Source organism: Eretmochelys imbricata, chromosome 3, assembly GCF_965152235.1.
Source record: "Eretmochelys imbricata isolate rEreImb1 chromosome 3, rEreImb1.hap1, whole genome shotgun sequence".
NCBI lineage: Eukaryota > Metazoa > Chordata > Testudines > Cheloniidae > Eretmochelys > Eretmochelys imbricata.
In genome coordinates this window covers 75,706,664-75,778,196 of record NC_135574.1, presented here as the reverse complement: position 1 = coordinate 75,778,196, position 71,533 = coordinate 75,706,664, and the positions used below count along the sequence as shown (strand labels likewise).

Sequence of the window (71,533 nt, the reverse complement as noted above, 5' to 3'; positions counted from 1 at the left end):
TTTTAATATGTTGTATCACCTAAATGGTCTGCTCCTGCAGCTTTGAGGCAGACAAAACGATCATTCATATCAATATGATTTTTCCTACATAAAGACGGCATGCTGGGACTCTTCTAATTTGAATATTTTCACTGATTCTCTCTGTTTAGGCTACTTCTCTGAAAATAGTGGAGAGCTAGATATTTTCAAGTCTGTTTTTGAATCTGATCCAGGGATAATAAAACTGTAGGAAGACACACAAAGCTAAAATATATGACCAAAGAGAGTGCATTCTGTCAAACTTTCCCACTCAAATAATCCCTCTGCAATGTTTCGCTTGATTCTTTATACACAGTAAGAAAAGGAGTACTTGTGGCACCTTAGAGACTAACCAATTTATTAGTCTCTAAGGTGCCACAAGTACTCCTTTTCTTTTTGCGAATACAGACTAACACGGCTGCTACTCTGAAATCTGTCTTTATACACAGTGTACATTTTTCCTTAAGAGTTATCGGGAGTTGTCATATCTTGTAGAATAAATGTTCTATTTTCTGAGTAATTGTAGCTATAATATGAAACATTTAATTTTCTAATAAACCTTCGTCCTGAACAGCATCATAATACAATATATTATTACTGGATATTCAAAAATACTGTTAATAGCAATCATCATCCACCTAGCTCTTATATAGTGCTTTCATTCAGCCAAAGCACCTTATGAAGCAAGTAGAATAATCCCCATTTTACAAATGGGGAAACTGAGGCACGAGGAAGAGCCATGATTTGCCCAAGTGGCCAGTGGCAGACCCTGGGGTATGTAACCCAAATTTCCCGGGTCCTATTCCATTGATCTCCTTACTATAAATAAATATGCATTTAAATGCTGTGCTGGGGACAGACAGATTGAGTAAGATTTCACCCCTAGACTCCTATTGAATTCAGCACTTGATCTGAGAAGAGCCAGGGGAACCACTAGTATGGGGGAGAGAGAGAGAGAGAGAGAGAGAGAATGGTAGCTGCTAGAAGGGAAGATTTCTTTCTGTAGCGGCACCAGAGAGCAAGACAGGGCGGGCTGGCTGGCTGGTAATGACCTAAATGGGGAAAGTGATAGGTTTTGCCAGAAGAAATGGCTGTGAGAGCTGGATTTTTAATGAGAACCCATAATGCTGTAAAGGGTTTCATCATTTTCTGCTTTGCAAGACATGACTATCAGCAAGGACAAATGGAAGTTTTGCAAAAACCCAGCTATCACAAACTGTTCATTACACTCTGATAAACATTTCCTCATGGTGAAACAGTGGGGAGGCAGGGAAGAAGCAGAGTATTTTTCTAGTGCATGCAGCTCTCTAATTAATGAATTTGACAAACTGAAGGTTTCTCCTCTGGTTCCTGCTTAAAGTGACTTGACTTCTTTTTAATAAAGTAGAAATGTTTGAAACAGGAAACTAAATGGATACATAGAACAGCCAAGGCTTAAACCCACGTTTTACCTCTACTGTATAGGCTCTGTGCATAAGTCTATTTTCAGATCTCGTTTTATACATCAGGAGGAAGTATAATGCCCTTTTCCTTCATCCTTGTCATATTTTTCAAACTGAAAACAATCTATTGATGATGACGGTTTTATGGTAAGGAAGCTAAAGCAGCCCACAGGTGTCATCTTTCAAGGAGTCAATTTCCTTGTAATTTATGTAGTTTTAGTACAAATGTTGTTGCCTCATATTCATTGTTGTGCTGTTTTGTTTTGTTTTTAAATCCCTAAATAAAAATAGTTTAACATTGCTGCTGAAGCGCTGTCCTCTTCCCATCCAATGTCATCTCTGAATCGTGGTTTTAAAGTGTGTATGGAAGAGAGGAGAGTCTTTCACTCAAAAGTTTCGGTCTCTCTGTCTCTTTTCTCTCTCTCACTCTCTCTCTCTCTCTCTCACATACACACACACACGCCTTTTATCTCCTTCACGCTCTCCGGGAATAGCCTAACTAGAAAGAGAGATCCTTTTGCTACTTGGATGCTTCTGCCACGGAATCTTTTAAACAAACCTCTCGCCTTAAAATCTTTGCCAGCCAGGCTCGAAATAACCTGCATTCAAAACGACTTGACGCCAGCCAACTCTTGTGTTAAGATGGCGCTTGATAATCCTCAGTTTTAGAGTCAAGGCTGCCTTCTGTCTTCCTGTCCATTGTTGCTTATTCCCATAAAGAACTACTAGCACTATTTTTAAAAGCTGCGTTTCCCCCAAGTCTTGCCATAGAATGGAAGGGAAAATCAAGTCGATGTGTAAAGCATCTAGCCATTACTCACTGCAGCAGTGCCCTTGGCTTCGGTGGAGGGCTCCTATGTGTAGAAGCTGTTCACATGAATACAGATTTGCAGGATTGGGTCCACTAAACCATATGATTGCCTTCAAAATGGAAAAAAAAAGTCCCTAGGTATGGACTTTCTATAGTATTACTGAATGCTCAGACCGCGCTTTCAAAATAAATGTGACACATATTCAACACACACATCTTCAGAAAGCTTTAACATTCATCCAGAATCGAGCTGCCGTTTGCGGACCATGTCGTGTTGCTCGCATTGATGCTCCCGGTTCATAAAAACATGTGCATATGACGCCAAATAGATCTTTAATGCCCTTATTCTAAAAGGATAATCAGGGTCTTAACTTTGCACGTTGGGTGGAGCTATACCTTGTGTCTGGATTTTCCACTGGTGGGGATTTTGTTTGTTTGTTTGTTTTGGACTTGTATAGAAGGCCAAACATTTATTATGTTCTGGAAATTATAACAAAAATCTGTCTCATGAGATGACTTCCCGGCAGAAGAATATCTGCATTTTCATCACAAAACACCTGAAGCTGTCATTATGGACTATTGTGCCAGTGGTCATATCAAGTTTTGGTCTACGTGGCCCTCATTTCGCATAAATATCAAAATTACAGACACTCACTCATGAATAGCCCCAACACACAACTGAAGCAAGCAAGACTCCTTTGTGGCATGCTGCTCTTAACGCAAACTATTCCAATTTGCTTTGATTCCGACTGTCCAGGCTGCCTTGGCAACTTATGAGGCTTTACCACATAAGCACTGTAAGCGGTTGTGTTGCTAGTGTGAATAAGAACCCCCCACTCTGCGTCAGACCAGCGGCCCATCTAGCCCACATCCTGTCTCTGGCAATGGCCAGTGCCAGATGCTTGGGGGATTGAACCGAACAGTCTGAGTGATCCATCCCCTGTCTTCCAGGCCCAGCTCCTGGCAGTTGCTGGTTTAGGGACACCTGGAGCGTGGGTTGCCTCCGGACCTTGTTGACGAATAGCCGTGGATGGAGCTATCCTTCAGTGGACCTGTGGGATTTCTGGGTAAGTCTGTATGCTCTTCAAACCAAGAGTTCACTACAATGGACCAACACAGTGTCCCTCTTTATCCCACGTGCTTCCCTTGAACGTCAGTACACACAACTTCTGAGTTAAGACAAAACGATACATCTTTGAGCTCCCCAAGGAGCTCAATATCTAAAAGGCGGAAGAGGAGGGAAGTTGTCTGGGCAGTCGAGGAAACCAGAATCAGGCCATTGTAAAACTTCTGATGATAACTATCGGTGACGGTGCTGAATTAGAAAAATCACCCAGTCATTCAATAACAGGTTGCTAGTTCTGATGACGGGGAACGGCAGCAGTTATTTCCATCATTCGAAGGGAACATACATAGGTAGGTCCGATGTTCAGTAAAGAAATAAAGGTACATTTTCATGCCGGGCTCTGTTAGCACTAAACAATAGCCTGCCAAAACGGAAATAGGCTTTCCTGCCATGTTTGTGTTGCTCAGAACGTATCACGTCACCTTTGTAAGAAAGGGATACAATACTCTGATTAGTCTTGCGATGTAACTTCGAAATTGTTTTCGAATAGCCTGGATTTGGCGCAAATAAGCATGTCTGTGTGGAAAGTGTATTATTATAATTATACCGGACCGACCGTTCGGGTGATGAGGTGACCCCTTATAATTCTCCCTGGCTTTCTGCGAGTGTGGAGGCATTTTCTTTTAACCAGAGCAGTTTATTTTCTCTGGAATAAATTGTAATTCACCCTGAGTGAACCTTTCAGAAATGGAGCTGAAAAGAAGCTTTTGATTTAGGCGCTGCTTTGTGTTTGAGAGACGTTTCAAGTTTGGTGTGATGTTAGGAGGAGAGTTTCTTAACAATCCTTTCCATGAAATCGCCAACAGCTGAGTCAAAATCTTTTTCTCTCTCTTAAGTAATACGTGCGAGTGTGTCTGTGTAGCGATATAGATTAGAAAACATAAAATACAAAAATAATAGGGCCCTGCTCAAAAACATAACGCGAGCTTCTAGTTTAGAGCCGAATCATTTTTAATAGATGGGAATGAAAATTATTCCGGCAAAGTCAGGTCTTCTTTTGTAAAAAAAATTTCTTCAAGCATGATCTATGTAAGATCCAATTAATTAACATGTTCCTCTGTTTTCTATTCATTTATCTTCAGCAAGGTTGGCGATTTTTCGGGATGGAAACTTCCCATAAGTTAGACTTTACCACATGACACTTCTTGGAAAAAAGAAAAGAAGGACTTGTGGCACCTTAGAGACTAACAAATTTATCTGAGCGTAAGCTTTCCTGAGCTACAGCTCACTTCATTGGATGACTGACTGTCGCTCAGGAAAGCTTATGCTCAAATAAATTGGTTAGTCTCTCAGGTGCCACAAGTCCTTCTTTTCTTTTTTGCTAATACAGACTAACACGGCTGCTACTCTGAAACTTGGAAAAAAGGTTACTAGTAAATGTTTCAGAGATGCAAAATGTTATAACAACTGTCAGGTCCTTTAAAGGCTAACAAATACCTTTGCGAAATAATGCACAATGCCTTGCTTTGGGTAATCATTAAACAGAGCAGAAGAAAAAGGGACCAACTCAGGCAAAAAATGCATGCTCATAATTTTATTTAATTTAATAAAAGCGACAAACCAGGTTTAAAAACCATGCATAGTTTGGAAATGTGGTTTGACTAAAGGCGCTAAAGTTAGAAAGATTGAAGCGTGTGGCATTTGACTCTCTTTTCTTTGATCCCAAGCAAATTATCATCGTGATGTATTCTTCTTAGCTCTCAGCCGCAGTAGCACCAGTAATCCTTAGCATCCTCTTTCGGGTGTCTTCCTGGATGTAGGCTTTGTCTGTCTCAACTGTTTTAAGGGGAAGATGATGGTAATGAATGAAAACCGGTGGGGCAAAAATAATGAACATTCAAAGGTACTAATGAGGCAGTAATAACCCCTGTGCAATTCACAGACACGACCTCCTAGACTGTGCCAACGCATTAGGAATGGTGCAAAGTCAGCTGAAGATACAGGGTCAGAAATACTTTTAAATACATACAGTGCAAGCCTGAGTGGATTATTCTCGGGGCATGGTTACATCAGAACCTCGATCAGTCATTACTTCGGCTTGTGAGAGAAAATAGTATACTGAAGTAGTGTGATTCCCAATAATTACACACGATTTCCCCCATCCCTGTGAATCTCAAGGTTTCTGTTATTCCCTTGCATTTTTGTCATATGTTTTTCCTATCCGTCACTATCCCGGTGGAAATGACTCCTTTACCTGATAAGCACAGGTTTGCTGGGGGTGATATCTACAGGCTCAGCCTGACCTTCGACAATGTTTTCAATGGTACTGCCCTGCCCATGGCCTGTCATCCTGCCTATGAGATGGAGCCCACTCAGAGAGGTCACCAGTTCTTCTATCCTCACTTTCAATCAGCTTCCTTAAAAAAAACCAAAAAGCACCGTAGCATTGAGCGTGACTGTGGAATGAAGGAGACCCCGAAAGCTAAAGAAAACACAAACAAGCGAACGAGGATCGCGTGTGAATCTGGCATAAATCTGCTTCTTCATCAGCATCATAACTTATATGTGGCGATCTCAACGTCCAAAACCATTTTTTCACGTGCAGGAGATTTTGCTAGTCACACAGATGGAGGGCAATTTTCTCCTTCATTGCTTTCAGTTCCTCTTGCAGTGTTTGTGTTTTCTCCTGAAAAGATCAACACACATCTTTCCTCTGATCGCATCCAAAGAGAGCAATTAATCAAAAGCCGGTCTAGGATGTTAATATGCCGGAGTGAGCTGTGCAAAGGGTACTGTGTGAAGAATTCTTGTTAACTGCAGAAAGGACTAGCAAAAATAAATCAGGACAGAGAAAGGTGTGCCAGGTTTCCTGCTTTTCAAAGATCTACAAGGCAGTCGAAGGACGTCTATTTAAGTCTAGTGACTGCCTACTCCAAAAGATGGCTCCTAACAATTAAAATTCAGGATAGTTTTATATTGGCCTAGTTTACCTATTGGCTTAATTCAATATTTGCAAAGAGGAAAAAATTAAATTAAATTAAAACCTACGAGATGTAGCTTGCCTGTAACTTCGGTATATTTCTCTTGGATTTGCTTGATCTGAATCCCTAATGCTGCATTTCTGTTTTAAGGGCCTTAATCTGTAGCACCAGAAGAGTGCAATGAGAAATCACCGATCTGTTCACTCCTGCCATGAAATCCTGGCCTCATTGAAGTCACAGGCAAAATTCCCATGGACTTAATGGGACCAGGCTTTGAGCCTTGAAATCTTGTCTTTTATCTCCACAAGTATCCCAAGAACTGAAATGGTTTTGGACAGAAATGAGAAAAGTTTCCAGTGCCACCACAGATTTCGATTTTAATAAAGCTGCACCATGCCGTAATAAAAAATCCTCTTCAAAATGAACCTCGCCTGCAAGGAAGAGGTTGAGGCCAATTTAAACACCTGCTCAATATGAACAGTTTGTGCTGCACTGAATCCTGCATGTCTGCATCCCCCATATTCTATGCTAGAACTGGGCACACCCACTTTGTATCAAACATACACTTAATATAAGTGTACTTAAGCCACGAGAAAATTGAATATGTTCCTATCTGGCCAAAATATGTGGAAATCAGAAGAAAATGCATTGACTTGAAATTCGATATTGCATTTCTGTCTGTTGTAAGGTTTTACTGGGAGGAGGTGTGGTAAATAAAGTGTAAGAGTCTCTAGGGCCCAGAAATGAAAATCCTTGAAATAATAAATTATTGTGTTGGAGGTTTGCAGCTTCGTTGATTTTAAATGTGGGTTAGGGAGGAGGTTTGGACTTTGTGCCCTAACCCTACCTGTCAAAGGGATCTAGCTATCTGTAAGATAGTAACTTTTAATAACACCTCAGTCTCTGACACTTACCTTAGTATTTGTCCTTATGCTGGAAATTAAAGTGTGGACTTCACTAGCAACTGCTATTTCACTGTGTTTTTCACAGCTTAATAAATCTACCCCGAATGGCACCTAGACTCCGCACCAAGGAGCTGTCTGTCTTTAGAAGTGTCACTTTCTTCCAAACAAGACATGTTCTATTGCAAACTAATTGTCTTCTAACCCTGTCAGTCATTTTTTTTCAGATGATATGAACCGACCTACACGTTGATTTCAGATGTGGAAATTAATAAGTAGCCGAAGTTATATAAAATATTATTCGCGTATGCTTTCTACCGGTTTGACATAGGGTCATATATAGAGTCACCACTCCTCCAGTCCACCTCCCTCCCTGCAAATATAGCCTAAAAGACCACCATTACTGGAAAATATATCAGACGACTGTCACATTACCTAACTTAGTGAAATCAGAACAAAGGGTTGCATTAGAAGTGACATAACATAAGCTGGAAGGGGTTTTCAAATCCACTTACACTTCTTTTGCAGTTCCCTGTTTCTTCCCTGAAACGTCTCAAATTCTCGGCATGTTTTGTGGAAGGTTGATTAAAGTCAAGAAATCTGGTTTTGTACCATTCGTCTATTTCCTGAGGGGAAATTAAACGGAATATGGCAAACATGAATATTTATAGTCAGATATGAAAGAAAATATGTGTTTCAGTGATTTCATTAATACATAAATATAGTTAAAGTAATGGGAATATTGCCAACTATTGTATGGAGGGCTATAGATAAGTGTAAGTAAATTAGCAAAATGTACTTGTAATTTTAAAATTAATCTTGCAGTGTACAGCCATTGAACGTAGGCTCTCCCTCCATGCCTTTCTATGCCTTTTGTGGCATGTGTAGTAGGAGAAATATTTCTCTTATGAAGATATCTGTCTATATTGTGGATGTCTGTTTCTAGAGATGGCATAGTAAATATATTAAACATGTTTGTCACGAACAAGTATTTTTTTTATCAGCAAAGGCTGACAGATAATTTCATTTTGCAGATCCGATGAAGTATAATTTTACCTGCAGGTTCTTGGCTGCAATTCCTTCAGACTCTATCTGAATGTCCCTCAGAGCAGGAGCCAGGTCTGGGACTGAGCAGGAGACATCAACACACGCTGAAGCACTGTAGCTCTGTTTCATCAAATCTTCGATTGCCTGTTCTGACAGAAACACACACAGTACATGGTAAATAATACGATACTTCTGCTGAGCTTCCAGAACAGAAGGATTGGAAAGTGATGTTTAAGACAAATAGACGTACAAACCTCTAAATCTAACCTCACTGTGTACTCTCTGCAGGAATGCAATTTCAGCCTCCAGATTACCCAGCTGTTTCTCCAGGGAGACGCGAGCTGAAGTGGCAGCCTCCACAGCCTTCAATTAAATAAATACATAAATAGATAAAATAAAGATCTAGCAAAGGATTTCACATTTAACACCAACGCTAGCTTTTCGAACTCCACTCTGTAGGTACAGAATGGTTTCCTCTGATTTCACAGCACACTCGGAAATAAAACGTATGTGACAGAATGGCTGAACAGATGAAATAATCTTCATAAAAAAATGTCTCTCTCTCCCTCCACCCCCTTTCCCTCCTTTGCCATTTTGTGTTGCCAGGACTAATGGGTCGCACTAATATCAGGATGAGAATCATCCCAAATCGGTGTATTGTTTCAGTGCACGATAGGATCAATGCAGAGTATAGCTTGCATTCCATGAAACTGCATCTGCTTTGCTTAATTATAAACTCAGTCCTACAGGGCTAAAAGCTTCAATTCTCTTCTCCGCTTTCTTCCTCCCTTCAAAGGCACATCATCATAGGGTTTCTTTTCGGACTGCAGCTGGTCGGCCACAGCTTCCTTGGAAAAGCCTTCAAAAAGTGTGGTGTTGGACCTACAGTACTGTGTGAAGAAGCACTGTTGTGTGGTGACAGGGTATATTTTCCTGGGCACTTTACACGGTGGCATTCTGTGGTGCATTGCTGTGGGTGTGGCACCATTGTGACAAGTTCTTGTGTGGGTGGGACACACGGGCATGCTATAGTATGGTCCTGTGTGGAGCACTTCGGTGCTGCCCTGCCTGGGTGTGGTGCACCCTTGTACCTATTACTGTAGTGCATAGGAGCCAGAGTCATGGACCAAGACCGCTGACCCCATGGAGCTAGTGTAACACCAACACACCCCAGTCGACCAGGTGCGGGATGGAACCTTGGGGGTCTCTGGAGCTGAGTGCAGGAGCCTCCACTGCATGGGCTAAAAGCCAACTGCCTGTTAGCTAAGGCTGTGGAGCAGACTCCTTAATCCCTGTCTCTGTAGGTGGTCTGGGTGCCATTAGAGGGGACAGAACACCACACCCAGGAGGTGTGTGGGTAACTCTCTAGGTGTTGTACAAACACAGAACAAAAAGACACGCCCTGTTCCAAATGGCTCACAATCTATGTATAAGAAGGACAACAGGTGGAAACAGACAGATGGGGGAAGGCCAGCGTGGCTTGCTGTGGTGCTCCCCAGTGGCTGTGTGTTGTGATACAGCAGGCTGGGCTGTGGCGCAGGGCTATTACCCTGTGCGCTTTCCTAAGGTCCGTGACTCTGCACAGCTTCAGCAGCCGCTCTCGATACAGATTTCCCAGGCCACCGCAGGGCTTCGAGCTGGGTCTCCAGCGGTTAGCTTCCTTGCTCTAAGGCTCTTACCTAGAAGCAAAAGATGAATCAATCAACCCCTGACTGGCTCCCCACACACGTTGGGGATTCTGGTCTAGACCCCCAGACACCCGCCACAATACACCCAATGGAGCTGCGAGAACCAGCTTCCGACCCGCCCCGCGCACACCGAGCTCCCAAACCCAGAGTCTCCAGCGCCACCGCCACTTTCAGCGCCAATCGAACCTCGCTGTCAAGTTCCCAGAAGGGGGTCTTGGATATGGAAGGTGATTGAATTGCTATTTAATCTATCAATCTTGTGTTTTAGTAGGGGGCCATTCAACGGCGGTTACTGACTCTGGTGGCCCTCATTAACTTTATTAACAGCGCGTGGGAAGGAACTAGTCCCCCCAAACTCCAAGAGTTCCTGAAGCAGTAGATTTGGTAACCGGAGAAGGAAAGGAAAGATCTTGGGGTCTGCCAGGTACATAAGTATCTGGGAACATTCCTTTTTTACTAGATACTGAAAAGGAAGCCTCCCTTACCAGCTAAACCTCAACACGCCTTTCTACGCGTATTTTTTTCTCAAACATCTATGGTCATCTTACCCCCATCCTCACAGCTAGGGCTGGTGACGGAATGCCCCGGTTGCACAGCCCTTTCAGACCAGGTTTGTATGTGACCTTTTTGGGATGCAGGATGTGGAGTTAGCTCAGATGTTGCTAACCAGCATTTAACCCCTCCCCTTGCATGACTCTGTTCCCATTAAAGACAATGGAAGTTTTGCCATTGACTTCCATGAGTGCAGGATCGGGTCCAATTACTTCAAGATTGGGCCCATAGCGTCAGCAAGACGGGGTATCGCGAGCGCCTGTCCCAGCGAAGTCATGTATTTTTAATTACTCCTCCATATCAAACACGTGCGCACCCACAACGCTTTAAAAAAAAAAGGAACAGAAAATGCATTGAAACGAGCTCATTGCGCTCACAGAAAATCGATTGGATTAATGTCTTAATACATACTGAACCAACACGTGTATAGAATGTTAATATATAATAGTAAATAACAAAAGCTTGCTAATTGTAAATCAGAAATGAGTGCCACCAGGATAACCCATTGTATTGTATTTCTTTTTAAAGGCTCTAGGTAGGGAGTAGGTTGGGAAACTACTACAGAGGTCATACACACTGTAACCAGAGTGGGAATAACTCACCTTACCTGATCACTCTGGTTACAGTGTGTATGGTAACACCCACTGTTTCATGTTCTCTATGTATATAAATCTCCCCACTATATTTTCCACTGAATGCATCCGATGAAGTGAGCTGTAGCTCACCCCAAAGCTTATGCTCAAATAAATTTGTTAGTCTCTAAGGTGCCACAAGTCCTCCTTTTCTTTTTGTTTTATTTGTGTACTTATATTGATGTCCGTGTGTATGCGACCCAAAGTTTGTCGCAATAGCTCCTTTAAACCCTTTCTTTACCTTAAGCTAAGTCACTGTTATGTGAAATAGTTCAGTTTAGGTCTTTCGAATATGTATTTAAAATATTTAAAATAAAAAGGGCAGGGTAAATATTGATACATCTATTTCGGCCCTCAGGGAATTGAAGGAATCCCAAGGAGTTGATCGGGAATAGCCCAAGCTGCTGGTTTTGTTTCACCTCCCCCTAAAAACACTTAATTCGCCAACAAACGAATTAGAAATAATCTTTCTAATTGAATCATTGTCCTTTTCGCCCTTTAATGTTCACTCATGGCACTTAGTCCGGGGAGCAACGCACTTCGATTTTGCTAAAACGCTTTTCATATTGTCTACAGATCTTTGATCGGGAGAGGAGGGAAGACGCAAGAGAAGCACACAACTTGCGAGGCAAACCGCGCTGTAAAAAGTGCATCGGCCCCGGGGTGTCTCTCCGGGCGCGCCGCGGGTGCAGAGAAATCTTTTTCTAACCTTTAATTTTCGACTCCGATCGTTTGCACCCTTTAATACCTGAGGCGCAGCACCCGGATCTATAGCTCAGTCTCTGTCGACAACTATGCTTCAGGAGAACTGTTTCTCAATTTAAAGAGACAGGCCTGATTCCCCCGCCCGCCCCCAGCAATGCGCGGGAGACCTTCCTAATATTCACTGGGGCCCGAGACTGAGCGCGGCGAAGTCCCCTCTGAGCGGAAGCCCGCCCTAGCCTCCCCTGAAGTGGAGCGCAAGCCCCTTTGTCAGCGGCAGCTGGTGCCCGCTGCTGCAGGAGAGCTCGGCTGCCGTTCGCAGCAGCTGTCAGGCCAGCCGCGGCCACGCCTCGCCCCACCCCTCCGCCTTCCCCTTTACCTGGCCAGGAGCGGCCCGCGGGTGGCCGAGCTGGTCCTTCTGCTCGCCCAGGTAGCGGAGAGGCTCCGGATTTGCTCGCGGCGGCTGCGGCTGCGGCTGGTCGAGCAGCGCTGGCGTGGGGGCCTGCTCCCAGCCGCTGCACCGCCGCCTTCCTGGAAGCGCTGGCGGTAGGAGGACATCCTGGCTGGGCTGCGACTCAGCGGGGCTCTCTGCGGAGGGCCGGCTGGAGGGCGAGGGGTGGGTGGCTAGAGGAGTGATCCTGAGGTGAAGGGAGAGGAGGGTGCAGCTAAGGAGGGAGGGATCCCGGCCGGGAGAGAATGACAGAGGGGTGGATGGTCACTAGGATGGGTGTCTAGGAATGGGTGGCTGGAGGGACGAGAGCCAGAGCCATGGAAAGCTGGTTGGAGTTAGCTGAGTGTGCAGATAGTGGCGATGCTGGCAGCCCGGGAGCGACATTCCCGTGTTACACCGCCAGCAGCTCAGGAATGTCCTAGTCGGGTCCCAGCAGCAGGCGGACTCACCCTTCTCTCCTCCCTGTCAAAATCCCCCTCAGAAGCCAAATCCCCAGAGGAGAAGGGAAGGACTCGGCAGCAGCCTTCCCTCCTGCAGCTGATCTAATGCCTCAGTCAGACGTGCCAGGTCCAGCATGAGAGCTGGAGAACAAAGCGTGCGAGCAAGAGTCTGGATATACGTGAAACGTACAGTACCAATGTGTCTCTTACCTTCGGTCTGCGCTGTAGGAGACACAGAAGGCTACGTGGAAAAGGGGTGCTTTTTAAAAACATCCACTATATAGGGAGCATCTCCAGCACTGCAGCGGAGCAAATTATAATGCCAAGGTAAACACGTACAAGGCTGGTAAATCACAGAGAAGAAAGCGTTCCTAATAGCTAACTTGAAGCAGGGGGATCAGAACATGGCTACTACGGCTGCTTCAGCATATGGACTTTAAATCCCCTCCCCCACCGTAGTGGTTTGTATCACCAATTTCACCATTCCAAGAAAAGGAGATAAGAAAAAAAAAAAAAGTTCCAAGAATTCATGCAGGAGCTCACACATTCATTTGCAGGGGTTGCATAGATCTTCATGTTTTATTAAATATAATTTAATACAAAAATAGCTTTTATTCCATGACACACTGTGCTTTGCTTTTACTACAATCATTAGCTTGAAAGTGCAACAGAATTAAGAGAAATAAAATGGTGCTGTTACTTGCTCCCTTAAAGCTTATTAGGACATATATATTCAAAACTGAAACACCTGATTAACCTTCAGTCTTGGGTTGGTCGAATTCTTTGTTCTAATGGGTATGTTTTAATAATCTAAAGCCTTATTAGTATAAAACATAAGGATATTATGGATAGACCATTGTTATCTTACGAATATAGGAAATGCAATACTGGAACAGAGTGAAAGTCCATCTAATCTACTAAGTTTAGGGTGTTATCTGTCAGATATGTGTTCGTGGGGAACCAGGGCGGAGTATCCAGCCTGTCAGACTCACCAAGGACCCCTCACCCCAGTCTCTACTTGAACGAAAACCGATCAAAAGAAAGACTGACAAAAATCAATAAAAAGGCAGTATAAAACACACCTAAATCCCTCCTGACAAGGGTGACAGGATTAAGGAAACTCCCCTTGCCTTATTTGTATCAAAGATGGGACAGGAAGATGTGACGAAGTGGGACTGTTCTTAATGTTTCCTCTGAATACTGTATTGGTGCCTCAGTTTCCCCTATGCATTTCTTAAGTTTCTAGGTGGTGGGATAAGGGAGTGTAATTGTTGCAGAGCAAAGGGCCAGTATACATAAATGGAGGACACTCTGTCTCCTGGCAACTGATGGTCTGGGCCCTTCCCCCCTGCAAGGTGATAGATAAAGGGTTGGAGAACAGAAGAATCAGGTGACCTCCTGGCCCAGGAAAGGGACAAAGCCCAGAAGGAGGAGGGGCTGGAAGGTGAGTCAGTTTGGGGCTGGCTGGGGACGAGGAGTGAAGTGCAGACATGGTTGTCTGGCTCACTGCCCCCCAGAGGGGACCCAGCTGAGGGGTCCTGTTCTCTGTACCTACAAGCTTTGTTTTAGATCGTGTTCCTGTGGTCTAATAAACCTGTTTTACTGGCTGGCTGAGAGTCCCATCTCACTGCAAAGTTGGGGTGCAGGACCCTCTGGCTTCCCCAGGACCCCACATGGGTGGACTCGCTGTGGGAAGCACATGGAGGAGCAGAGGATGCTGAATGCTCAGAGGTCAGACCCAGGAAGGTGGAAGCTGTGCAAGCTTTTTGCCCTGCAGACAGTCTGCTCACAGAGAGGAGACTTCACCAGAGTCTTGACTGGCTTCGTAGGGAGCCGTTCCAGAGCATTGCCCGGGGACTCCGTGACAGAAGGCATCTCCATTAGTATACAGAATGGAAAACAGAGATTCCAAGGCAAGAACCGTAATGAACTCTGGGACCAGAAAAGCAAGGAAGCACTGCATGATGGGGGATCTCTGCTCCAGATGTTAATGAACCTACGCCTGCGCACACCCAGCTCAGTAGTTATCAGACCAATTCTAGCAATAAATCCTTTATTGGTATCCAAAATACTGAAGCTGCCTAATTGCTTTGTGAGCTCCCTGGAAGGAACACTGCCCATAGCCAGGAATGATCAGTCCCTATTGTCTAGCCTGAACAAAACAACTTTGGTATACTCCCTTGAGCCATCAGTTTACCCATAAACAAATCTAGTATTCTCCCTTGAACCATTGTTGTTTCCCTACAAACCTCCTACCCACGCTCAAGTAAGGGTTCTGATGCCTGAATCCAAAATCTGCATTGGTTCCATAGGGACTTCATTTTCTCCTGACTGATTGTGCTAGGGTCTCTGCCTGTCTCCAGCACTCCAGCCCTCAGCTACCACCACCATATGGAACCCCTGATCGATTCAAGCTTCACTGAGTGAGAACCCAACTCGCTCTCTCTGTTTTTTTTCATAGTCTAGGTATAGCTTTCTAACCCTGACTTGTGTGATAAGATATAGTTTTCTAAACCTGACTTTTGTAATCAAATTTAAGCTAAGTTAATATTGTAACTGTTTTGTTTGTTTGGCTCTCCTTCCATGGTTATTACCTGGCAATAAATAACTTTTATGGTTAAGCTGGTTGCTTCTCTCTCTCTCTCTCTCGTGTTGTTGGCTTCCCCATTTGCTCTGCAGCAATGCTCCTCTTACTTAAGATAAAGATCCCTGTAGCGCCAAAAATGCCTGTGGGGTTTACTCATCAAGTAGGTTACTACCAGAACAATTGTAACGGGAAAGTGGGGATAGGGACGTGCTGAACCTGTGGCATGGGAGGGTGGCAGCTTGGAAGTGCTGCTCCACCCAGCCTGCTCAGGCGTACTCTATTCCGGTGCGGTGCTCGTGGCATATGAGGGTGACAGCTTGGAAGTGATGCTCGACCCAGCCTGCTGAGTCCAGGGACATACAAGGGGTCAGCTTGGGAGTGCTGATTAACCCAGTCCACTCAGCCATGCTCTGTTAATGTATGTGTGTGTTCACCTGATTCTGGGGCTGGAGGATCCCAGCCCTGGGGAACCTAGGCCCTGCAGGATAGCTCCATTGTGAGGGAACTTGCAGAAGGGAGAAGTAGAGCTCTGTCTGAAAGCACAAGTGACACAAGAAATACATTGACAGAATTACAGACCCCCGACCCGAAGAGTAACCCTAATAAATCAGCATACCTCCAAAGTAACAGGCAACTCTGGTAACAAGGGCCGTATCAAATTCATTGCCATGAAAAATGCATCTCAGACTGGTCTTTTGGGTGCTTTTACCCTAAACTATACAGATTTCATAGGAGAGACCAACATTTCTCAAATTGTGGGTTCTGACCCAAAAGGGAGCTTTAGCGGGGGTTGCAAGATTATTTTAGTGGGGTTGCGGTATTCCCACCCTTACTTCTGCATTGCTGCCTTCAGAGCTGGGTGGTCGGAGAGCTACGGCTGTTGGCCGGATGCCCTGCTCTGAAGACAGCGCTCCCCAGCAGCAGCACAGAACTGAGAGTGGCAATACTATACTGTGCCACGCTTACTTCTGCACTGCTGCCTTCAGAGCTGGGCAGACAGAGCGTGGTGGCTGCTGACTGAGGGCCCAGCTCTGCAGGCAGCAGCGCACAAGTAAGGGTGGCAATACCATACAACAACTTCTGCACTGCTGCTGGCGGCAGCTCTGCCTTCAGAGCTGGGCTCCAGGCCAGCAGTCACTGCTCTCCAGCTACCCAGCTCTGAAGCCAGCACTGCCAGCAACAGTGCAGAAATAAGGTTAGCAGTACCACAACCCCCCCCCCCACACACACACACACTAACGTTGTGACCCCCTCCCCCGCAACTCCTCTTTGGGTCAGGACCCCTACAATTACAACATTGAAATTTCAGGTTTAAATAGCGGAAATAATGAAATTTACAATTTTAAAAATCCCATGACTGTGAAATTGACCGAAGTGGACTGTGAATTTGGTAGGGCCCTGTCATAAATATAAAGGGAAGGGTAAACCCCTTTGAAATCCCTCCTGGCCAGGGGAAAGCTCCTCTCACCTGTAAAGGGTTAAGAAGCTAAAGGTAACCTCGCTAGCACCTGACCAAAATGACCAATGAGGAGACAAGATACTTTCAAAAGCTGGGAGGAGGGAGAGAAACAAAGGGTCTGTGTCTGTCTGTAGTCGTCTTGGCTGGGGATAGACCAGGAATGGAGTCTTAGAACTTTTAGTAAGTAATCTAGCTAGGTATGTGTTAGATTATGATTTCTTTAAATGGCTGAGAAAAGAATTGTGCTGAATAGAATAACTATTTCTGTCTGTGTATCTTTTTTGTAACTTAAGGTTTTGCCTAGAGGGGTTCTCTATGTTTTTGAATCTAATTACCCTGTAAGATATCTACCATCCTGATTTTACAGGGGGGATTTCTTTATTTCTATTTACTTCTATTTTTATTAAAAGTCTTCTTGTAAGAAACTGAATGCTTTTTCATTGTTCTCAGATCCAAGGGTTTGGGTCTGTGGTCACCTATGCAAATTGGTGAGGCTTTTTATCCAACATTTCCCAGGAAAGGGGGGGTGCAAGTGTTGGGAGGATTGTTCATTGTTCTTAAGATCCAAGGGTCTGGGTCTGTAGTCACCTAGGCAAATTGGTGAGGCTTTTTACCAAACCTTGTCCAGGAAGTGGGGTGCAGGGTTTTGGGAAGTATTTTGGGGGGAAAGACGCGTCCAAACAGCTCTTCCCCAGTAACCAGTATTAGTTTGGTGGTGGTAGCGGCCAGTCCAAGGACAACGGGTGGAATATTTTGTACCTTGGGGAAGTTTTGACCTAAGCTGGTAAAGATAAGCTTAGGAGGTTTTTCATGCAGGTCCCCACATCTGTACCCTAGAGTTCAGAGTGGGGGAGGAACCTTGACATGGTGGTAGCGGTGGGATTAACCTGAAATCATTTTGAGATCCAGTTGAGATTTTTTGAACTAGAAATACAGATTTTAAAAAGGAATTTTTTTTTTCTGTGGAAAGGAAGTCCAGAAAGCAGCTTTGAAACTGAAAGCAGCTTGGTTTTTCTCTGCTTTGTGGCCAAGCAGAGACAAAAGGGGACTATCTTTGTGAATTGCAGGTTTTCTTTGCCTGGAGGCAGGGTACTTAACTCCTGCAGGGAAATTCACAGTCTTCCAACCCAGAGTTTTTTTTTTTTTCTTTTCTTCCTAAAAGTAAATAGGGGGTGTGTGCTCTACCCATTTGCCTGGAGACAAAAGTGGCAGGGGTTTTTTTTTAGGATTTTGATTTTTTTGTTTTACAAGGAGCACAGGTTTGAAAAGGAATTTTTTTTTCTTTGGGCTGGGTAAGCAGGTTTCCAAGTAGTTGGAGGTTTTTTGCTTTAATATGGGCCCAGAGCAGAGACAAGGGAATTGTCTTTTTCTGTAGGCTGACAATCACTATCAGAGAATAGGTATTCTATTCCAGCACAGCAAAATTTTACAGCCAAGTTTTGTTTGTTTATTTCTAAACCTCGGGTGTAAAGTTAGTTAAAAACAGAGAGGTTAGAATGGCAAAATCCGCGGCTCGACTACAGCTCGAATTAGCCAAATTTCAGGCTGAGGAAAGACAAAGGGAACATGAAAGACAGATAGAACTCATGCGGCTGAAGAAGGAACAAGAAAGGGAGGCAGAACAACACCAAGCGGCTGCTCACAGGAGAGCTATGGAAGCGAAGGACAAAGAACTGGAGGAGAAGGAAAAAGAGAGGAAGTATGTGGAGGAGATGGAGAAGAGAAAGGCTCAGCAGAATATCCCAACAAACCCTAGTAATCCTTCTCCAAGTACCACTTCCCATCCCAGAAAGTTCCCCACCTACAAGGCAGGCGATGATACTGAGACCTTCCTAGAAAACTTCGAAAGGGCCTGCCTTGGGTACAACATCTCTACTGACCAATACATGGTAGAGCTGAGGCCGCAGCTCAGTGGACCCTTAGCTGAGGTGGCAGCTGAAATGCCTAAAGAACACATGAACAAGTATGAACTGTTTAAATCCAAGGCGAGAGTCAGAATGGGGATAACACCCGAGCAATCTCGTCGGAGGTTCAGAGCCCTAAGGTGGAAACCAGACGTGTCATTTACCCGACATGCCTACCACATTGTGAAACATTGGGATGCCTGGATATCAGGAGCAAGTGTTGAATCGCCAGTAAATTTGCCCTTCCTAATGCAAATGGAACAATTCTTAGAGGGTGTTCCTGAGGAAATAGAAAGATACATCCTAGATGGGAAACCCAAAACTGTAATCGAGGCAGGAGAGATTGGAGCCAGATGGGTGGAGGTGGCAGAGAAGAAGAAAACTGGTCGCAGCTGGAGCGGAGACCAGAAGGGACCACCCCAGACCACACCCTATTACCGGGGGCCGCCCAAAGCCCCACCTACCTCCCAAAGAACCCTCCAGACCCCTTATCATCCCACCACCCCGTTCTCCAGCAACCCTCCTCGCCCCAGTGACCCGTCAGCTGGACGATGTTTTAAGTGTAACGAGCTGGGGCATGTAAAGGCCAACTGCCCCAAGAACCTCAACAGATTACAGTTCATTGCACCGGAATCACACCAGAGGTCCACAGGCCCAGATACCTCCCAGATACCCTTGGAGCGGAGGGAAACTGTGAGTGTGGGCGGGAAGAAGGTCACTGCGTGGAGGGACACCGGAGCACAAGTGTCAGCTATCCATGCTTCCTTAGTGGACCCCAATTTAATCAACCCAGAGATCCAAGTGACGATTCAACCCTTCAAGTCCAACTCTTTCAATTTGCCTACAGCCAAGTTGCCTGTCCAGTACAAGGGCTGGTCAGGAATGTGGACTTTTGCAGTCTATGATGATTATCCCATCCCCATGCTGTTGGGGGAAGACTTGGCCAATCATGTGAAGCAGGCCAAGAGGGTGGGAATGGTCACCCGCAGCCAGGCTAAACAAGCCGTGAGGCCTAGCTCTGTTCCGGAAACTTCTATCAGGACCCAGTCAGAGGTGATGGACCCAGACCCCAGGCCAATGTCTGCAACAGCAGTAGTGGATCCAGTCCCAGAGACCCAGACGGAACCAGTCCCAGAACCGGAACCAGCCAAACAACCAACACCAGACCCCGTGCCAGCACTGAATCCAGTACTTGCAACCTCAACACCAGAGGGCCCCACTGAACCTGAACTGGCAGCAGCCGATAACCCTACACAAGAGGCTCAGCCGGAGCCTGAATCCCAACATAGTGCACCAGCGGAGAGCGGTTCACAGTCAACAGAAACAGCTCCATCCCCTATATCGCTTCCAGAGGGACCAAGCCTAGGTCCACAATCCAATGAGGGACTGATGTCTCCTGCATCAAGGGAACAGTTCCAGACCGAACAGGAAGCAGATGAAAGCCTCCAGAGAGCTTGGACGGCGGCACGGAGCAACCCACCGCCTCTCAGCTCTTCTAATCAATCCAGGTTTGTTGTAGAAAGAGGACTTTTATACAAGGAAACTCTTTATGGTGGACACCAGGAAGACTGGCATCCTCAGAGACAGTTGGTAGTTCCAACTAAATACCGGGCCAAGCTCTTGAGCTTAGCCCATGATCACCCTAGTGGCCATGCTGGGGTGAACAGGACCAAAGACCATTTGGGGTGATCATTCCACTGGGAGGGAATGGGCAAGGATGTTTCTACCTATGTCCAGTCTTGTGAGGTGTGCCAAAGAGTGGGAAAACCCCAAGACCAGGTCAAAGCCCCTCTCCAGCCACTCCCCATCATTGAAGTTCCATTTCAGCGAGTAGCTGTGGATATTCTGGGTCCTTTTCCGGAAAAGACACCCAGAGGAAAGCAGTACATACTGACTTTCATGGATTTTGCCACCCGATGGCCGGAAGCAGTAGCTCTAAGCAACACCAGGGCTAAAAGTGTGTGCCAGGCACTAGCAGACATTTTTGCCAGGGTAGGTTGGCCCTCCGACATCCTCACAGATGCAGGGACTAATTTCCTGGCAGGAACCATGAAAAACCTTTGGGAAACTCATGGGGTAAATCACTTGGTTGCCACTCCTTACCACCATCAAACAAATGGCATGGTGGAGAAGTTTAATGGAACTTTGGGGGCCATGATACGTAAATTCGTAAATGAGCACTCCAATGATTGGGACCTAGTGTTGCAGCAGTTGCTCTTTGCCTACAGAGCTGTACCACATCCCAGTTTAGGGTTTTCCCCATTTGAACTTGTATATGGCCGTGAGGTTAAGGGGCCATTGCAGTTGGTGAAGCAGCAATGGGAGGGATTTACACCTTCTCCAGGAACTAACATTCTGGACTTTGTAACCAACCTACAAAACACCCTCTGAACCTCTTTAGCCCTTGCTAGAGAAAACTTACAGGATGCTCAAAAAGAGCAAAAAGCCTGGTATGATAAACATGCCAGAGAGCGTTCCTTCAAAGTAGGAGACCAGGTCATGGTCTTAAGGGCGCTCCAGGCCCATAAAATGGAAGCATCGTGGGAAGGGCCATTCACGGTCCAGGAGCGCCTGGGAGCTGTTAATTATCTCATAGCATTCCCCACCTCCAACCGAAAGCCTAAGGTGTACCATATTAATTCTCTAAAGCCCTTTTATTCCAGAGAATTAAAGGTTTGTCAGTTTACAGCCCAGGGAGGAGACAACACTGAGTGGCCCGAAGGTGTCTACTACGAAGGGAAATGTGGTGGTGGTGTGGAAGAGGTGAACCTCTCCATGACCCTTGGGCGTATGCAGCGACAGCAGATCCAGGAGCTGTGCACTAGCTACGCGCCAGCGTTCTCAGCCACCCCAGGACTGACTGAACGGGCATACCACTCCATTGACACAGATAATGCTCACCCAATTAGGGTCCAACCTTACCGGGTGTCTCCTCAAGCTAAAACTGCTATAGAACGGGAGATCCAGGATATGTTACAGATGGGTGTAATCCGCCCCTCTGAAAGTGCATGGGCATCTCCAGTGGTTCTAGTTCCCAAACCAGATGGGGAAATACGTTTTTGCGTGGACTACCGTAAGCTAAATGCTGTAACTCGCCCAGACAACTATCCAATGCCACACACAGATGAACTATTAGAGAAACTGGGACGGGCCCAGTTCATCTCTACCTTGGACTTAACCAAGGGGTACTGGAAGGTACCGCTAGATGAATCTGCCAAGGAAAGGTCAGCCTTCATCACGCATCTCGGGCTGTATGAATTTAATGTACTCCCTTTCGGGCTGCGAAATGCACCCGCCACTTTCCAAAGACTTGTAGATCGTCTCCTAGCGGGATTAGGAGAATATGCAGTCGCCTACCTTGACGATGTGGCCATATTTTCGGATTCCTGGGCAGACCACCTGGAACATCTACAAAAAGTCCTTGAGCGCATAAGGGAGGCAGGACTAACTGTTAAGGCTAAGAAGTGTCAAATAGGCCTAAACAGAGTGACTTACCTTGGACACCAGGTGGGTCAAGGAACTATCAGCCCCCTACAGGCCAAAGTGGATGCTATCCAAAAGTGGCCTGTCCCAAAGTCAAAGAAACAGGTTCAATCCTTCTTAGGCTTGGCCGGTTATTACAGACGATTTGTACCGCACTACAGCCAAATCGCTGCCCCACTGACAGACCTAACCAAAAAGAAACAGCCAAATGCTGTTCAGTGGACCGAAAAGTGTCAGAAGGCCTTTAACAAGCTTAAAGCGACACTCATGTCTGACCCTGTACTAAGGGCCCCAGACTTTGACAAACCGTTCCTAGTAACCACAGATGCGTCCGAGCGTGGTGTGGGAGCAGTTTTAATGCAGAAAGGCCCTGATCAAGAATTCCACCCTGTAGCGTTTCTCAGCAAAAAACTGTCTGAGAGGGAAAGCAACTGGTCAGTCACTGAAAAAGAATGTTACGCCATTGTCTACGCTCTGGAAAAGCTACGCCCATATGTTTGGGGACAGCGTTTCCACCTGCAAACCGACCATGCTGTACTGAAGTGGCTTCACACCGTCAAGGAAACTAACAAAAAACTTCTTCGGTGGAGTTTAGCTCTCCAAGATTTTGATTTCGACATCCAACGCATCTCAGGAGCTTCTAACAAAGTGGCTGATGCACTCTCCCGTGAAAGTTTCCCAGAATCAACTGGTTAAAATCGTCCTTGAGATGTGGAAAATATTGTTAGTCTTTATGTACTTGGTAGTATATTTAGAGATGCATGTGTCTTATTAACTCTGTTTTTCCTAGAGCTCCAGGAAGAAATCCCAGCCAGTGTTTCACCCTAGCTGAGATTTGGGGGGCGTGTCATAAATATAAAGGGAAGGGTAAACCCCTTTGAAATCCCTCCTGGCCAGGGGAAAGCTCCTCTCACCTGTAAAGGGTTAAGAAGCTAAAGGTAACCTCGCTGGCACCTGACCAAAATGACCAATGAGGAGACAAGATACTTTCAAAAGCTGGGAGGAGGGAGAGAAACAAAGGGTCTGTGTCTGTCTGTAGTCGTCTTGGCTGGGGATAGACCAGGAATGGAGTCTTAGAACTTTTAGTAAGTAATCTAGCTAGGTATGTGTTAGATTATGATTTCTTTAAATGGCTGAGAAAAGAATTGTGCTGAATAGAATAACTATTTCTGTCTGTGTATCTTTTTTGTAACTTAAGGTTTTGCCTAGAGGGGTTCTCTATGTTTTTGAATCTAATTACCCTGTAAGATATCTACCATCCTGATTTTACAGGGGGGATTTCTTTATTTCTATTTACTTCTATTTTTATTAAAAGTCTTCTTGTAAGAAACTGAATGCTTTTTCATTGTTCTCAGATCCAAGGGTTTGGGTCTGTGGTCACCTATGCAAATTGGTGAGGCTTTTTATCCAACATTTCCCAGGAAAGGGGGGGGTGCAAGTGTTGGGAGGATTGTTCATTGTTCTTAAGATCCAAGGGTCTGGGTCTGTAGTCACCTAGGCAAATTGGTGAGGCTTTTTACCAAACCTTGTCCAGGAAGTGGGGTGCAGGGTTTTGGGAAGTATTTTGGGGGGAAAGACGCGTCCAAACAGCTCTTCCCCAGTAACCAGTATTAGTTTGGTGGTGGTAGCGGCCAGTCCAAGGACAACGGGTGGAATATTTTGTACCTTGGGGAAGTTTTGACCTAAGCTGGTAAAGATAAGCTTAGGAGGTTTTTCATGCAGGTCCCCACATCTGTACCCTAGAGTTCAGAGTGGGGGAGGAACCTTGACAGGCCCTAACTATGTTAGCTTCCATAGTGGCCAATAGCGGAAACTTTCAGAGGAAGACATATTCCCTCTCAATGTGTCTCAGGAGGGAAGAACATCCAAGGAAGAAATGGTTGGAGCCAGGAGAAACTGATCAGAATGTTTACTAATTTGTGTACAAGGCACTGAGATGGGATCCACCTGAGCAGTACCACCCAGCACAGTTCTCTGCTTTGAAAGTTTCTCAGTACCTGCTATTCTTCAGATGTCATATTTTATCCAGTGTGGATCAGGAAAGTATACAGTTAGAATATTATCCCCATACTTTCTCTCTTTAAATATCTCTCAGCAAGCTATCAGATGGTCTACTGCTCTTGTTATCTGTCATCTTATTAAAACAAAATATAGAGAGTGACTGGAAAGAGGTGTCAGTAATCAACACAAAAATCTACATATTGCTTTTTATGTAGTTAACTTCAAAAAGAATCAACAGAAATGGAAAAATCAAAACCACCTACTATGAATGTTCTCCCCCAATTCAGATTAGATAGTACTTCAACATCTTCACTATACAAAGTGACTTTTATCAACTTCTTATATTTGGTACTTTCTCTCAGCTTAATTAAGCATGCTTTAGGCATACTTACCATGTGTCAGCATGGTTTATGTGCTCTGTTGTGTCTAGCTCTCCCACTAGACTTGCTAATTTTTCTAGACACAACTACACTATTCATTTTCTTTTTCTATTCCTGTAAACCTTCAATAGAGTTGTGGGAACTCACAGAAATGCAATGTTCATTTAGGACCTGATTTAGGAAAGCACTAAAGTAAGTGCTTAAGTGCCATCCTGAATAGTGGTGTTTTACTGAACCAATAGCACCTTAGCTGTCAAATATATAAATAGCTACCACAAGGTGTTAAATGTTGAGAAAGCATGAATACTGGTGTATAAGGCATATAGATTTCATATAAACTGACAAATATTATGGACCAAATCTTGAAGTCCTTATTCAGTTTTTATGTTTTTATTCAGTGTTTACTCAGACAAAACTCTCAGTTAAGTCAAAGGGGATTTTGCTTAAGTAAGGACTGAGAGGAAGATAATTAAAGTCATTATTTGACTCTATTTATTAGTTATTATTTACACAGATTTTAAGGTGCCCATTATTATCATAGTGTCTGGGTGCTCACAGAAAACTTCAAAATATAGAAGCTCATTGAAACATCATGATAGAATTGACTTAGTTACAAACTGAAAGAACTATCTTTGACCCTTAGAGTATCCCAAGGCCAGAAGGAACATTGTTGTCATGATATTTACCCATGTAATATATAATTGGAAAACCAATAACTTATCATTAACACTCTTTCATGATATATGTATGATCAACCCACACAAAACTTTACAGATGGGCTGGAAATATGAGACTAGGCATGTCAGGGAGAGTTCACTCCAGACAAGTTTACTCCGGATAGAGGAAAGAGGCTAACACCTCAAATCAGGTGTGGCCAAATTCAATAGGCTATTCATTTGTACTGGAGGTTTCAGGAAGAGATCATTTGCATTGTAAAAGTCACCAGTCAGGTAGAAGATGGCACAGAGTCTACATCAGGCAGCATGGCATCCACATCCACCAGGGAAAAGGAATTCTATCTGAGGACACATTTCAGAAGATACATTTCACAGGTTTACTGGACTACAAAGAGAGGGAGAGCAAACCCCTAAGTTATCCTTCACCTGAGGAGACAAAGAAACAAAGCACTTTATGTTCTGTGAAGGGTCCTGGCCAGCCAGTTTGGGCAGCCATGCTGGAAGAGACTTGGTGAGAAACTTTTCTGAACAAGAGATTTAAATCAGGTTTTAGTCTTAGAGGCATATTTTTACTTTTGTTTGTGTGTAACCATTTCTATCTTTATTTCTTATACTTGGTATCACTTAAACCTATGACTTTTGTTTAATAAATGGGTTTTACTTTTAATATAAACCAAGACAGTGCTGTGATTGAAATAAGTGTGTTTATCAAACCCCAGCTAAATTAATGAGTTGCACTGTATTGTCTGCAGTGTATTAAAGAAGCAATGAACATAATAACATTTGTGAGTGTTCCAGGAGAGGGCTAGACACTGCAAAGAGACATTTCTGGGGAACTCATAAACTGGAGTGTGCTGTAAGTTCCCTGCAAAGCAAGGTTAAATCTTGAGGAGTTTGCTCACAAGAAAAACAGGCTGGTGTGGCAGAGAGCTGACATACAGCCTTATCTGGAGCAAAGCTCGCTCTTGCTGAGGCAGAGAGGTAAGACAGTGGCTCACAGTTCTGGTGTACTGAACAACATGTCACAGTATCATATGGGCGAGCTGGAGCAGCAGTGACCTAAGTATTCTCAATATTCACTGGAGTTTGGTGCTCTGTGGAGGTGACCTACCAGAGTTCTGAGGGAAAGGAAGAGAGATGTTTAACATCAACCAATTCACACATTAATATTACTGTGTGTCTCTCATATAAAATAGTTGCTTACTTATCATTTTGACCGCAAAAATTGTCCACAATGTCACCTTTTGCAAGGGGTGGGAATGTACTGGGGTAAACAGGAAAAGTTTTTACTCCAGAAAAGGGTGTAGGGAATTCAAGAACCCAGTTTGGATCAGCCTTCTACTCAGGATTTGGTGTAGTAAGGAGAATCAATTCTCAGAAGATTTAGGAACAACAATATATAGGATCCAACTGTGATCTCACATCAGTTGTACCAACAAGACAGCGTAACAACAAAAGATTTACACTGATGTAAATGAGCAATCAGGTCATAGTCCATATTAAAATAAATAAAACAAAACTTACCATAATATGGAATAAACACACAAGCTACAAGAAATTCTATAGTACTCACAATCCAAATGGAAGCATATCTGTTTAAGCCTAACATAAAATATTATCTGCTTTGGGCGCTTGCACCAAAGCTCACTGAAGCCAGTGAGAGTCTATGCCTTTGGTGCACTGCCTACTACTCTTATTCTTTTGAATTCTCTGAGTACTATGATACATATATATGCTCTAACCTATTGCATATAATAACCTGCATGCCATGTAATTCCTGATGGGTTAATAACTGATTGTGGACTATAATGTATAAATAACTCAATTCACCAATTCTCCAGAAAGCATCTGTTTAAATATGTTTCATCAAGTCCATATGATCACAAACAAATGGGGTAGCTGATAGTTCTCTTCACATATCACGGAATCTTCTAACAAGGAAAAACTACATGTTATTGATTCAAATGTTTTACTGATGGTTTACTGCATTATACCACTGTGTAACGTCATTGCATTACACCTATAATGCAGTTATCCATTTAGAAGTGAATAGGCAGAATGACATGAACATTTCTGTCTACCACAAGATTACATCTAGCACTGAAGATTATCAGCTCTAAAATGGTGGTAAAATCACCCTAAATTAGTAGAAAAAACAAATGTCATGGAAGAATTGAACAAATACTATGCCAACTCTGAAGAAATTTGTGAAAATGTTGAGGGACAATGCCATGCTGTGTGATCACTGCCTTAGATATTTACTCACAGTCATGATTACAGAATTTCACTATGGGCTGTGGAAGAATGGGACCTGTATGCAAATTAGTATGTAAATAAGCTGCATATTTATGAACAACAATGAAATAGCTGCTTTCTAAAAAGCAAAATTTTTCCAAGATGTTGAATGTTTTATAAAGTGGTCAGCTGTGTTTTCTATTAGTCTTCTTATGTCTTCTGTCAGCTCCTGATGAAGATTAAAATGTTGTTCAGGAATTGTAGTACATTATTACTTTTTCAGGTATCCAAGAGAGGAAAAAAAAAGAATGTTCTCCAGAAGCCATAGTCACAGGGAGAATAGCAAGTATTCTTAGCAATTAAACTACAGACATTGTGAAAGAATATTGGATCATACTAAGCCAAAGTTTCAGTAAAAGTATTATGTATTGCCTCCTTTGCTATTATTCAATAAACACTAGGGCTTGAGTGTCCTTTGATTTATATCAGTGTAAATCAGAAGTTATTCCACAGAGGTTAAAGGAGTTACAGCTGTACAAACTGTTGTAAGTAAGAAGAGAATCAGACCCAGGATCTTGATTGTCAGGCAAGCAGTGATTAATCACACCTCCCCCATATCAGCCATTTGTCATTCTGACAGACTATGCCAGATACATCTATACTATAACTTCTCCGACATCAGTGAAGTTATGCCAGCGATGATTGTGGCTTCATACAGTAGGTATAAACAGAGGAGATGGGGTCTGCATTACCAACTGGATTGGTACAGCTTTGAACCTCAAATTAAGAGTCAGACTGGTCACTGTATTGCTCCAGTTTTACACTGGCGTAACATCATAGATATCAGCGGTGCTATGGCAACATATATTTGGCAAAACACCGTGATGAATAAGGTCTAAGGGCTCTATTACACATCCAGAGGCAGAAAAGTCAAACCAACCTACCACTAATGTAATGAAAAATACAGGTATATAGTCAATATTCATAGCTTCTGTCATAAATATAAAGGGAAGGGTAAACACCTTTAAATCCCTCCTGGCCAGAGGAAAAGCCCTTTCACCTGTAAAGGGTTAAGAAGCTAAGACAACCTCGCTGGCACCTGACCAAAATGACCAATGAGGAGACAAGATACTTTCAAAGCTGAAGGGGGGGGAGGGGGAGAAACAAAGGGTTTTTTTTTTTTTTTTGCCAGGACCAGAGCAGGAATGCAGGTCAGAACTCCTGTAAAAAGTCAGTAAGCAATCTAGTTAGATAAGCGTTAGATTCCGTTTTGTTTAAATGGCTGATAAAATAAGTTGTGCTGAATGGAATGTATATTCCTGTTTTTGTGTCTTTTTGTAACTTAAGGTTTTGCCTAGAGGGATTCTCTATGTTTTGAATCTGATTACCCTATAAGATATTTACGATCCTGATTTTACAGAGGGGATTCTTTTACTTTTTCTTTAATTAAAATTCTTCTTTCAAGAACCTGATTGATTTTTCATTGTTCTTAAGATCCAAGGGTTTGAGTCTGTGCTCACCTATGCAAATTGGTGAGGATTTTTAATCAAGCCTTCCCCAGGAAAGGGGGTGCAGGGCTTGGGGGGATTTTGGGGGGAAAGACATTTCCAAGTGGGCTCTTTCCCTGTTATTTTTGTTAGACGCTTGGTGGTGGCAGCAATAAGGTCCAGGGACAAAAGGTAAAATAGTTTGTACCTGGGGGAAGTTTTCACCTAAGCTGGTAAGAAGAAGCTTAGGGGGGTTTTCATGCAGGTCCCCACATCTGTACCCTAGAGTTCAGCGTGGGGAAGGAACCTTGACAGCTTCAGATACTAAAATGACACATGCATACAAATAGGATAAATCATGTTCAGCAAACCATAACTTTTCCATTGACACCTTACATGACACACTTTGTACAAGATTTGTTGCAACTGTTTAACAGTGTTAGCAACAATGATATACATGGTCCTATTTTAATCAGATAACATCACAAAGGGCCATTTGCAGAGAGCTATTCTCAAGGGGTTGTTTCCACCCTTTCAAAGTACCCTTTTTAACTGCTAAGGCAGCATTCAAGTGCCTTAGCATAACTGAGAAGAGTCCCAGGATCTGGGAGTTATTGAGAAACAATAAATATAGACCACTACAATCCCATTTTTACAGAATCTCTTTTCAGAGCAGAACCATGTGTTAACACAAGCACTGATGACTGTGAACCAGTTATAATGGAAATATTACCTGTGCAGTGTCATGTAATGGACAGACACCAGAGTACTAAATCCTGTGCATTTACTTGGAGAAATGGAAGTAGGGCCTGATCTTCTTAAAACATAATGGAAGTTTGGCCATGGAAGGGCAAAGGATCAAGTCCTAAACAACCAGAAAATAATACAGATATGGGGGAAAATTGTCCCATTTGACTTTGAGTATCACCCAATTTCTTAACCAGAATGATACATAACCCGTGAACAAGAATAAGCAAATCAACAAGGCATGTGTAATATTCTCACGTTTCTTCATAAAGTGCTGTTTTCTATAGGATGGACACTTATTGTTCTTTAATGCAGCAGTTATTTTTCCGTATTCTCTATTATTATTTACTGCCTTCTTGAGAAGCTCAAGTTACTAACACAGCATAATGCCACTTGCTTTATGGGTTGTTGTTTTTTTTTTTTTTTGCAGTAAATTATAATGCTGTCTTCCAACTCTGCCACATAATTGTACATAGTGACTAGACAGTCAGCTGTGCCAGAGCTCTGTTCAAAGCAGCTGAGAAAGGGAGCACAAAAGTTTACTTTTGCTCTCCCTTAATCTCCAGGGCTGCCAAGATTGTTGTAATTGCCACTGGCTTTTAATGGCTCCCCCGGTTTCGCAGGTCTCAGATTTCTGGAGAGCAGCACTCTCTAGAAAGGATCCAGCATGTCCACACCCACTATTGTCAGGGGGCCAAGAGGGCATGGGGTATAGCCAGCTATGCTTGGGGAATCCTCAGATGCCTGCTAAGGGCAGCTTTATGGCCACTTTCTGCCTCTCAATTGATATAAAGAGCCATAGCCTGGGTCAAAATCCAGCCTCTTAATTTTGTTAGTACCTTGCAAAAGTTTTCCTGCTTATTATCTGCATAGAACACATTTGATTTCATATATTAAAAAACCCTATCTATATATAGTTCCTGGTTGGGTTTTTAATTTTAATTTACTTCATTTTTCTTCTGAACATGTCTACCACATAGTATTCTGTGTTTTTAACTAGATGAAGTACCATAGCATGTCCTCGCATATTGTCTTTTGTCTTATAGTTAGATTGTAAGCTCTTTGGGGTAGGGAGTTTCTTTCTGTTCTGTGTTTGTACAGCACAATGGTGTCCTGATCCACCACCAGAGCTTCTAGATGCTATGATAATACAAAAAATAAGTGAAAAATAATAATAAAGTGAAAATCAACTTCCAGAAAATTACATGGTGCAGTGAATTGGTTTTATTATATATGTAGGTGATGCACCATAAACTTTAATGTTAATATTATTGTTTTAGGTATATTTTAACATAATTGGTTTATTTGGTGTTAACAAACACTACAAAAATAGCAGTCAGTCACTTTGTAGGCAAATGAATACTTTTCTCATATAACCCAAATTTAAAACAGTATATTATGAAACTACTTGAAATAACTACTACAGTGTTCTCTTAGGTCCAAAATCTACAACACTTTGATCCCCCCCAAAACAAACAAACAAATAAACAAACAACAGACAAAACCTCCCAACCCCCCACAATTTACTTAGCTCAAATTTACTTACACCAGAACGACTCAACACAGATCTTTTGATGTAATCTGGAAATTTTTTGGCCCTGACCCTGAAATTGGACCCATGTGGCTGGACACTCCCACCCAGGTAAAACCAGATTGCAGGATCTTGGCCGGTGTCAGGATTAGTTAATTGTTTCTCTGATCAGTTTGAGAAAAGTAAGTTACTGTTATAGCTACAGGAAACACAAATTAGATATTTTACACTACCTGAAGGCAAGCATAACACATAGTGTAATCAGTAAGCTCCATGTGCTTGTTCTTAGTTCACAGTAACTGTGATAAAATCAAATTCTTTGGCTGCAAACGAAGAAAATTCAAGGGCATAAGGAGCAAGCTATAGAGCACTTTCACAATATCTGGGGCAATGCTAAGGAAAATTAAGCTCATGTGAATTGCTTGTGAAGAAAACAAACTATTCTTTTAGTCAGTATTTTGCATGGTCTGTGAGTTGAGCCAGTCAGTGAATCTGAAAGAAGAAAGCCACTTCTGACATCTATAGATCACTGTCCAGATATCTTGATATTGGATGCTAGCTAGAAAGCTAATTATTATTCTTATTTGTTTTTAATAGCACCCACAATGGGCGATGTGCATCACAATCTCAGAAGTAAACATGGTGTCTATTCTGCATACTTTATATAATAGAAATTGTTAACTATTATTATTGTTGTCACTCTTAGGAACCCCAGTCAGGGAACAGGTCCCATTGAGCAAGGCACTATGCAGGCAAATAAAAAGACAATTCCCGTCCTGAAGCAGAGCTCTATGTAGCTCAACAGCTGCTATCTCTTACCAACAGAACTTGATATATTAAAGACATTAGCTCATCCACCTTGTCTCTCTAATATCCTGGGACCCCACAGAACTACAATAACACCACATAATTCACGTCATGTCAGACACTAGGTGTCAAATGGTTGCAACAGGTGGGCTAAAGAGACAGCTAGGGTGGGAAGAGGCAGAAAGAGATGATGAGGTAAGAAAATAAACAGAACTTGGCAAATACAAGTCCTTGCTTGCCATTTGTGGTAGACAGATAATAACCAATTGCAACACGAAAGCGAATGTCTGCATTCAAGTACACAAAAGGTTGTTATAACAGGGAAGGAGAAAAAAATTTCTCTTCATCCTCTGGGGATAGGACAAGAAGCGAGGGAGGTTTAGGTTGGACATTAGGAAATACTTCCTAACTGTCAGAGTGGTTAAGCACCGGAATAAATTGCCTAAGGAGGCTGCGGAATCTCCATCATTGGGGATTTTTAAGAGCAGGTTGTACAAACACCTGTCAGGGATGGCCTAGATAATCCTTAGTCCTGGCGTGAGTGCAGAGGTCTGGACTAGCTGACCTCTCGAGGTCCCTTCCAGTCCTACCATTCCATTCGGGTGGCTTCAGGGAATATTTTCCTTAGCCCATCTACGTCTGCCCTCAGAAATCAGGGGGACACAAAGTGCAGCAGAGAGCAGGGAACAGCCGCTGTCCCCGGGGCCAGGCGCTGCCCCAGCACACAGCGCCCCCCAGGCAGCCCGAGTCCGAGTCCGAGTCCGGCCAGCGGCGTGCACAAGGGGGTCCGGTGTTCCCTGTCTGCCCCACCCTCCTCTCCACTCAGCCGCTCCCGCCTCCCCAGCGCAGCCGCCCTGCCGCCGACCCTGCCTGGCCCCCGCCCGCCGCCGCCTGACCCGGACACGCGCCCCCGGCCAGCCCCGCTCTCGCCTCCCCCGCCCGGCGGCGGGGCGGTTTCCAGGCGGAACCCGCCTGCGCGGGAACTGGCGCGCTCGGCAGCGGGCGCCGCCGGTCGGCGGAGCCAGGACACCACCGGGCTCCTGCCGCTGCCGCCGCCGCCTCCTTCCTCCTCCTGCTGCTGCTGCCGGGCTGAGCGGCGGGGTCGTCGGCAGCGTGACACGAAGCAGCCGCCTCCGGACTCCTCTTCATGGCAGGGAACTTCTGGCAGAGCTCGCACTAGTGAGTGGCCCCCGCCCGGCCCGGGGCTGCCTGGAGGGGGGCGGGTGGCCGTGGGGCGCCTGGTCCGGCAGGAGGGGGCTCCTGGGGCTCGGGGCTGGCTGCGGGGGGGGGGGGGGTTGTGTGCAGGGGCTTGGGGTAGGCTGGGCGCAGCTGTCCCTGTGGCCACGGTGCATCTGGGAAGGTTGGGCTCGGGGTTGTGGAGACCACAACAGTGTGGCCGGGGGCTTTTAAATCCACCCGGACGCTCTTTAACCCGGTCCTTTGCCCAGTCACTTCAGTTTGCTCCTGACTCCCTCCCCCCCCCCTTGTTTCCACCGCGGTTTTTTTTTTGTTTTTTTTTTTTAAGTGAAGGCCATAGAAAGCTTATTAAACTTGTGTGGAAAGCTGTTAGGTGGGGGTGAGGGAGTTCTGTACTCGATTTGGGCAATGCCAATAATTTATGAATAATAATTAAAATACCTGTGTGGTGTTCTCACCCGCAGACCCGGGTTCTGACACAGCCAAATTGTGGGCCAGAGAATGTGTTTTGGAAGAGTTGAATTTTTTTTTAACAGACAAAACAAAATTAAAAAATAAGAACATTTTCGAAACAGTTGAGAAGGAGATCTAGAGCATGAAATTAAAACTTGTGACAGAAGGAAGAATAGTGTGATGGGAGGAAAATGTCTTTTAGCAAAATCAGGCACATGATCATATAAAATAGGGTTCATAAGGGACTTATGATGATTCATTGCTAATTAAAATGACTCAAATAGAAATATTTATAAACAAAAATAAGCACTTATCTGTTTTAGTAGCTAGAGTATATTGGTATCTATATAGTTAAACCAGCTGATCAGTTTCTCTGGCTTAGTAGCAATTTTCATAATACCTGCAATTTAGTCATTTCCTTTCTCTTCTATTTTGTGCCTTACTCACTTGGCTACCCTGATTGTAATAATTGGGAATGTTCATGTACACACAAACGATTTACCAGTAAATCCACAACTTTCCATCCCACTCTAGCGTATGTATACATAGGTGACCTTTCCATATTTATACATAGGATAAGCATGCAAAACTCATGACTGGACAAGCTCAAGAAGTATGATTATATGTAGGAAGTGGAAGTGGTTCAGTTAGACTCACACAGGTTAAGCATATGTATAAATATTTGTATGAAGCATGTAAGTAATCCCAATTGAAGTAGTCAGATTAAAAATGTTGGCAACTAATTAAAAAAGGTAATTGTAGCATCCGTGGAAGGCTAGCATTTTAAAGGTTTTTTTTAAGCGTTTGTATATTGGGGTTGCAGAAAAAAAGTCACAAATGCTCCAGGAATGGCTGTGTAAATACTCCCTTCACGTCTAATAATATTCTGCACCAAGGAGAGAGAGAGGAATTGTAAAGCCTTTCCTTGAAGGAAAGGCCCTTGAACTAAATATGCAAGATAGCCAAGAATGAACTGATAGAGTATCTCATTATTATACAAGAATGAAGAATGCAGATCAGTCCAGATTTGAGTATACAGAATTTTAAAAAGGCATATTTGATAAAAATATAGAATAAAATATATGAATAACTGACAATTTATCAGTTTTATAAACATTTTCAACAACAAAATTAAAAGAAATCCTCTTACTTTTTGTGAGTATTTTCCCAAAAGCCTTACTTTAATGACCCTAATGAGTATTCATTTCACAAGAGTGCCTCTAGTATTGCAAGACTAGATTAAAGAGATACTGTCAGCCTGTTTGGTCCCCAAATGTAATCTGCAATCTAGTTGTGCTGGAGACACTACATAATGTTTGTGCGTAGTTTTTAAAAATTGCTTTCCCCCCCACCAGTTTACAATGGATTTTGGATAAACAAGATTTGTTGAAGGAACGCCAAAAGGATTTGAAATTTCTGACAGAAGAAGAATATTGGAAACTACAGATATTCTTTACTAATGGTAAAATGGTTTTATTTTTAGCTCAGCTGTTTAGCCCATATTGTATTTACCATGTCTGAATTCAGGTTTCAGTTGCTTAAAATATCAGTTTCTCATAACATCTTATATACATTCTCTCAGCCTATTTAACACGTAACTTTAAGTTACAATCTTTTATAAATTATTCAGATTAGCTGTATTCTTAGTTGTATGAGGAGTTTTATAGATAAACTAGCTGCATATGTATTTCACAGTTATGTTATGAAATTTCAAAAGTCTTCCTTCTTATTTTCAGGAAGTTTCTGTAAAGACAAAAAGAGGGAGGGCAAAAAAAGAAGCAAATTTATATGTAGAGGCTTAAAGGTTAGAATGTGGAGTTATTTAGGGCTTGATCCTGCAAGGTGCTGAACACTCTGGCCCTGACATTTAAGCACTGGAATAGTCCTGTTGGAGCAATGAGATACCTTTAAAAATCTGAGTAATGTAGGTGTTGCTGTACTCAGCATTGCAATGCCTAAGTCTAATTTTTAGAAGTGATTTAGGGCACATCCACACTTCAGAAAAAAAACAAACAAAAAATGTAGCAGTGAGTCTCAGACTGAGTCAACTGATTTTGGGCTTGTGCTGTGGGGCTAAAAATAACAGTGTTGGAGCCCGGGCTCTGAGATCCACCCCAGTCACTGAGTCAGTTGACTCAGGCTCTGAGACTCGCTGCTGCAGGAATCCCCCCCTCTGCTCCCCCCCCCCCCCCGCATTAATGAACCCTAAGTCACTTCTGAAAATGAAATTAGGCTCATAAATCAGTTAGGCATTGCCATGCTGAGCACAGGAACACCTAAATAGCTTTAAAATCTGGGCTTAAGTGCTTTGTGTCATAAAGACCAGAATGTTTAAGTATCTTGCAGGACCAAGCCCTAAGGGAGAAAAGACTCTTAAACTAGCACTTTGTGCAAAGTGCTATTTAAATACTCTCTTTGAACCGTCTTGTAAGATAGGTAACAGTATTTTCTCAGTTGTCTGGGAGGAGAAACTGAGACAGAAAGGTTTCAGAGTAACAGCCGTGTTAGTCTGTATTTGCAAAAAGAAAAGGAGTACTTGTGGCACCTTAGAGACTAACCAATTTATTTGAGTATAAGCTTTCGTGAGCTCAAATAAATTGGTTAGTCTCGAAGGTGCCACAAGTACTCCTTTTCTTGAGACAGAAAGGTTAGTGACTTTCTTGAGGGCACTTATAGTCCCAGCATCTAACATGAACTCTATAACTCTAGTTTTCCATCCCCCACTTCTATGCTCAGATGCATTTCTCTTTGGCATAGCTATTCTTATTTACAATTACCAAGATTAAAGTACTCTGCAAAATCTGATCACAAATAATTTGGCTGTATTAACACTTGTATAGTACAAAATAACTGAGTGAGCACTCATGTTTATCTAATGAATTAACTATCCTAAAGTTCCTTGAGGACAAAGTAAAACAGTATTCTGATTTTGTAATGTAACAAGATTTAAAAGGACATTGATAGATTTATGAAAACTAAAATATTTTAAAAATCTTACTTTTTCCGTTGATGTTGCTTTTAGTGCTTCATTCCTCTTGGACAAAGAAAACAGACTAGTTACTTCCATTTTCTGGTGAAGATTACCAGCTGATTAAGTGAATGTCAGTCACTTGTTTTGTTACATACTTTTTAAGTTAGGTTTTTTTAATCAGCTCTTACCATTGTCCAAAGAAGGACGTTTGTGACCACTTTCATCTGTAGGAGTGTGGACATTTACTAGAATTTATGTTCCTTTGGAGTAGACTAGTTTTCTTTTCTGGTTTTCATGCATTAGCACATGTTTCGGTTACAAGCTGTTAAGAAAAGTATTTCAACTTTAAACAGAAATGTTTTCATTTTTAAATCAAGTTTTTGAAATGGTTGTGAAAACACTTTTTAGTATTAAATTTTTGTGAAACATTGAAGCTAAACAACCTAATAACATTCTTTAAAATACTTCATTTGAAAGCTTCCATTTATAAGGTTTCTTTAGGCACTTATCAGTTAACTTTTTTTTTTTCTTTTCTAAATCTCACTTGGTTTCTCTCTCTGGTCACATATGGCCCAACCATTCCCTCCTACAGAAAAACCCCAGGGGAAGGGAAAATGAACTTATAAAATTCTGTGTGGCTTACTGCATGGATTTTTCTGATGCATCATCCCCAGTGTGAGGACACCAGCATGTAGTCAGATCAGGGGACACAATACTGTAATTGTGCAAATGTTCAAGATTCATTGGGAAGCTTGTGGATATTGAGGCATTTGTGCAGAGACATTTCATGTTGCAGCTTGGCTCCTTCCTTGGCAGCATTGCTTATTTATGAGCCTTGATGCCATTGGCAGCCTGGCCTTAACTGTGCAATATGTGTTTTCTCTCCCTGAGGGAATGAGAAGGTCACAAGTCAGAGATAAGGACTTAGTTTTACTTTGAGTAATGTTAACACATGACATAATTTTTTCCTCTGCAAAATCTGCTGGGTAGCCAAAGAATAAGGCTATTAAGAGTGACTTTCCCTCAGGTTCATCCCACCTCCAGCCAGCCATGCCCCCAGTACCTTCACATTCTCAACTGGAAGCCGTTTAGGTCCTTGCATATGGGGAGAGAGCTTCTGTTGTCTGTGGGAGACAGTGGACAATGGCGCATGAGCAAACTAGACAATTACAAGTGCTTATATGCTTCTAATACAGTGTAAGATTCTAACAATGTTTAATAATTTAAACTGCTTGCTTTTCCCATCTGATACCACTGTTTGGTTTTTGCTGTACATGCTTAAAATATGTTGCGTGTAAACTAAATGACATAACTTGAGACCTCTGTATAAAAGGCACGATACTGATATGGCATTGCTTGCTCGAACTAACAGCAGAGAGAGAAATACAGGAAAAGTAGCATGTGTAATGTTTCATTCCATCGTTCTTTAATCCCACCTCTGCTCTGTATCCCAGACTGATGCATCTAATGTGCTTGGCACCTTTCCTTTGCCTGAGAGGCCAAATGAGCTACCTGCACAGCTGACACCAGGGCTGCTTCTTGGCCAGCTGGCAGAGAACACTTGTGATGGAGCAGCTGACTACTTCCTCTGGTCTTCCATCCCCTTTCCCTAGACTAAACATGTCACTTCTCCAGCACCTGCTGCCTCTGCCAAATCCAGTGACCATGTTTGTTGGCAGCTTTATTCAATTTACAATGCATGTAAAAGTCAAGTTTAATTTAAAACATTTGAATTTTAGACTGTAAAATGGACACCCACATTTTACCCAGTGGAGGCTGTGTAGTATGTGGTCACCTTCCCAAGGGACATGCATAATTTGTGCATAATGGAGCAAATTGTCATCCTCATCTTTAAGAAAATGTCCAGTCCACATACACCACAGGCTGCAGCATGCATCCACTGTTATCAAAATGGCCTGCTGAAACATGGTCTCTGTGGAGTCAAACCTCTGAATTTAAAATGAGGGCTGTCTGATCACACTTTAGAACCCTTTCAATCCAGTTTCTCCGATGGGCCCCATGTAGTGTGCCCAATAAATGGTACCAAATCATATTAAAACGCAACTTAAATATATTGTTCATTTTTTTTTTTTAAGTCATCCAGGCTTTAGGTGAACATCTTAAATTAAGACAACAAGTTATTGCCACTGCTACAGTCTACTTCAAGAGATTCTATGCCAGGTAGGACTGTTTACTATAATGGTACAAGAATAACGCGTTTGTTAGGCAGATTTTGATAGCCCTTTAAAAGTGCAATAATAAAATAAAAATGCCATTTTTGTTTGTGAATGGTGTAAAGCTTTTATGTTGATAATGTTAAACAGTTTTTACTTTTCCAAAGCAAGTGTGGTGCTCTTAATACATTAATCTTTCTACGTGTGTAAAACAACGTATAATTTTGTTATGACATTTCAGATATTCCCTAAAAAGTATAGATCCAGTATTAATGGCTCCTACGTGTGTGTTTTTGGCATCCAAAGTAGAGGTATGATGTATTATAATTTTCTAATGTAAAACTATATGATATATAAGGGAGATGAAATATTTAAGGTTCTTAAGGTATTTTTTGTTTCCATGATTTGGGGGTTCAGACCTCTTTTTTTCTATGGATTTCTGTATCGCTTTAGCGTCAGAGAGAAAATTCCCAATGATAGCTGCTATTAAGTAGTACTTCATTTTTCACAATGTTGCCTGAGTTACTGGCCTGTTTTCTCAACCCTAAAGGATCTTGGAGATTTTGACAGAGTGTTTAGATGATATTTTAATGTAGTTATTTATATATCTTAAATTGTGCTGCTGTTCCGTAAAATCTCCATTTTTATGTGGTTCAGTTTTGTCTGTTATGTATAGAAACTGGTTAAATGTTTACTCCAATTTTCAAATATAATTGAAATTTTACTGTGTTTTTCACTGTATATGGGAAGGGATCTCCAGAATTTACCACACTTTTTTTTAATTTCAATAGCAAATGCTGTAGCTCAGATCTTTATTTTAAGAAAAGTGTGTGAAGTTGGATGGCAAAGGATATTGGTAAGGAGGAACCAATCTTTCCAGCTGAAGCTCCCTGACTTGAGTATGGCCAGGGTCAGCAACGCCTGAGATTTGTTATAATCTGGAGGATGTTCGTGGCCCTTTGTGAAATAAAATGGTCTCAGGTCATTCTTTGATAGATGTCCACACACACACACACACGCACTCTGCTGATGTTACAGCTGGTTCAGCTGAACCCTTGTTAGCACTAGTGAAAGTCTTGGTGTAGACGAATCTTTGGCAGCATCCTGTGTGTGCAGTTTCTTTTTATCACTGTGTTAATTTAATCTTCTGATAATGGCAGACAGAAATAATAGATACACAGTTTTAATTTACACAGTATTGGAAACACTGGGTGCCGCCAAAGCCTTGTCTATACTTGGGCTTCCACTGGTGTTAAGAGGGCAGCTGAACTGGTGTTAGCACTGTTGGGAATGTTTCTGTAAAATTATTCAATGTAAATAAGGCCTTGTCTTCTCTGCTAATACTGCCAACAATAATGCATGAAGACTGAGCTAGCCTTGAAACATTACCAGTGGCTTTCTAGAACAGGGTTTCCTCTCAAACAAGATTGAGATGTATTGGTAGTGGGATGTTGGAGCTTGCAGTATGACTGCCTATTCTGTATGGGTACTATACATAAATTAAGTATTGTGAATGTGACATTTATGAGTATTAAATGTTTGTTACCATTCATTTTAATGAGAACAGTGGAGTAATTATTAAATTAAAAGTAACCTCTGTGTTGGTGTAGCTTTACTTAAATAATTAACTCATTCTGATCACCTAAACAGAAATTTAATAGGGAAGAAAATATTTAGTTAAAATGTAATGTAAAAAAAAAAGTCTAGCAAGAAAACCCAGTGCTTTTAAACTGATAAAAGTGTGATCAAATGATATTTCAGCAAGTTCAATACTAACTGGGTCACCTCATTTACCGCTCTTCTTTGCTCAGGAATTTGGTGTGGTCTCAAACACAAGGTTGATTTCTGCTGCTACTTCTGTATGTAAGTGTAAATGATGTGTTTGTTATACTATATTAAGGAAGCTATTTTCAGGGGAGAGGAGATGTTCACTTTGTTAAGAAATAGTTTCTTATCAAATCATGAGGGATTTTTAACCTTGCTCCATAAGGGCAACTCATTTACATCGTCTGTGCTTTTAGGGGAAAAGACACCTGTTTGAAGTGTGTATGTGGAAGAAAAGGTCCTTTCTGTGTACCATTCTACACTGGTATCAATTCTGGTGGGAACATATCAGTCAAATCATAACTAAAAATAAGGAGCCATGATGATTGTCCTAAATAAAGAAACCCTGAAAATCAGCTCTAGATTTCAATTCAAGCAACGGTGTAAATCAGAAGTGTTGGGCTTTATTTGTCCTTTTTATCACTATTAGCTTTCGTAGAACTATTATTCTGTTTGAGATTTTTGATAGACCTAAATACTTTTTGTTTGTTGGAAAATTACTAATTGCAAACACATTGTTATAGATTCAATTCATTTTCATAGGTCAAGCAAAAGATACTATTTCTAAGTTTTTATAAAGTTAAAATCTAATTAGAGAAAACACTTAAAAATTATTTCCCCTTATTCTCCTTTTCCATTCTTTCCTATAACTTCCTCTCATTCCCTGAGGTCCTTAAACTAATGACTTATGCAGATGAATTCTATGATCCAAACTAGAAGGCCCAGCTGCTCTCAGCTGATAATTTCTCACTACTCTGCTCTTCAAAATGTAGGTCAATGCATTCAAAACCCCACCTAGAACTTGAGAGGACAGGTAACTGGCTGCATTTGTAGCTTGTGTATGCAGTATATCACTCCATGAGGTTAGCCCTGTGACAGTTCCACCACCAGAAGATGAAACACTTCATCAATGCCAGCTGGAAGACCAAAGATCCCACCCCAAGAAACCCTAATGGTTGGGAGAGGAGGAGTTATTGCTGAACCAAAGTGACATCCATAATATTGTTTTCATTTTAAAAATAAACGATCTTCAGATTAGAATCTTAAAGTTTGTAGAATCCTGTATTTTGACATTTGGAAAAAGACTAAGCTTGTATATGATATGATCTTCTAAGGACTGACTTAAGTTACTGAAAAAATATTTATGTAGAATTCTGCGACTAAAAATACGTCAGTACTGCAGTTAGTAGGTTTGCCATTTTACATTAAAACCTTAGCAAGAGTGCAGATTTGTGTAATAACTTTGTGCATCAATGAGGACAGCAGATATGTATTTGATAAAGATACAGGAGTCTAAATTTAATGTTAGTTTTCAGGGATCTTGCAATGCTTTAAAAACAAAATACTCCACTGTTCTTGGGAGCACACATTGAGCGGGAGGACAATGCACAGGTGGCTTTTTCTTCAACCTCACTTTTGTATGTCTGTCTTCTGCCTGTGCCTCTGTTAGCAGAGCTTCTTCAGCAGCACAGGTTCAGCGGATTGGTATAGGACTTTGGAGAGGAGGGGAAAAAAGTTGAGTGGAAAAAATAGGAGATGCATAAAAGGAAACTAACAAAAAGGAAGACTTGCTAGTTAATTGAGACAGTTTGGTCCTTTGCACTTTGCGCAGTTGCTAGAGGCACTGAGGAGGCAGTGTACACTTCCCCTTGGGGAGAAGGCACCTTCAATTGATCTCTAGCAACCTCTTCACTCTACCCCTGCAGTTGAGTGCAGGAACAGCTCAATAGGGCGATGGCTCCAGCATGCTTTGGAAATCAAATCTTTTCCCCACAACTCTCCAAAAAATTGGAATTCTTTTACCCCTACTTGCCTGAAAAAGCGTGGTGAGGAGATCTTTTCTGCCCAACTTCAGAGTCAATTAAAGAGCCATGATGAAAGGACTGTCCACTGATGGTGAACTGTAGTCTTGTTTCTGTTTGACAGAGAGCAGTATAATTGACCTGCAACTGGGTCTGTTCCTAAAACTTGGCTTGGTCAAGCTATATTCTCCTCCACTTCTAATGCTGTTTTTCTCAGGCAGTGGTATACACAGGGTTCTCTTTTTAAAATTATTATAGAATTGTATTGTTTACATTAGTTTTTGGCTTCTTGTGTAAATTAAAAACAAGTAAATGAAGTTGCAGTAGTTTTCTGAATAAATAGTCCACATAATCATTGAGCAGTTCATTATTGTTTTTAATCTATTGAACAACTCAAAATTAAAATTACTCTTTTAATTTGAAACTAAAATTTCCATCTAGTGGCGTGATCCTACAGACAAAATTCACATGGAAGTATATGGAATGTGCATACATACCTAAGGACTTCAGGTTCAACCCTTTAGTTGTTCAGAGGGCTAGATCCTCCTCCCACTGATGTCAATGGTATAGTAGACTTCAGCCAGAATCAGGCCCTAAATTACTGTCTCTCAGTATTACAGGGAACACTGTCTACTCAGAAAATGTTAATTGTTGTCCATTTTGTTCAGAGGGGGAGTTTCTAAAATAGGTTTAAAAATGCATGATCTGACAGAACTGACAGTCTTTATTCAAATAATACTTCATCTTTCAGGAATTAAACCACTGAGTTATACAATTGAGTTAATTCTCCTCTTCCAAGTAGGATTGTTCTTTATGTATAGCAGTAGATCGTTAGTGGCCAGATAAGAGGGTTTGAGGCTCTACATGCTGAAGAACTAATAGAAATAAGTAAAGAAGAATATTTGATTTAATTTTGTCATTATTTTTAATATATCAATCTCTTTTTACTACAGTGAAAACTAGGTTTTCTTATGCCTTTCCGAAGGAGTTTCCTTATAGGATGAATCATGTAAGTATGATATAACTCTAACGAATAAATACATAGACAAGCATGTGTGAGCAGGAATAAATTGTATGTCCTTCTTCGAGTGCTTGCTCATGTCCATTCAGCTTAGGTGTGTGTGCTCGCCACATGCACAAGTTGAATGGGCATGAGCAACACATCTCGAAGAACACCAGTTACGGAGAAGATAACTGTCTTTTTCTTACAGGTGGAACAGCTCTGTATCATAAATAGGGGCCTACCAAATTCACGGCCATGAAAAATGCTTCACGGACAGTGAAATCTGGTCTTTTGTGAGCTTTTACCCTCTACTATACTGAATTCATGGGAGAGACCAGCATTTCTCAAATTGCGGGTCCTGACCCAAAGGGGAGTTTCAGGGAGGGTCGCAAGGTTATTTTAGGGAGGTTGTGGTATTGCCACCCTTACTTCTGCACTGCCTTCAGAACTGGATGGCTGAAGAGCAGCAGCTGTTGACTGGGTGCCCAGTTCTGAAGACGGCGCCCCCACCCCAGCAGCAGCGCAGAAGTCAGGGTGGCAATACCATCCCATCCCACCCTTACTTCTGCACTGCTGCCTTCAGAGTTGGGTGGCCAGAGAGTGGCAGCTGCTTACTGTGGGCCCAGCAGGCAGCAGTGCAGAAGTAAGGATGGCAATACCATACCACAACTTCTGCACTGCTGGTGGTGGTGGCGGCTCTGCCTTCAGAGCTGGGCTCCCAGCCAGCAGCCACTGCTCTCCAGCTGCCCAGCTCTGAAGGCAGCGCTGCTACCAGCAGCAACGCAGAAGTAGGGGTGGCAGTACCACACCCCGCCCCCCCTCCCCAGACACACAACCCTGGGTCAGGACCTCTACAATTGCAACACTGAAATTTCTGATTTCAATAGCTGAAATCATGAAATTTACAATTTTTAAAATCCTATGACCCTGAAGTTGACCAAAAATGACCATGAATTTGCTAGGACCCTAATCATTAATTTAGTGACCTGACTTGTGCGATTCTGGCTCTGCATGAATATTTAGCTCCTTTGCCTTTTTATTTAATTCATATGGCTACAACATTGTGACTGTTTTATAAATGTAATGCATTGTACTATTTTGTAACGAGAGGCAATTAAATCTCAATTTGGGGCCCAACTGAGTGAAAATTGCACCAGGCAATCCTTTGGAAACAAGTTTTTTTTCAGGTCTTCCATGGAAAAGTAAGACATATTTTTTGTTAAGTAATTTCTAAGCAATATAGTTTCACTGTTGTTTCAAGGTTATTTCAAGCTGTTCACAATTAACTTTGAATTAGTTGTAGGGAAACTTTCTTTGGGTAACCCATGTCCATGCTTGCAGTTTCTTTATGAAAAAGTTACTTGTTGTATCACCTACTTTCCTTAAATTAGTAGAAAGAGAAATATTATAAAGGGAATAGAGAAATAAAGTGGGACTGAAGAAAATAGCAGTAATTATACAGCAGTTGGTTACTAAGTACACTGCTCCAGGGTAGATCAAAGTAATTCCAATTCCTGGGATACTCACCAGGCCTACACATGGGAACAGTTGGCTCATGTTCAGCGTTTTTTATTTTTGTCCCCAATATTTAATCTGTAGTAAAAATCTGTCCCTTTTTCTACAACTCTTATTTAGACTTAAGAAATTTCCAAGTGTTGTGAAGGCAATATCTTTGGTAATGAAGCCTCACAATAATGAGGGGATTGGTACAGATTTTATTAATGTAATATATTTCTTTCAAATTTACTTCCTTTTAGCTTTTACTATCATATTCCCAAAGGCAAAGCATGTCTCCTTACAGTCTTGGTAACTGTGATATATAATAAGATACTTCTAAATTCTAATCTCAATATAATTTTTCATTTTCATTTTTACTGCTCTCCAGCAGAGCTGGCCAGCCCAATGTTATATATTAATTCTTCTTTAGATCTTGATGTAGATCCCTGGGGGCAATGCTGTGCTGCTATTTTAGGGTCAAACTCAAAGCCACATAAAAGTATAATATTGAACAGCACTGCTATTCTGGTTCTTGTTGAGTCAGCATTCAGTTTATAGAATTGTATGATACATCAAGGTTTGGTTACATGGAACCAATACCATGGGAAACTTCAGCATACCCAATCTCTTAGTAGATACCTCTGAAATTACTTATTGGTAATAAAATATGTGATTGGAGGCTGGTAACTGACGTTCCTATTTGCCACATAATTGTATTAGAAATGTTAAATGTCTTCTAGTTTAGTGTAATACAGTTAGTGCCATCGTTATAGTTCATAGCCTTTCTTAATATACAGGAAAATATTGCTTGCTTTAACTAAACAAATGCAGTCTAGTCCCCGTCTTATGATGCTAAGCCATCATCCTGAGTCTTGAATATGAGATATCTTGTCTTGATGTCTATAATTTATCAGAATATTTTAGTAACATTTTATACTCTAATATCCTATACATCTGTCAATATCCCAGATATCCTTTTCATTTCATTTCAGTCTTTGCTGTAATGGTAGAGAAACTAAATCTACACAGGCGCAAGTGTCCTCAACTGTTTTTAACCTCCAATGAAGTTGGGGGCACTCAACCCCTTGAAAGATCCGTCCCCATGTGAACAAAGCAGCATAAGTACTGTAAATGAAATAGTCTATAGAACATATTCATAGAACAGTTAAATGAGAATACTTAAGTACACAGCAATGACAGAAAAAAAAAAACTGTCCTTAGAAGTGGAGTGGTTATTAAAATGATGAGACAGTTGACTAGCTAAAGATGCTTTCTGTTGAGATATTTCTTAATTGGTTTGTAGTGTTTCTATAAAAAAAATTTGGAATTGGTGAAAGCGCTGTGGAATGACTGGGGTTTCTTGCGCAATTCGTAGTATGTAGGAATTCTTGTATGTAAAAAAATGTATTAGTCTGGATGCTGACTAACCCTTTATTCTCTTTCCTGTTAAGAGAAAATTGTTGCTTAATTATATTTTTAATTCTTTGCAGATATTAGAATGTGAATTCTATCTTTTAGAATTAATGGTAGGTGTCTTTCTCTTACTACCAGATTAGTTTATTTTTACGGAAATAATATGTATGGAGCTGCCATTTGTTTGTTCAACCTGAGTTTCATTGTTGAGGTTCTTATTGTCCCCTTTTCTCAATTAACTTTTGTGTTTTCGAATATGTGGAGGTCAGCGACCCCCTGTATATAGGTTGCCTACCATTTTGCACTGTAAAGATTCTAGTGATCATTTTTGAAAAACTCGAATATTTCCATTATGTGCAGAAGGACTCTAAAATTTAACAGGGTGAAGACCCTAGGGTCGGAGATAGAGATGTATCTTTTGTACCAAGAAATTCTGTTCAAGTTTGGCTGAGAGAAACTTTTGAAAGTCACCATTTTCCTTTCAACTAAACTTTGGCAGTGTGCCAAAATAATAACTGAATGTGAACATTCAAATTGTCACAGTGCAAATCTGAAGATAAATTCATTAATATTTGTGAAACATTCAGATATTAGAACATTAGTGTTCTAGAAAATACCACAAGGAAATTAATAATTCTGTATTCATTGCAGGAGTTGGATGGTGTCCTGTTAAGACAGGGCCACAGTTGATAATGAAGATAAAAATAAATATTGAACATCTGCCTCATTCCCTGAACATTGTCCATTTTGTGCATTGAATGAGGCAGGGGTCCTGTGGAACAGTACAATCATGTAGTTAAATATTTGTGCTCAAATAGTATGTGATCATGTAACTAGAGACTCTAGCATGATGCTGTGCAGGAGGCCGAATTAAGGTTGCATAGGGAACCTAAAATCTGACATTTCCTAACTTTTGAATGCCTAACTCTACAACCTAAATAATGTTGTTTTAACATAGGTTTTTAAATATGTAATTGTATACATTTGTAATGCTGCCACTACCTGTATCCAGTACTATAAAGCACTTAAACGTACCAAATACAGGTGAGCAGTTCTTGGAGTTGCCAAAATACTAAATAATTTATTTAGTGTCTGCATCTTCAGAGCATCACACCAGTATTTAGCTAACTTGAGTCTTTGTTAGGGTTGTTTGGGGGTTATCTTAATTTTTATAGTGGAGGAAGAGAAACTGAGGCAGGGAGATTAAGTGACTTGTCCCAGGCTGCAGAGGGAGTGGGCTCAGATAACTATTCTACACCTCAGATAACTAGTGCCAGAAAGAGGAGCCCTTTTAAATGCATGATAAGGATATGAAACATAGGTTAATTTTTGTAAATATGCAAGAACAAATAGGTTTCAGATTAACAACCGTGTTAGTCTGTATTTGCAAAAAGAAAAGGAGTACTCGTGGCACCTTAGAGACTAATCAATTTATTTGAGCATAAGCTTTCGTGAGCTACAGCTCACTTCATCGGATGCATACTGTGAAAACTGCAGAAGACATTATATACACAGAGACCATGAAACAATACCTCCTCCCACCCCACTCTCCTGCTGGTAATAGCTTATCTAAAGTGATCACTCTCCTTACAATGTGTATGATAATCGAGTTGGGCCATTTCCAGCACAAATCCAGGTTTTCTCACCCTTCGCCCCCCCCTCCCCCCCCCACAAACTCACCCTCCTGCTGGTAATAGCCCATCCAAAGTGACCACTCTCTTTACAATGTGTATGATAATCAAGGTGAGCCATTTCCAGCACAAATCCAGGTTTTCTCACCCCCCCCCTTTTTTCCAAAAACCACACACACAAACTCACTCTCCTGCTGGTAATAGTTTTTTTGTTTTAAGATATGAAGGTCGCTATCTTAAAACAAAAAACTTCAAATCCAGACTCCAGCGAGAAACTGCTGAATTGGAATTCATTTGCAAATTGGATACTATTAATTTAGGCTTAAATAGAGACTGGGAGTGGCTAAGTCATTATGCAAGGTAGCCTATTTCCCCTTGTTTTTTCCTACCCCCCCTCCCCAGACGTTCTGGTTAAACTTGGATTTATGCTGGAAATGGCCCACCTTGATTATCATACACATTGTAAGGAGAGTGGTCAGTTTGGATGAGCTATTGCCAGCAGGAGAGTGAGTTTGTGTGTGTATGGGGGTAGGGGCTGAGAAAACTTGGATTTGTGTTGGAAATGGCCCACCTTGATTATCATGCACATTGTAGGGAGAGTGGTCACTTTGGATAAGCTATTACCAGCAGGAGAGTGAGTTTGTGGGGGGGGGGCGGAGGGTGAGAAAACCTGGATTTGTGCTGGAAATGGCCCAACTTGATTATCATACACACTGTAAGGAGAGTGATCACTTTAGATAAGCTATTACCAGCAGGAGAGTGGGGTGGGAGGAGGTATTGTTTCATGGTCTCTGTGTATATAATGTCTTCTGCAGTTTCCACAGTATGCATCCGAGGAAGCGAGCTGTAGCTCATGAAAGCTTATGCTCAAATAAATTGGTTAGTCTCTAAGGTGCCACAAGTACTCCTTTTCTTTTCAAGAACAAATAGTTATTTTAACAATGTTTGAAGTTACTGCAGCAATGAGATGTCCCAAATACCCTGTATTTGACTTTCGGTGTTTTTGTAACAGGAGAAATATTTCTTTTCTTGAGAAAGAGGTGTTTTGAATATTGGTGTTCTGTGCTGTGCTTAGGAACAGTCTCTGATCTTGAGAATTAATCAGACCTTAATTGCAACTGACTTTATTTACATGCATCTGACAAAGTGGGTATTCACCCACAAAAGCTTATGCTCCAATACGTCTTAGTCTATAAGGTGCCACAGGACTCTTTGCCGCTTTTACACATCCAGACTAACATGGCTACTCCTCTGATATTATTTACAGAAAGTTACTTTTTGTGACAATTAACATTTTTCCCCTGTAACAATGTACATGCAATATTTGATTTCAGCTTTTGTGTGTAGCACATATTCACTGACACAGCCCTCCAGTGTTGCATACCTATAACCAGTGATGAGCTGCCAAAATCTTAACAACCCGTTCCCTTCTCCCCCCACGAGGGGGACATTGCCCACCCCGGCCCCCCAGGACTCCTGCCCCATCCAACATCCCGCGTTCCTTGATGCCCCCCCCGGACCCCTGCCCCATCCACCCCGTCCCCTGACTGCCCCCAGAACCGGGCAGGAGGGTCTTGTGGGCCACCGTAGTGGGTGCCCACCCCGCCCCTAAGAGCCAGAGGGACCTGCCGGGGGGCGAGGTGGGGAGTCCTGGTGGTGCTTACCTGGGGCAGCTCCCAGGCAGCATCCGGCAGGTTCCTCTGGCTCCTAGGGGCGGGGTAGTGTAGTGGCCGCTCCCCACTAATCACATCAAAAGTGGCTCCTTAGGCGCAGACTCTGTGGGTGCTCCGAGTCTGCAGCAGCCATGGGGAAAATTTGGTGGGTGCTCCCCACCCCATGCCCGGCCCCAGCTCACCTCACCTCCACTCCGCCTCTGCCTCCTCCCCTGAACGCGCCACCCCACTCTGCTTCTCCGCGCCCCCCTGGCTTCCCGCAAATCAGCTGTTCGCACGGGAAGCCTGGGAGGGTTGAGAAGCAGGTGGCAGCTTCACGCTCAGGCCCAGGGTGGCAGAGGTGAGCTGGAGCGGGGAGCAGTTCCCCTGCGTGCCCCCAGGGTTACCTGCTGCAGCACGGGCGGCCCTCCTCACGCCCCCCGGCCCCAGCTCACCTCCACCTCCCTGGGCCTGAGCACGTAGCTGCCGCTTGCTTCTCAGCCCCCTTCCCCTGCCAGCTTCCTGCGCGAACAGCTGATCCGCGGGAAGCCGGGGGGGGGGAGGGGCGGAGAAGCAGAGCGGGGTGGCGTGTTCAGGAGAGGAGGCAAAGGCGGAGCGGAGGTGAGCTGAGGCCGGGCGTGGGGCGGAGAGTTGCCAGTGGTTGCTCTGCACCCACCAAATTTTCCCCTTGGGTGCTCCAGCCCTGGAGCACCCATGGAGTCTGCGCCTAAGGCGCCACTTTTGGCTGGTTGTTAAATTTAGAAGCCCTTTTAGAACCGGTTGTCCCTCACGGAACAACTGGTTCTAAAAGGGCTTCTAAATTTAACAACTGGTTCCAGCGAACTGGCTCCAGCTCACCACTGCCTATAACTAGCTATTGTTGGGAGGCGAGGGGGGTCTTTGTTCTTCCTTGTACACTCCAACCTTAAGAGAGAGTAAGAAAATTCAGAGCTGTTTAGACTTTTAAAACCAGTGTCCGTTATTTGGCAAGCTTCTCATGTATGGTATTATTTAGTGACAGACTATTTTCTGGCAGTGTTCTGAATTTTCAGTTGGGAATTATGGGTTTGTAGGCAAATAAGGTTTCAGTGAGCTGAAGATGTGGCACTTTTCTTTTCCCTTAGAGAGGCAAAGGATGTTGACAGACTGGCAATCAGTCTATATAATGGTATTTTAGAGAGAGAGTGCTTCCCTCATTATCCCAGAATTAGGGTGTCATGATGCTAAAATATATGAAACTGAAAGGGGAGAAAAAAAAGATTGTTAAATCAATGTTTATAATGCAAACTGATGACGGTGTATTTTCTATTAGAATTATAATTTGATTTTTTTAAACTTGTTTCTAGGATTGCTGTTTGATAGTGTATCATCCTTATAGACCTTTGCTCCAATATGTGCAGGATATGGGCCAAGAAGACATGCTGCTACCCCTCGCATGGTAATAAAGACAAAGGTTAATAATACTAGTGCATTCTTTCAGTAGGAAAGCTAACTTGAAAAAATAAACTTCAGAGATGGTCAAGTACAAGTTGGTTTGGCCATGTCTAAACACAAAGTGGCAGCAATTTATTGATGTACGTGTGTCTACACAGGGGTTGACAGTGGTGTAACTATTCTGGTTTCAAACTGATTTTAAACTTGTGTGTAGACCAGAACTAGTAGCACAGTGCCTGCCCTGCTAAATAATGAACACTGAATAGAGATGCTCTTTCCCTGCTAATGTGAGAGCTTTTTGTTGTACCTTGTCATAGTAGAACATGTCAGAAGTAGTATACAGTTGATCTGTTCTTTTAGATCAGTGATTTTCAAACTTTTTAGGCTGCGTACCCCTTTCCAAATAATGTAGTCTACACCAAGTGCCTCCATCTGAGATAGGCAGAGTCAATGTGGGTGGGTGGGGGTCACGGGCAGAAATCTGGAATGGCACTCCATTTAGCAATAGCTTCTAGAGGATTTCAAACTGAGGTGTGCGCCCCCCCCTACAGAGACATGGAGGAAGATTCAGGGGGATGAGTAACGACGCTAGGCGGTTTGGGCCAGCCCTGTGCAGTGGGGCTCGGGGAGGGAGTGCCAGCTCCACCCCCTGACTCACTTCAGCAGGTCATCCACCTCTCGGGGTTGGGGGTGTGCAACCAAAAATGGTAACTCAAAGGTGGGGCTCAACTCATTGCAACCTCCCTCCCGACAGGCTGGGTGGCCCACTAAGGTGAGTCAGGCATGGAGGTGGTACTCCCTCCTCAAGCCCAGCAGTGAGGCGCTGGCCCAAGTCGCCTGGTATTGCCGCTCGCCCTCCCCCAGAACTTTTCTCAGTGCCCCCCATTATGGGTATGCTCCCCATAGTTTGATAACTTCTGTACTAAATAAAATGCATTGTCTGCCATTACAGGATTTTTCTTGTATACCCAATGATGAGAGCTTGTATACCCCTAGAGAGATGCATACCCCAGTTTGAAAACCACTGTTTAGATTAAAAAAGCTTTCTTTTTAAAATAAAAATAAAATAGGCAATAAAAAATTTAGTCTGTCACTCTGGACTGTCTAGTAGAAGAAGCCAAGAGCTCCTGAATTATAACTTATTATAATTTATATATATATTATTATTATAACTAATTATAACTTAAACTCAGACATGGACTCCCTCCATAGCTTTGAACACGCTACTTACTCTTTTTGCCCTTGTTTCCTCCTCCGTAAAACGAGGATTAAAATACCTCACAGGAGAGCTGTGAGGATTGGTTGATGCTGACAATTTTATGATGCATCTTCAAAATATTTTGCAAAGCAACAATTTATTAGGAAGCAAAATATACTTCACATAGAGTGCTTAGAAGCAAACCATTACTATGATCACCTGGGAATGAATCAAAAGATTCAAGATTAGAAGTGTATGTACATGGATACATTTCAGAGTAGCAGCCATGTTAGTCTGTATCCGCAAAAAAGAAAAGGAGGACTTGTGGCACCTTAGAGACTAACACATTTATTTGAGCATAAGCTTTTGTGAGCATAAGCTTTCCGATGAAGTGAGCTATAGCTCACGAAAGCTTATGCTCAAATAAATTTGTTAGTCTCTAAGGTGCCACAAGTCCTCCTTTTCTTTTTACATGGATACAGATATTCATGATTTTCCCCACCTTTATTTCTGACTGTCTTAATGTAAACAAATTCCTCCTAAGTTTTAAAATAAAAACAGACAGTAACTTCTGAAGTAAAATGAGAATAAAGGTGAACAACAGAGTGTTTACTACTTTTGTTTGCACAGGAGGATAGTGAATGACACATATAGAACTGATCTTTGTCTACTGTACCCTCCCTTCATGATAGCCCTAGGTAGGTAATAAGTTCAACTATTTCACTGTATCTGAATGGTTTTATCTTTCATAGTGTTCCATGAATGGGCATTTCTTAGCAAATCCACTGTACTAAAGAATGTTGATTTGTTTATCCCCACCATCTCCTTCAATTAGCACTTCAGATGTTATTGATGGTGCAGTCATATGGCTTGAAAATCTTGCAAGAAACCGGAAAGCTTGATTGTGAGCTTAATCCTTGAAAACTATGTCTTGGAAGTGTTGTAGAATAGACAGTGGTAAAGGGAGGCAGAAACCCTCAATTATAAAGAAGGAAATAATAGTAGAAAATATATTCTGAAAATTAATCTTTTAACAAACTAATCTTTGTTCAGTAGACATGTCCCTACACTTATTTTACTTTGCAGCTTGCCTGCATGTGGCCTGTGTTGTCCAGCAGAAGGATGCAAGGCAGTGGTTTGCTGAGTTGTCTGTTGATATGGAGAAGGTATTTTTTTTCTTACTTGATACATACTGACTAGAAAGATATGTCATTAATATTATAAATGGATATTTTGCTTGCCTATCATTTAGATTTATACTCTTGTTAGATGATACACACTATGCATTGTTAAACGTAGGCAGGAGTTGGATGGGAGACATCTCAAAAAACCCAGATATTTCAGAAAGAGGACTTGGTTATTCAGCGCATAGCACTCTGTCCGCTGAGCCAGTTGTCAAGCACAGAGTGCTTCTGGAGTTGTCATTTTTCAGATAAAACCTAAAACTGAGCTCTTGTTTAGTTGTGGTCATGAAATAGCCTATGGCATCTTTCACAAAATAAAGGTGTTAGCCCAAGCATTCTGGCCAAACTCCAGTGTGGGCAATTCTGCCTAATTCTTTCTGCAGTAGCAGTTGCTTACTCGCCATTCTTATTTTTAATATAACTGTTCTGTACTTTCCAAAATGTTTTACACACAGCAAATCTTTCTGGATGAAAAGCACTATGACCCCAATTAATTAAAGCACTTAAGCTTATGCTTTAGAGCTTTGCTGAACCAGGCTATATGAATTACACTTTTGGGCTTGACTGCACAGCACAGTTGCAGTGTGTTGTGCATACCAGTGTAAGGTAAAATGAGCTGAACACGACAGGGAGTACAGGGGGAAACTACTCTGTACCAAGGGGTGGTGCTATGTAGCTACCAAGTTACTCCTGCTGCTGAACATATTTGTGTGTGTTTAGACTTCCCAGTTCTGATACGAGTAACAGTCTAGGTTTAACAGTTCACATCACCAGACTCCTTAGTCAATTGTGACTGATTTCAGAGATGTGTGTTGCTTCCATGGTGCTTAATGCTTTATCTAAACTCAGGTTTTGTTTGTTTGTTTTTACTATCTAACATTTTAAGTCAGTGATTGCCAACGTGAGAGCCATATATCACATGCAGTCCTTGCTTAGTAAAAATACTGCACTAGAAATTCATATTTGTAGAGGTTAGTAGGAAGAGAGGGGAGAGCTAAGATGGCCACAAAGCAAAAAAAGAGTGGTATGAATAAAAAAAATTACAAGAGGTGAAAAAAATAAAAAATTGGTAGACACTACTTTGGCAAACACAAGAGCAGCTGTGGGAAAGTTACAGTTCATAGGACAAAATACTTGTGCACTGGTCAGCCCCTTCCCTCCTTCAGGGTACCTAAACCAGTGGTTATGAAACCTTGGTCCACGGAACACCTGTGGTCTGCAGACCACTTGCTGGGTGATCCATGGTGAGCTGGCTGGTTATATGTTACTGCCTATCCTGTTTACCAGCTGCTAAATAGCCTTAAAAGAAGCTAAAAATACATACCTAATATTATTTTTCCATGTAATAGGTGGGATGTTTAGTTTTTGATGGGGAGAAAAAAAAGTGGTTTGTGTAATTCTGAATGGGAGGCAAAGTGGCCCAAGAGACGCACTCTCTTTGCAGTATCATAGAAATGCAGGGCTGGAAGGGGTCTCGAGACATCAAGTCCAGCCCTCTGTGCCTGAGGCAGAACATGTGAATCTAGACACCATCCCTGACAAGTGTTATGATGTAATTTACCCTAAGGAAAAGCTTTAGAACCCCTAAGCTAGACCAAGACCCTCTCAGCTATCTCTGGAAATAGTTAAGATTGCTAAATTGTTGAGACTGATGTGAAAGCCACTCTGATATAGAGAAAGCATCATATTTACATTTTGGTTGGTTGATGGCTACACATTTGTATGGGTAGTGATGAACACAGAACCACTATAGTATCTGATCTCAAATATCTCTTTCTAATTAGATTTTGGAAATAATCAGGGTCATTCTAAAACTGTATGAACAGTGGAAGAACTTTGATGAGAGGAAAGAAATGGCTACTATTCTTAGTAAGATGCCTAAACCGAAACCACCTCCAAACAGGTACTATACAGTTTTTACTTTTCTTTTTTCATACCACTTCATATATTGTACAATGTCTTAAACTAGACACTTCCTCTTAAAACACAAGTGAATATTTCATTAGGGGCATAGTAAATACAGTATGTTTACAGTCCAGATCTTTCCATGATAGACTCACTCCTGTCTACTAGTTTGGGAGCCATGAAGAAGAATTGCTTCTGGTTGATGAGAATAGTTTTAAACATTTTATTGTTAGTTTTTCTGACTAAAGTCATTTAATGGGAACTTCGTTTACATGAGCTCACCATAACTAGGAAGGCCTGCCTGCTCAGAACTGCATGTAAAATTTGCTCTTGTAGGTACTGTGATTGGGTGTTGTGTAAATTGACAATCTGCACATGCAAATCACCACTAAGGTGCAAATATGTAAGCTTAATTATGGTAACTGCAGAAGTAAACTGGGTGCACAACTGGACATTTTTTTTGCATGTGCAATTTTGAAAATCAAGTCCTTCAAGTGCTGGCTGTTTTGCATGCTTTCTAGTGGAATTAATTTATTTAGACCTAGTTATCAAAACAGTGGGTTTTTGATTGCATAGAGTTAGGAGAGGCAAAAAAAATGCTTTGAATTTTGTGTCTAAAGATTCTCTATTTCAAGAGGTTTTTAGTACTGTCTTCTATTGCACAATAGTTCTTCCTTTCTTAAAAGCTAGCAATGTAACTAATATACATTTTGTATCTGAAATATGTATTTCTCCCTCTAAACAGTGAAGGAGAACAGGGTCCAAATGGAAGTCAGAACTCCAGCTATAATCAGTCTTAAGACATTCCAAAGAACTTTATTATGGACCACTTTGGATCAAGACATACTGGGATCTTAATTGTGTTCATGAAATGGACAGAAGGTTTTAATAACGTCTTTGACAAAGAACTTGAAGAATAAATGGCTTGTTTCTATCAAGCGTGTTGAAAGCTTTTTCTTTAAAATTGCATGAACCCCTTTAACACTGGAACTACTGTATTAGCAAGATTTCTCAATGTAAGGAATTCAGAAGTTTTGAACAGAGCTTCAAAAGATTCACACATCCACTTCAGTATTAATAGTTTTGTTTGCTTTCAGAAAAATGTAGGTTGTCATTAAAGTGAAGATTATTTTTTAAACTGCAGTAATGAAGCCTGTCGAGTGTAACCATATTAATGGCCCTGTGTCTTCATCATTTTGTTTATTACTGAAGGAGGATGGTGTATAAATCTTGTCATTTACCGAGTTTGTTTTATAGCTAAGGAATATTATTAAAAAAAAAACCTAATCTTTCAGCAACAAAGGCTGCAAAAACCTGTAAAAAATGTTGTGAGTTTCAGTAAAACCAGTGCAGGAAAGAAATTAAGTTCCTCTTCTGGACTAAAAGGATGCTGTTTTACTCAGTACATGGAGCTCGGATATTTTTCCACAAAACCTAGTAGCCCAGCTTACCAGAAAAGTGCAATATGTATAGTGGACATTTGAGGGGAAAAAAAAAGTTTTCACCATTTCAAATATTAAAGTTTAAATTATTTGCAAGTACTATACTGTGCAATCAAATGTTTTAGAAGCACGTAATCATATTTGGATAATATTGCTATCTTTTTATTGTGGATTTTTTTGGTACAGAAAGGTATACACTGTTAATCTGCCTTCATGTTATGAATGAGATTCTGTAGAAGTTTACTGAAAGGAGTAAGCTTCATCCTGGCTGTTTTAAAATGTGACTAAGAGTAGCTCTTGAGAATTACTGCAATGGGATTCTTTTGTTACCTACTTGCTGGACAAAATGAGTTTCCTTCAAACCATGGGCTGTACCCTACATGCCTGAGTCATGCAGAACTCCCACGCAAGTCAAGATTTGGCCCTAAAGATTTTAATGTTTTGTCCCCCTTGCCCAACAGCTTGCGTACTATTTAATTCTCAACTGAAAATGCTGATTTGCCCACAAATAAAAGTTGAATGAGAAAAACTGAAGTCTAATAGCTTTTTGTCCAATCTAAATTTTTTCCCAAAGCATAGTAACACATTACACAGGTCTAAAGTATAGACAATAAGTGCTTGAAAAACCTGGCCCAATGGACCTTGTTAATTCTAAAACTTGACCATTTAAAAACCACCTTACTTTTCTGTAATCCTCTACTGGACTCCTCATTCAAAGATGCAACCCAAAAGGTGGTTTTGTATGCAGTCAATGAGGCTAGTTGCACTTATTCAAGTTTTTTTTTTTTAAACATTTAATGCAAATTATTAACACTTTATACTGAGAAAACAGGCATTTTAGCCTTATTACATTACTTTTGTTGGTAAAGACACTTGGTCCTTCTACTCTTGAAAATTGACATGTTGGTTTTGACCCTTGAAACTTAAACAGTATTGTTTGTAATGAGGACATGAGTAGGAATAAATCAATGCAAAATGACAATGATTGTGTGTAGTTCTTAACACTGATTGATTATTCCTGAACTAAAGCTTTACTGAGGTAGTATTCCTCAGTAGTAGCTGTGTTAGTAAGTATTTTACATAATCTACAGTTTTAACACAATATTTTAGACTAGAAAGTTAACCATTTGTTTTCAAAACTTCTTGCTTCTGCATGTAAATGTTTTCATGATTATAGTGGTGAAAGTATTTTTTCCATATAGTTCTAAGGAGTTCACTAATTGCATTAGACAAGTATCACTTCTCTGCTAGTCCTCAGAGCTAAAACGCCATTACACTGTTACCACAGATACAAGAAAATGGTGACCAGAAAATCCCTACCCGAATGTGGGGGTAGGGGGGATAGGAGGAGAAACAGTATAACAGGTTATAATGTAAAATAGTTCTGACTGTTAAGATATGGTAGACTGACCTCAAAAAGAAACTGTATCCACCCCCCCAATAAAGTAAACAGCATAAATTGAAAGCCTTCCTAAAGTGAAATAGACTAGCTGGTTTCTGGTACCCTTTAGTAGGATGTCTACACCCTTTAGATTTTTTTTAAAGTACTTATCCCCACATATTTGTACCAACATTTAAGATATGCATGACACCAACTGTCCCTGTAAGGCAAATCTACATTAACACCCTTAATAAAAGCCTGCAAGAGAGAACTTTAAAGTGTGCCCTTATCACCAACAAATCAAGGTTCTGTCAAAACAACTTAGGTGGAGAGGAGGAAGAGTTCTACTGTTGAAAAGTGCCCTTCCAAAAGCACCCTCTTCCTTTAAAAGGGGGCGGGGGATGGCTAGCTTAGTGCTCCTGTAAGTCCCACCTTTGGGGACTGAACATAAAGAGGTGGTCTGTCAGGTCATCAAGTAGTATGCCAAAGAAGGCTAAGTCAAAATTCCAACTCCAGAGGAAAGCTATTTGTACAGATTAGGGGACATGTGTAGTTCACTTACCATATAAAGCACTGCTAATTCATGTTCCAATAACTTGCAAATGGACTTAAGCAGCGATTCTCAACATTTCCCCACACAGTAACCTCTCTATTCCTATTTAGCAAGAATCTATCCTGGTAATTCTCCCATCCCTCATTTGGCAATATAAACAGTTGTGTACCCTACACTGAACCCACTGCTCAATAGTTGCTACCCCATTAGAGATCATTAAAGTTGTCTAGTCATGCACAAGTAACCAGTCAGACCCATATCTAAAAGAAAAATCTACATTTCTTCTCCTATGCAGGTGGAAAGTTAAAGGGCAAAGCTGCTCATTGAGTAGCCTGTGATCTAACCTGCAACAAATTGCAAGTCTAAGCACAACAGAACTTCAGTTTTATAAGCTATAAGTTATGCAAACCATTTTTCTTGATGGGGAATATGTTACATAATGAAAATGTCAAAGCAGCAAGTAGACATCCCTTCATATTCTGATTCCTTCAATGCATTGGAAGTCACTTTGCCGTAGCATGAAGGACAAAATGATGCAGTGCATCAAACTACAGCTTATGCACCATACCAACTATAACTTCATAATGTTCAATTTTATGAACTCAATGCCCAGTTTATAAACTGGGGATTCTACTGTAATACAATAGCAAGTGTACTTATATGAGCAGGGTTGCTAATAATTGTTGATCTGTATTTCTCACTGTAGAGCTAGTCAGTGTCTAACTCCCTTGGGCTCTGAAGAATCCAAACCTAAATCAATCACATCTATACTATCAGGTCATATGCCTAAATTCTTATTTCACATTAGGCTCATAAGGAAGGTATATGAATTGTCTGTAGTTTTCTAGCCAAAACTCTATATTTACTTTTAAATGTTACTAAACCTTCTTGAAGTACCTTTACATAGCTCCTGTAGCCAGACTCATTACATTTTGCAGTCAAATTTGAGAGTGTCACCTCTTGTGTTTGCAGGATCTGTTCCTCCCTTCCTATTTGCCCTTCTGACAATACAGGTTAAGAACAGCTACTATATGCAGATTAGTACCAAGTATCATTCTAACCCAATTAAAATAACTGGGCAAGAGGACTATATAACAAAATTTATAAAGTCTGTTCATCACCATAAGTTTAACCATGATCCCCTGTTGTACACATTACTATGAAGTATATCATTAGTACAGTATGTTCAGTTTTTACTTTGGAGTCCTTAGCTTTAAATTTTTTTCATGGAGTAGTTTCATAGTAATTTTAACATATGACCAAAGGAGAATCAAATTGCTACTTGTGTAATCTTCAACTCTCAAATCACATTTTAAATTCAGAATAACCAGCTACTTTTAACAGTGTTTATTAAGTTTACATATATAAACAAACATTCCCCTTCACCCCACATTCTCAATCTTATTTCACACAAGGCTAGTAATATCTTGTATTAATATCAGGACACTATAACAAGGCTTATATTCCAAAATTCATCTTCATTGTTTTGTCTCTGGTGGTTCATATTTTGCCCACTCCTCCAAACCACCAGCATAGTGCTGAACTCTGAAAGTACACAGAAGATTGTCAGTGTTATGGAGATGTTATTACTGGTAATCTTGTACAAAAAGAATAAAGCCTAGTTGCTTTAAAAAAAAAAAGTATTCTCTAGTTTCTCTAAGAAACACTGTACAATAGTGGTAGTGTTCATTGTTGCAAAACAGTCTAATTGCTCCTAGTTTCACAGAGCAAAAATGCAAATATTTTGCAGTAGTCTTTATGGTTGACTTTCACTCAGTGATCCTATTTCAATTAGAGAAAATGAACAACATGGGGGATTAATGTCAAGCAAGTGGTGGCATATGGTCAATGCATATTGCATTCAGAAAAAAAAAAAACACAGGCCATGTTTAAATACAGTTTGATCAAGTAGTTGTGTAATAGGAGTAGATTCACTTTACTTTGGGAGATTTAAGTGGTACCAATTTAGTCCTTATCAACTTAGTCCAAACCTCACTTTGAGACTGGATTCAGATCTATACATTCTAAGGAGAAGTTTATAAACATGTTGAATGCATTGGTAGAGTGCTAACATTTCAAACCATTACAGTGAAGATCATTTTGGCCTCACATTTGCACTAGTTTAAGAAAGTTGGAGTTTTTGTTTTAAATCCACCATTCATGTTTTCCATGCATACTTGTTTGATGGGTTCCTAGTTCTTCATTAGCTAACCTGTTATGTTTGCAATATGGATTTCAGATTGTTAAGGAGACTCCCTATATTAATGGAGGTGAGGGAGAGAAGGTTCAATATCTGATTGGTCCCCAACACCTTCCCAAATGCTATGCTACCTAGAAGATAGCATAAAGGGGCAGGTGGGTGGGTAGTGGAGCATTTAGGGCCAGAATGACAGTTTAAAAAGAACTGTGTGCTGACATTAACTGAGGAGGTTTTTCCAATCTACAAAGTAACCAAACTTAAGAAGGAAAAAACAAAAAAAGAGCCTTTTCTATGAAGCAATATGAAAAACAGATAGTGAAGTTTCAACATGTTAAAAACAAACCAAACAAAAAACCCCAACAACAAAAACACAACCCACACACAAAACAATGTGGGGTCATAGATGGTTTAGTCTGGTTCTACTCAGAAGAGTAGAGTAGAAGATTGGAATTATGGCGTTCCATTTTGGTATGAACTATTTCCACTTCAATATTTGCTCAGTTTACAAGAGCAAAGGTTGCCAGCAGTCCAAACTCTGCCTGCGGCCTGAAAGTCAGATTGATGGTTAGATAAGAGGAACCTGAGTAATAAGAATTCTGCAGCTAAGTGCTGCTTTCATCTTACCCCTGTGCAATCATGTTATGCCCTTAATTACCATATACCTGAGCAATCTAGCAAAGGATTATATAATTGAGGACATGATTTGACGACAATAGGGTTGCACAGATGGCACTGCAATTGAAAATCAGCCAACAGTTTTTTTGACATGCAACAAGAGAATTCAGTTAAGCCTCCCAGAGCTGTTCTAGTTTTGCAGAACTGACAGCAGTGGGAAAAGTCTTGTTACTGATTGACCAGAGATGTCTCAAACTACATTCTGGGAACAGAGCTGCAAAGTACCATCTTTATTTAAAACAAAACACAAAAAAACCCCAAAAAAACACCACACCAACAGTTTAGGTACTCGTTATTCCATTTGTTTTCACATCTTCACCTGTACCCTTAAGATAATGGCCATACTAGGTCAAACCTGTGGTCCATCTAGCCCAATATCTAGTCTCTGATAGTGGCTAGTGCCAAATACTTCTGGCAGTAGGAGGGGTAGGGAACACCTTGAGTATGGTGTTGCAATCCCACTATTTTTCACTGCAGTGAAAAACTGATTAAAAGAATTCATTTAGCTTCCCTGCAACAGCTTTGTCTTTCTTGAGTGCTCCTTTGGCACATCCTGCTTCTGATATACTTAATTTTTCTTGCTGTTAGTTTCTGTTTTTTCAAGTTGATCTTCCAGTTTTCTTGGCCTGTCTAATTATACTTTTACACTCGATTTGCCAAAGTTTATGCTGACTTCCAATTTTTAGAAAATGACTTTTTGCCTGTAATTGCCTTTTACACTGCTGTTTAGCTTATGTTTGTTCTTGATTTGGGGTATACATTTAGTTTGAGCCTATATTATGGGGTTTTTAAATTAGTCTCCCTACAGTTTTCAGACATTTCACCCTTGTGACTGTTCCTTGTCATTTCTGTTTAACTAGCTTCCTCATTTTTGTGCAGTTCCCCCTTTTGAAGTTAAATGCTACTGTGGTGGGTTTATTTTGGCATTTGCCCCCCTTACAAGGGTAAGTTTAATTACATTATGCTCGTGATTACCAAACTGTTCAGCTATATTTCCCTCCTGGACCAGAGCCTGTGCTCCACTTGGGACTAAATAAAAGATTGCCTCTTCCATTGTGGGTGCCAGGACAAGCTGCTCCAAGAAGCAATCGTTTATAGCTTCTAGACGTTTTATGAGCATCCTTTCCTGAGGTGATATGTACCCAGTCAATATGAAGAAGATTTAAAAAAGCAATAATAATGGGGGATTTCATCTGTCTTTGCAGCCTCTCTAATCTCCCTGAGCCCACCAAGGAAGCAGTCTACTTTGCAGACAGCAACTTTTCCCATTAATCCTGTTCTCCATACAGGAGCTTACCCAGCCAGCACCTCAATTGCTTACCTGCTGAAGCCCAAAGACATAGCAATATCCAATGCCTTCTTGCTTCGCACTCCTGCCATGCAGGAAAAGACTAGATGGTCAGATTTAGCAGGCATATCTTGATTGTACCGTTCTTTAAAGTCTTTTGGGTTCATCTGTAGAGCTTCCATAACCTCACCTACTGCAAGAATAGATGCAAAGTCTTTTATGTGAAATTCATGAAGGAGTTTTGTTGGTGAAGATTTATACTAGTTAGCTTCCCAGAAGAGTCTGACAAAAACAAGTTGCAATATGTATGACAAGTCACCAGGGTTTGCTTGCAAGTTTAGGCTTAAATGTTTCTGATCTTGTTGCTATTCAGTGATATGTATGACTTACATGGTATGTTGATGGAGCCAGGAATTTTTCCAAACTGTCCAGTTTCCCACTTCTCTCGAACATCAATAAGAGTCGTTTGGGATTTTAGCAAGCCTTTGAGTTCTTTATAGGAAAGACTACAATCAGCAGCAGTGTCAAGATTACGAAAGATCACATTAACAGTTCTCAGACCTAGAAAAAGAAAAAGGACTGTCATCCCACAAGAAGCAGGAAAAATCATAAAGAAATCTTGGAAAAGGTGGTTACCAGTAATCATGCTAATAAATAATAATAATATTAAGATGCGGCAATCTGGGGGAATTTACCACTGAAAATTCACTAAGGCCTGGTCTACACTACGGGGTTAGGTTGAATTTAGCCATGTTAGGTTGATTTAAAAAAAAAAAAAAAAAAGACCGTGTCCACACAACCAACCCCATTCCGTCAACTTAAAGGGCTCTTAAAATGGACTTCTGTACTCCTCCCCAACAAGGGGAGTAGCTGAAGAGTTCATCTAGCATTCATGCACCTGGAAACAGTCAGGGCACACCCTGACTGTTGTGTAGGAGCAATGCACACATTGCTCTGCTCTGTCCAAGGACATGGACCATGGAAACATGGACCATTTGGGAAGTCAAAATAAGGACATCAACCGTGGGAAGCTTCCTTGGCCTAGGCTCAAGGCCTGAGAACAAAGATTGTAGTAGATAGAGGCTGGTAAATAAGATATTAATCAAAGTCATATTATTTCCTTTGTTGATGCCTTTTGCGGTCGGAGTATGTAATGCGCAGGGGGGAGAGAAATAAAAAAGAGAGGTGGAAAAGCTGACAGGGGAGATCCCGTCAGCAGACCAGCCTGCTTGCTAGTCTAAAGCCGTGTCCTGTCTTGTATTGAACCGCCACAGAGTAGCACTAAAAATCAACCTTCCTGGGTTGAATTTGGGGTAGTATGGACACAAATCAATGGTATTGGCCTCCAGGAGCTATCCCCGAGTGCTCCATTGTGACTGCTCTGGACAGCACTTTGAACTCCGATGCACTAGCCAGGTATACAGGAAAAGCCCCAGGAACTTTTGAATTTCATTTCCTGTTTGGTCAGCATGGCAAACTTAGCAGCACAGGTGACCATGCAGTTCCCCAGAATCATAGAACATAGAATGGTTCTACGCTCCCCCTACCATCTCCATCCCTGAGGTTATTGCAGATTAGAAGGCGGGGGGGGGGAGGGGGAAAGAAGAATGCATGGTTTCAAAACAATAGTTACTTTATTTTGAAGTGGGGAGGGTGGTTGGCTTACAGGGAATTAAAATCAACAAAGGGGGCGGGTTTGCATTAAGGAGAAACACACAACTGTCACACTGACGCCTGGCCAGTCATGAAACTGGTTTTCAAAGCCTCTCTGATGCGCAGTGCACCTTGCTGTGCTCTTCTAATTGCCCTGGTGTCTGGCTGCTCAAAATCGGATGCCAGGTGATTTGCCTCAACCTCCCACCCCGCCATAAACGTTTCCCCCTTACTCACAGATATTATGGAGCAAACAGCAATAACAATGGGAATGTTGGTTGTGCTGAGGTCTGACCAAGTCTGCAAACAGCACCAGCAAGCTTTTAAATGTCCAAAGGCACATTCTACCAACATACAAATTTCCTACTTTCTGCACTTGCTCAGCCTATAGTTGAACTGCTCCTTACTACTGTCCAGTTTTCATGAGCCATGGGAGCAAGGGGTAGGTGCGACCGTGCGGTGCTGCCGGCTGGGAGAGCAGCCTGAGGCAGAAGCCTCCAGCTTGCATTGTATTCCAGGCAGGGCTGAATCTCCATGAGATGAAACTTAAAGAAAATGACCTGAAATCTCTGGCTCCCATTCAGTGCTCTAAGAGGAGAAGAGCCATATCTGTCCAGGTGCCCCAATCGACCTCGCCGAGGTCTGCCAGGAGACGTACGACAGCTATCAGTCCTACTGCACCATCTGCCGTGAAAGCAAGGAGCTGCTGCTGTGTAGCAATGCCGTACCGCATCTGCCACCGGCACCCAGGAGACGTACACTGATGGTGAGCCGAGCGGGCTCCATGCTTGCCGTGGTATAGCATCTGCATGGGTAACCCAGGAAAAAAGGAGCGAAACGATTGTCTGCCGTTGCTTTCATGGAGAGAGGGGGATCTGATGACATGTACCCAAAACCACCCGCGATAATGTTTTTGTTCCATCAGGCATTGAGAACTTAACCCAGAATTCCAATGGGCAGCGAAGACTGCAGAAACTGTGGGATAGCTACCCACAGTGCACCGCTCTGTAAGTTAATGTTAGCCACGGTAGTGAGGACACACTCCGCCGACTTAATGCACTTAGTGTGGACATATGCAAGCGACTGTATAAAACTGGTTTCTAAAAATCGACTTCTATTAAATCGACTAAATTTCATAGTGTAGACATACCCTATATGGCAAGTTTACAGATGTTAATGTGAGCCTGAGTTATTCCACTATCTGTCACCATGGTTATCCTAGTGCCTCCCAAAATTAGAAATAAAGTATATACACATGTTTCTCTCTTTCCAAGAGTCAGGAAGGACTGGGCTGTTTATTCTGTGTGAGGTTCTAAAGTGGATTTTAAAAAGGTATTGTGAGATGGCTCAATCAAAGAAGTGGGATTTGCTTCCTATCTTTGATCAATACTGACAATGAAATTGTTTCTTTTTGAAACTTTATCAGCACAGGTGCAGGCCTCAATCACAAAAATGCAGACTGTATTTTCTACTAGTATTTATGTTAAGGTTTGTGCTTGTCCCTCAGGTTCATTTGCATTTTAATAAAACTCTTAAGCACTATAAAATGGATGTTTATTTACAATCCTTGGTTTCCTACTGGCTGGTCATAGACTCATTCCACTTACATACAATCATTTTTATTGCTACCATCAGGTTAATAAAAATAGAAATTTAAAAAAAAGTTATTTATGATGTATAAGAAAGAGGCCTAAAAGATACTTATTTTGGTTGTGTGTTTCTTAATTTCAGATTTGTTCCTTCAGTTATTAGCACTTCCAGTAAATATGTGATCATACCTTCAAGATGTCCTCCAGCAAAAACAAAACACTCTGTATAAAGGACTGATACTTAGACTCAAATTTTTAAGGTATTTTGGTGTTGCTGTGCTCAGCATTCCAACACCTAACATGAGAAAAGGGGAGCCAGGAAAGGGCTCTAAATAAGAGACTAGCATGGCCTGAGAGGTGTTAAAATCACTAACACTATTTAGATTTTACTATTACACTTACTATTTGTATTGCAGTAGTGCCCAGAGGCCCCAGCTCCATTGTGCTATGTAAACTCCATTGTGCTATTCTGTAAACACAGATTTAGGAGCCTGTGTCATTTCAAAGGCAGTTTAATCACTTCAGAGCCAAAATCCTATTGACAGTCAATTGGACTGAGTTCAGCAACACCTAAACACCTTTAAAAACGTGGGCCATAGTCATTTTAAATTAGAAGCATTCACATAAAATTTAACAGTGATTAAGAGTCACTTTCCTTTTCAATTGCTAAAATTCTCTTGACTTTCCAGATACCACTTGTCTGCTTGTACAGTCATCCTAGAGCCAGGATAGTCAATTATTTTTTGTCAGACTCCAGAGAGAGAGACAGGAGGAAAAAAGAACACCACACGACCCAACAATAAAGTATAAAAAGATGTCAGGTTTCAGAGTAGCAGCCATGTTAGTCTGTATCCGCAAAAAGAACAAGAGTACCTGTGGCAATTTAAAAGCTTATCCTCAAATAAGTTAGTCTCTAAGGTGCCACACGTACTCCTGTTTTTTTAAAAAGATTTCAGAGTCCATTCAAAAGCATCTGATGGTCTGGATTTGGCCCACGGTCTGCCTATTGATTACCTCTGTCTTAGAGTCTTCAGGCCTTGTGTGCCTGATTATAGAAGGCCCACACACTTCTTAGACTTCTGTAATCACTAACAAAGAAGGGAACGTCCATAACTCTGCACAAACATTACTGTTGTTCTTTCAAAAGTTTACAGCTGAACATTGACTTAATTCTTCTTTGGAACGTAAATATGCAGAAGAAAAATGTTGCTTTTAATGATCATTGTTTAAAGTGAAACAAGCACAGAAACAGTTTCCTTACCTTGTAAAAAAAGAATTATTTTTTTTTGGTTTAAGTTTACATTTAACATATTTGTCTTTTTTTGTCTCTGCTGCCGGATCACATACTTCCGGTTCCAAAAGAGGTTGATCAGTCAGCTCACAACTTCTACCGTATCACCACACCCACCATGGCTCTCTAATATCGTGGGACCTAGGGCTACGACTACAGTGTAAACAAAATCTAGGCGAGCGTAATACCAGAGTCAAGGGCAGGGCAGCAGCTTCAGCGGATGCTATGGAGTAGCCTCACTTCGCAGGAGCCTGCTCAGTCCCAGCCGTGCAACACTTTTTTAACATTACACCGCAGCTGCCAGACACGCGCGCCCCCCCGCCCTGCCACTTTCACGTGCAGCAGTGCCCCAAGCCTTGCGCCTGTCCCTCGCGCGCTAAGAACGGAGCTTCGCCTCCCCCACACGATGGCCGCGGCCCCCTGCCGACGCTCCTCTAAAAGGGGCTAGGAACATCCTCCGGCCTAAGCCCGGCACTCTGCCCAGCGGGACAGCCGGCTGCACGGCGCCTACTCACCGGGCTGCAGCGGGCGGGGGCCGCTGCCGCTCCAGCCCCCGGCCGCCCGCGGGACACCAAGCAGAACCCGGGCGGCGCACCTCAGCCCGCGGCAGCCCCACATGACCGGACCCCAGCTAGCGGCGCCTGCGTGCGTCTCTGTCCGCCCTCAGGCCGCCCCGCTAGGCAGCGCACGACAGGCGGAGCTCGCTCTTGTCTGGCCTGCTGAGCCAAGCCCTTGAAAGGGCCTGCCCGCGTGACAGCAGGGCTGCGCCCATTGCGGGCGTGAGGCGGGGTGATGGAGCTTGCAAAGTGAGGGCTCCTAGCTGGGGTTTCCCGTGAAATGGACAAGTGGAGGCCCACGCCAGTAGTTGATTTTTCTGCTTAATTAAAAAAAAAATCCTTGTTGTGGAGTCCCAACGTTGGAAAATTAATGTGGAATTTAACAGACTTAAGCTAACAAGTGCAAGCTTCTGTGTTTACCCTTCAGCTAGCCCAGCGAGCAAAGATCGCTCCAAACTTGGGACTCCCACATGGCAAGGGTAGTGCTACCAGCTGAGGCTACAGGCTGGTGATTCAGCCGGTAGCATTATGGGCACAGCTCCCATCTCGCAATCTTACAAACAATGTCTCTTCAAAGAAACGAAAAGGCTTTGGTGTAAAGGTTGAGAAACTCATATTAGAAGTTGAGCAGCGGTGGTTTTTCTGTCAAGCAATCAGGCGTATGATTTTTTTAAAAAGTGTGTTTCTATACATATATAAGATAATGTGGATTACTGAAAAGATGAGTATTTTATAATGCTTTTATAAAGACTCTAGCAGCCAGCCAAGTGGCATATGGTGGCTGTACATTTCCACATGGAAGACCTGTCACTGGTGCAAACCAGTCATGTCATATAATAAACTTTTCCAACCTTCAGCCTAAAAGAGGAGGTAGCATAGTTTAGAGGTGAAAGTAGGGACTAGGAGTCAATAAACTAGGCCATTGGCCCTACAGTGACCAATGCATTGGCCCAAAGAATCTCAAAGGCTCAAAAGCCGTGAGTCAGACCCCCACCCCCAATTCATGAAATTGGCTTAAAATAGTGAAGTTTTTTAAAATAATAGTTTTTCACCTACCTTATTATTTTTTACCCTTTGGGGGAAGCTGCTCACAATCTGTGTTTGATCCTCACAGGGTCAAAATTTAACCTTAAATGTCCACACAAAAATGCAAGCCTCCCCCTTGACTACAGGCCTTATAAATACATGTACCAAAATAATAACATAGCAACAATATTTGTAAAGGTCTCATTATCATGTTATCTAGATGCCTTTATGCTAATTCCGAAGTACATCAATTTTCTCAAGGAAAATGTACACAGCTCCCTTCCCCAAAAGACTAAAACAACTTATTAAATACAGTTCAAATTTAAGTCACCAGTGCTACAATCAAATCTGTACAAATCTGATTCCAAGACTGAGGGGGGAAAGAGCAATTTCCTTGAGCATACAGCCACAGCCATTTTGGCTATGTCTACACTGCAGCTGGGAGAGTGCCTCCCAGATTAGACAAACTTGCACTAGTTCAGTTTAAGCTAGTGCGCTAAAAATAACACTGTGGGCCTTGCAACATGGGCAGTAGCTCACACTAGCTATTTGAGCTCAGATCCAGGAGGTGAGGCAGGCTTGGACATGGGTGGCTAGCCTCAGCCACCACCCGTGCTGCTATGTCCACCTTGCTATTTTTAGCATGCTAGCTCAAGCAGGGCTAGTACATGTCTGTCTACCTGAGCTGGGTGGCTCACTCCCAGATGCAGTGTAGACGTACCCTTTGGCACTCAGTGCTTATAAGAAAGCTTGAAACGAGTTAGGCCCTGATCCCAAAAATACTTACATAAATGCTCAACATTACTTTGTGAATAGATCTAGTGAAATCAATGGGACTACTCATGATAGTAAAGTCAAGCATATGCATAAGCATTTGCAGGATTCAGGCTTATACATGTGCTTGACTTTACTACCATGGGCAGCTTTGATTTGAACTAACTGCAGTTTCCAGGTTGTCAATACACTAACACAGTAGCACCCATGTCTTTGTAGCCCTATTCCAGACTTCCATGGAAAGTAAAATATGTATGTATTTGCACTTCAGTCATTTGTAAACTAGAATAGCAACAACAACTTTGGATCTGGCTGCTGTCCCTATAGACGTATGGCAGATCTTGTTCCACATGAATGTATCATTTTTAGATTAACTTCTTACTAAGAATTAATTTCCACAGCAGTTTGACATGCTTTGCTTTAAATTGCAAAGTCATACTTACAAGTGAAAACAAAGATTTAAATGAAAAAGGGAAAAAATGAAGAAATTGTGGCAGGGACTTGTTACTTGTGATGATGAAATCCAAAATTATTATTTATTATTTGTTGAGAATTGACACGACTCTCAGCGCTGTACAGAAAAATGGAGAAGACCCTGTTTCAGCTCCCAAGAGCTTATTATCTAAAGGGACAATCAATAAAGAGCAATTCAGGTACAAAGGATCAGCTGAACAGGAGATTCAATCACACAACTATGCAGAAGTGATTTTAAAAGTAGATAAATAAAAGCAATTCATTAGATGGTGGGTTGGCACTGGTAGGCCTCTCATCAATTTTGAAGTTGGATGAAAGGGGAATGGATGCAAAAATGTCAGACCTGGATTGGGGGCTCACGGCATTTTAGACATAAAGGGCAAGACGGAAGAAGCACAGAGAAGGATACAAAGTGAGCAGTTAGTCTGAGGTGAGAAGGAGTTGAGAACAGAGATGAAGGCTAGAGGTGTAGAACCAAAGTGTCAATTGCAAGATGAAGTGACAGCATCTGGTTAACGCACTGTCATTTGATTAGCATCAATTCTGTACTGTGACAGCAATGATCTTGAAGGGAACCACTTGCAAAACTTATACCTGCCTTCTCAGATTATTATTGCTGTAATAATTTTTAATTAAATTGGTGTAAGAGGTCTTACTACCTGTGGTTATTCTGGATATTCATATTCAGATCCCCCATTAGCAACTCATATTTTTCACTTCATATGAAAGCTTTTACCCTCAAGTACATGTGTGTAATTCCCATTGGACTCATTTGGGTTACACAGATGTAATTCAGGAGAAAATCTGGCCCATAATGATCATTCTATGTATTTCAATAAAACATAATTTAGGGCCTTATCTTGCAATGCCTCCACCTGCACAGCTTTCATTGACTTAAAGAAGTGTTCTGTGCAAAAGACTTGCAGGATCAGGCCCTTTTAATTTTTCCATTATTTTTGGCTTGACTGCCCATTTCTCACTCTAAAAGGGTTTAGAGGCCCATCTTAGGTTTCAGCAAGTAGAGGGTTAACTCCTGTCTTGGATCTGACACAAGTGCACAATAAGACTCCCCGGGGGAATTCTGCACCAAAAAATTAAAAATTCTGTGCACAATATTTTCAAATTCTGTAAAATTCTGCATATTTTATTTGTCAAAATAACATAATATAATCATACCAGTTTCAATTATTTTTGGTCATTTATTTCAAAATACCTGTCAGCAAGTATGTTTGTAACAATACAGACAACAAAAAAGATTCAGG

The 71,533-nt window shown here is 41.8% G+C and overlaps 2 protein-coding genes, 1 long non-coding RNA gene and 1 pseudogene across 5 annotated transcripts; 1 reads left to right on the top strand and 3 right to left on the bottom strand.

Moving 5' to 3' along the window:
• Window positions 1–5,122: 5,122 nt before the first annotated feature.
• On the bottom strand, window positions 5,123–12,399 carry LOC144262371 (vimentin-1/2-like; annotated as a pseudogene).
• A 20,667-nt stretch (window positions 12,400–33,066) lies between these two features.
• Window positions 33,067–57,792, top strand: CCNC (cyclin C). 2 transcript variants are annotated; one of them, XM_077812862.1, is made up of 12 exons: window positions 33,067–33,209; window positions 35,036–35,142; window positions 38,748–38,832; window positions 39,067–39,136; window positions 40,637–40,688; window positions 43,405–43,460; window positions 46,442–46,477; window positions 50,994–51,085; window positions 52,910–52,977; window positions 53,366–53,445; window positions 55,248–55,366; window positions 56,114–57,792. In XM_077812862.1, the coding sequence occupies exons 1-12, from the start codon at window positions 33,178–33,180 to the stop codon at window positions 56,166–56,168; spliced, it is 852 nt and encodes a 283-aa protein (XP_077668988.1). In that variant the 5' UTR covers window positions 33,067–33,177; the 3' UTR covers window positions 56,169–57,792. The 2 variants fall into 2 exon arrangements, with proteins under 2 accessions (XP_077668988.1, XP_077668989.1); XM_077812863.1 differs by lacking the exon at window positions 35,036–35,142 and having other exon boundaries at window positions 33,082–33,209.
• Window positions 35,149–38,225, bottom strand: LOC144262716 (uncharacterized). 2 transcript variants are annotated; one of them, XR_013345605.1, is made up of 3 exons: window positions 37,295–38,225; window positions 36,679–36,973; window positions 35,149–35,423 (listed from the first exon to the last, which is right to left on the bottom strand). It is a non-coding gene; the product is annotated as an uncharacterized LOC144262716 (long non-coding RNA). The 2 variants fall into 2 exon arrangements; XR_013345606.1 differs by having other exon boundaries at window positions 36,679–37,537; window positions 37,715–38,225.
• Window positions 57,793–60,076: 2,284 nt separating the features above from the next.
• Window positions 60,077–68,146, bottom strand: LOC144262715 (thiosulfate sulfurtransferase/rhodanese-like domain-containing protein 3). Its single transcript, XM_077812864.1, has 4 exons — window positions 67,956–68,146; window positions 63,298–63,468; window positions 62,941–63,100; window positions 60,077–60,289 (listed from the first exon to the last, which is right to left on the bottom strand). The coding sequence occupies exons 1-4, from the start codon at window positions 68,056–68,058 to the stop codon at window positions 60,223–60,225; spliced, it is 501 nt and encodes a 166-aa protein (XP_077668990.1). The 5' UTR covers window positions 68,059–68,146; the 3' UTR covers window positions 60,077–60,222.
• Window positions 68,147–71,533: the final 3,387 nt, after the last annotated feature.

Coding starts and splice junctions, on each gene's coding strand:
- LOC144262715 (XM_077812864.1), bottom strand. CDS start 68,058: ATGTGGGGCTGCCGCGGGCTGAGGTGCGCCGCCCGGGTTCTGCTTGGT. Junction 63,469..67,955: donor CCCCCGCCCGCTGCAGCCCG/GTGAGTAGGCGC, acceptor TTCTTTTTCTAG/GTCTGAGAACTGTTAATGTG. Junction 60,290..62,940: donor ATGTCTTTGGGCTTCAGCAG/GTAAGCAATTGA, acceptor GTGTACTTTCAG/AGTTCAGCACTATGCTGGTG.
- CCNC (XM_077812862.1), top strand. CDS start 33,178: ATGGCAGGGAACTTCTGGCAGAGCTCGCACTA. Junction 40,689..43,404: donor TTCTGCTGCTACTTCTGTAT/GTAAGTGTAAAT, acceptor TTTTTACTACAG/TGAAAACTAGGTTTTCTTAT. Junction 55,367..56,113: donor CCGAAACCACCTCCAAACAG/GTACTATACAGT, acceptor CCCTCTAAACAG/TGAAGGAGAACAGGGTCCAA.